General features: G+C 42.2%; 1 protein-coding gene across 1 annotated transcript; it reads right to left on the bottom strand.

Annotated features, from left to right (window-relative positions):
* Window positions 1-12,954: 12,954 nt before the first annotated feature.
* Window positions 12,955-65,959, bottom strand: Irs1 (insulin receptor substrate 1). Its single transcript, XM_048344646.1, has 3 exons — window positions 65,547-65,959; window positions 61,527-65,513; window positions 12,955-17,476 (listed from the first exon to the last, which is right to left on the bottom strand). The coding sequence occupies exon 2, from the start codon at window positions 65,295-65,297 to the stop codon at window positions 61,548-61,550; it is 3,750 nt and encodes a 1,249-aa protein (XP_048200603.1). The 5' UTR covers window positions 65,298-65,513; window positions 65,547-65,959; the 3' UTR covers window positions 12,955-17,476; window positions 61,527-61,547.
* Between the last annotated feature and the right edge of the window lie 6,130 nt (window positions 65,960-72,089).

Genomic DNA, 72,089 nt, shown 5'->3' with positions numbered 1-72,089 from the left:
TCAGTTTTCTTTGAATCATAATATTTGAGGTCATTTCCTGTGGGTATCTTGTAGACACTTGAGGAAAAACATGTAACCTGCCTTCAAGAGATGGAATTTAGCATTGTAGACCCACTGCATCTATACAGTATGAATTCTAGGACCCCCATGGATTTCAAAATCTGGGAATGCCCAAGGTCTTTATACAGAATGTCACAGTATTTTCATGTAACCTATATGTGCAATCCTAATACAAGGTAGACGCCATGTAAATAGTTGTAAAAGTACACTGTTTAGCGAATAATGATAAGAAAAATATATGTATGTGTTTAGCACAGATGACTCTACCCCAGGTGAATGCATACTGCAGAGCATGTGAACAAAGGGAAAAGTGACCAGTACTCAAATGATAATACTCAAAAGCATTCAAGGGATTTGTGAGGTGGCAGAGTTCATCCATTCACTTCATTCATATACGTTACACACTGTGTTCAGCATGTGGTAAGTGCAAGTTTTGCTTTTAGAACTTCCTGGAATCTTTTCCCTCATATTTTCAATCTGTGATTGTCTGAATAAGGAGAGTGTGTTATTTAGGATCTGATATTTTTTAAATGGTGTTTTATAAACTTGATTCATCATGGACTAAAACGATACACAAATACCGCCTTCTAGAATATTTATAGGCTACATTTTATTTTATTGGAATTTTTAATGCATGCTGACCCTGTGATCTTCAGCATGTGTATTCTCTAAGCGGTCATGTCCTCATTCAGAATCACACCCTCCCTAGTGCTAAATGTGATTCAAGGCAACCAATATATCAAAACTACTACAATTCTATTTCCTCCCCTCATACCTATCCTCTCTCTAGTTTTCAGTTTTAGTTTATAATATTTGTCATTATGCTTTAAAATACTTTTAGCTTTACCTATTGACTTTCCAGCTGTAAATTGTATGTTTTATCTCTTTGCCTAAGAAATCAAAAAAGCAGCATACTTAAACTTAATCCATTAGAGTACATATAATACCACTTCACTTCATCATGTTTTAACAACATTCACATGTGGATCTACAACACTGCTCTTCATCTAAATGGACTCTCTATGATGGCTGGCAGCACTTTTGCTATATTTTGATGTAAAATCTCCAGCCTTCCTCTGCAAGACTTAGAGATAGGAGACCTTTGTCCTCTGAGGACTACCACGTAGTGCTGCAGAACTAACATGAATGTACCGACTCTGGAACCTTGGGACTCTGGCCCTCATAGCTGGAAGCAGATGGTAAGAGCTTGTGGGGACAGGAATGCCCAGAAGCCAAGAGAGGACTTGGCATGACAGCAGCAGAGCCAAGCAGAAGGACCTGATGTGCCCCCGAAGACTCGAAAGAATTTAGTCAGAACCTTTCAAGGGAACAGAAGTCTCACCTGAGTACACGGGACCCTGAATCACTAAGACATGCATTTAAATTATCATGCATTCCAAATGACTCCCAGGCTGGATCTATGGAACATTTAGACTATGGCTGAAGCTAGAATTTGACTGGATGGTGAAACACATTTCTGATAGATAAAAGATGAAGTTTGTTTGAATAGAAATGTGGGACTATCAGTAAATAAATATATGTATATATATATGTACATATATACATACGTATATTTCTAACTCTAACAGGCATGAAAGTGAACTTTTGTCTTTAATAATTAAAGTTAACTGGGTGATTGTGGCTCATGCCTATAATCCTAACTACTCAAGAGTCTGAAATCTGAGGATCGTGGTTTGAAGCCAGCCCAGTCCGGAAAGTCCATGAGACTCTTATCACCAGTGAACTACTCAGAAAAAGCAGGAAATGGCAATGTGGCTCAAGTTGTAGAGCACTAGCCTTGAGCAAAAGGAAGCTCAGGGACAGAGCCCAGGCACTGAGTTCAGGTTCATGCCTCAGGACTAGCACAAATAATAACAACAACAGCAATTAAAGTTAGAAAAAAGAATAAAACTACTTGTTTCTGCAACTATTTCTGCTCTGAAAAGAATTTGAACTCACGTGGTCTTTCTTGCGTCTCTAACCACCTACAGAATTTTGTGTACACAAGTACACACACACACACACACACACACACATACACACACACACACACACCCCAGGGTAGCATTTGGATATTTTCTCTCAACATGTGGTGGCTGCTTCTAGTCCCATTTCCAATGCTCAAATCCTTCCTTCCTCCTAGCAAAGACTAAGGGAAAAACAGGCACCTTGTTGCTCGTCCTTTTCTATAGCCCTGGCCCAGAAGTTCCTTCTTTCTCCTCTGAACTCCCAGGGTGCTTTATCTGTGCTTCTCATGCAGCTTATCTCCTTCTGTTTGTTGTTGATGTGACTCAACACCAAGACCAAGGGGAGCAAAAGCCTGCTGGCTTTACATGCAGACGCCTCTGAGGATGAGGCCCAGGTCCGTCCTTCACCAAGTGGGTGGCCTTGGGAAAACACCAGCTTCCAGAAGACTCGACTTCCTGTTTCAGTAAAATGTAAAATTCTATTTTCTCTATCATGGTAATTTTGAGAATTAGCAATTGTATATATAAAACACAGTGCTTGGAAAAATTCAGAAAGTAAAACTTCAAAATCATTGTTCTTGGCATCACGCTTGATATTTTCGTTATTTCTTATGTTCCCTACTGAAATTATTTCCTTGTTCATTTAACAGATTTTTACTGAGGACAAGCTATGGATCAGGGCTGGGGAACCATATGGAAACAAAGACAGATTGTTGTAGAATACACACTGAAAGTGAGCAAGCAAACAAATGAAGATGGAGATCACTTCTGATGAAGACAGAACTGTGAAGAAAAGTAAAAGGTGACGTGTGATAGAGGCTGGGGGATTTAGGATCCTTCTCTGGGGAAGAGCATATGGGCCCAGAGCAGGAGAGGAGATGAAGCTGGAGAGAAGCTCTGAAGCCAGGGCCTTCTGCCCTGAAGAGCCCAGCTGGCTTGGTCTTATTCCCAGTAGACTTCGATGAGGGCCTGCTTCACTGGGCATACTCCATGTTGCTCTATCTGTCACCATATCCACCTCCCAAAGAGATGTCCCTCGGCAGCCATCCCAATGAGCTTGTGACAGGGAAAAAAGAAGAACAAGTAAAGAAGACAGGAAAGAGAAGGAAGGCAAGCTGGAAGGAAAGGAAGAACAGAGGCATGTTGGGAAGACCATAACCAGACAGCCAGGCAGACCCATGTGATGGTTTTCCCATTGTCAGGGACTTAATCCATACTGAGGCCAGTCATGGTGGGTGGGAAGGTTTCCCTCTTGCTATACACATTTGGTGTCTCCCTGGTGTCTTTCCTCCGCTGGCCCCAGAAGGTGGTGGGGGCTGGGAGGCAGGGAGGTCTTACAGAAGAACAACTCATCGCTGCCTCTGGCACTTGTTGCTGGCAGCTCTGTGTCCCAGGTCGCCGATAGCAACTGTCAGATGGGCTCACAGTGAAGCAAAAAGCTTCCCTGAAAACCAGGAGGCAGGCCAAGCTCTGAAGAAGCTGCAGTCTGGATGAAACACAGGAGCCTGGAAAGCATTAAAAGTTCATGTGTAGCTGAACAAAGCACCTCCAGGAATTATAAGGGGTTAAACCCAGGCACGGGGTGTTCTTGATACCTTTAAATAACTAGAGGGAAAAGCATCACACGTGCCTTGGTAAGAAGAAAAAGAAAGGAGGAGAGGAACAAGTTGGTATTCCCATAGGAAAGGCAAAAATAACTCCTTTAAAGGCTGGCCCAGGACAAAAATGGTGGGAAAGAAAAACATAAGGAAGTAGATGGTGAGGAACACGATCAGAGTGGCAGAGAACAGGACTGCTCAACACAGGACTCCAGCTCCTTGTCTTCCATGGGGCCTTCCCTTTATTGGCATAAAATTATTAAAGCATGGCTTGGCCATGTTTCTCTGGACACCTTCCATCCAGGGGTTCAAACCCACGGTGGGAGAGATAGCCTAAACCACAATGGACCAACAACAGTCAATTCTTACATATTTTACATTAAAAAGTTTGCTCTTCAATATAAACCTAATTTGAACTCAAGCCAAATGATCCAGAGGATATTTGCTAATGGACCACCCTCTTCAAAAGAGTGTTGAAAAGCCAGGCGCTGGTGGTTCCTACCTGTCATCCTAGCTACTCAGGAGGCAGAGATCTGAGGACCAAGGTTCAGAGCCAGCCCAGGCAGGAAAGTTCTGTAAGAATTTTTATCTCTAATCAACCCCCCCCCAAAAAAAAATCCAAACCAGAAATGGAGCTGTAGCTCAAAGTGGTGGAGTGTTAGCCTAAGGGACAGTGCCCAGGCCCCGAGTTCAAACCCCATGCTCAACAAAAAAAAAAAAGAAAAAGAGTGCCGGTGCTTCAGAAGGAAGCAGCAGCATTTGGATAAGAAGTATGAGAGTGTGAGACTTAAAGGTTACCAAGTCTGGCTTGGATGAGAGAGTTTCTAGTTGCAACTCCTGTTTGGAGGAGGTACTGTGGTAGTTGGAATGAAAGGCAGAAGGAGCTGGCTTGTTTGTTATGCTTAACATCCAGTTTCCTCCTGGGGGCCAGTTTCGTGCTCAGAAAGTTTCATGAGTACATTTCTGAGAAGCAGTGCCATGAATCTCAAGATCCCATCTATGGCTTCATTTTAAACTTTCCTTGAGTACATGATGTTTCTACCAGAAAGACAGAGCCTAGGACTGCAAGTAAAGAATCATTCCTCCCATCTAAGGTCTTTTAGATGTCACAGTTAGAAAAGGTAGAACAAACTGTAGGGCAGGAAGGAAGAGATTGTGCTCAATCCTCACGAGGATGTTTACAATTCAATTCAAATCCAATGATGATGAAATACAGCTACCAGGTGGAGTGAAGCACTATTCCAAACATTTTGCATCTGGTGGGAGAGCCTACTGCTAATCAAATTCTGCACAATAAGTATTATATCCCCTTCTATGGATGGCTAAACTATGGTTCCAAGAAATTAAGCAATTTTCCCATGGTCTCATCTACTTAATGGAATTTCCAGATTGGCATAGGACAGTCTCATTCCAGTGCCAAAACTCAGTTCTAGAATAAAAGCTCTCTTTTTATTTTACTCTTTTAAATTTTTATGTAAGTAGCTGTACAAAGCGGTGTCAATTCAATACAACAATTTATGTGTACAATGCATCTTGATCAATGTTACTCCTTTCATTCTAAAACTTACCTCTCTTTAACCAATCAACTACCCCCTCTCCCACCAGGGGCATGGGAGGGAAACAGATACACAGAAGATTTCAATTTCATGGTCATCTCTGGTTAAGATCTTTTGGTTACCGCAGCATTTTGGGGTGGGGAGGGGCAGGATGGAGAGGTGCTTGTGGGGCTTCAATTCTGGGCCTGGGCTCTGTCCCTGAGCTCTTCAGCTCAAGGCTAGTGCTCTGCCACTTGAGCCACAGTGTCACTTCCGGTTTTTTTGGTGGTTAATCAAAGGTAAGAGTCTCAAGGACTTTCCTGCCTGGGCTAGCTTTGAACCGTTACCCTCAGATCTCAGCCTCCTGAGTAGCTAGGATTACAGGCGTGAGCCACTGGTGCCCAGCTATCCCAACATTTTTCGAGCCCTTGCACTTCATGGCCATCTTCTCACTTGAAATGCAATAGTGCTTTTCTTAGATTTTTTTTTTCAAATCTCTTATAATCTCCAAAAATATATTTTTTTTGGTCTGAGGGTTTTATTGTATTATGAAAACCATCTCTATGGCTGAGAGAAGTAAAAATAGATTGGCTATTAGTAAACAAAATCCACGGTGATACAAAGTTTAACTTCATTGAATTTTTTTTTCTCAAATTTTTATTATCAAACTGATGTACAGAGAGGTTACAGTTTCATACGTTGGGCATTGGATACATTTCTTGTACTGTTTGTTAACTTGTCCCTCAACTTCATTGAATTTATGCAGAAGTAAAATGAATCAGAAAATCCAGAAGCCATTTTCATTTAGTGGCTATGCACATTTGATGCCATTTTCAGAGAGAAGTTATCTTTGTAATTACATACTGGGAAAAGGAGGGCCCCATCACTATCATTTTCCAGCCTCATGCCTAAGAAGTGCTAAATGTGGCCTGATTCGATCACCTAAGTTTCCATCATTCACATTCAGCTCTTTCTAGCTCAAATGTATTTTCTTCCTTCTGGGTTCGGGCTTTCTTATATAAGCAAATGCTGTGGGGTCTAATGCATTACCTCATTATACGTCTGGATGGAAAACAGTTTATCAGCTGTGTCTTCTCTACCCCAGTAAGACTGAGTCCCACGGAGGTCTTGGCAAGAAGGACAGCCCACCCTCAACCAATCCGTAGCATTAAAGGGGGGAAAAAAGTAGAATAAACTTTGCTGACCTGTTTTTTCCCTAGCTTAGGCCAGTCATTTATTCCATAAAATCTGTGAGAAGATACTAAAACTCCGAATGTTGGATTATTTTAAGCAATCATCTCTTTGTAATCATAGAACTTTTAGTGAATCCACTAGAATTCCCCCAACCCCCTGCCCAGGGGGAAATAAAACGGCACACAGCTATAGCCATGAGAGGCAGTCCCTTTGATTTGGTGCAGGAGGAAGGGGGTGGTTGGCAAATTTCTGAGGCTCAGGTTAAGATCAGATAACACTCATCTCTTATAAACAAGAGGTAAAGGGCCAGAAAAAAAAAAAATAACTGCTCGGCTGAAAGTCACACGGTTAGTTCATGGTAAGGCAGAGATGAAAACTGCAGTTTTCACACGGTCATGAAAGGCAGTCTTTCCCTTCAGATTCCCATCTGTCAAACATTTCTGCAAAGAAAAATAGGAGAGTCGCTCCACTCAGGAAGGAGTTTGTTTAGCTCAGCCAAACTGATTTTGTTTTTCAACAGATGAAGCAAACCAGATTTGGACTTTTTTTTCTTTTCTTCCACATGTGGGGCTTGGGATCGTGCTGACTTAGAAGAGTTACTGTGCGGTGAGAATAAGAAGAGGATGGAAATTAAATGAAGAATTGGAATTTAAACCAGAAACAGGCTGCTGGTATTTTGATTTTTTTTTAAAATTGGCTGTTTTAGATAAATCACTAGCATTTTCTCCTTGAATGGTGTGTGTTTATACCTATGGGTGGTGTGGGGGCGGGGGTAGGGTGAGGAAAATGTGTGTATGTGTACAGGTTGAATGAGTTCTGTGGTATTCTTCTATGAAGAACAAGCAGAAAACTACATTTAGCTCAGGTAGGGCCTTGGGGGGACCCCTTAAGTAAAAATTGAGCATTTATTAGAAGGAACAATATTATACCATTTGCAGGGGGAATGGATAGACCTAGAATAAACCATATCAAGTGAGATAAGCCAGGCTCACAGAGACAAACGGCACATGTTTTCTCTGATATGGGAAAGTTAGGTCTAAAATACACTAGGATATGATAAATTATGCAGGACTCTAGACACTCATACACAGTGAGACCAAAAGAGAGTACTCTCAGGGGAGAAACACAAGGCTCAATGCCTACAGCCCTCTCTCTCTCTGTCTCTGTCTCTCTCTCTCTCTTTCTCCATATATATGTATATATGTATGTATATATATATAAATATATATAAATATATATATATATAAATATATATATATAAACTCCAAAATATGGAAACAAGAAATCTCTTCTTTTTTCTTTTTTTGTTGATGGTTCTGTTTTCTTTTCCATATGAATGGTTTATTCATATGTATATGTCTGGGATGAGGGGAAGGAGGGCACAGAACTCCAGGGATAAAGGGTGAAAAAATGAAGCCGTGGAGTTCCCTGGATACTGTGATGAAACTCACGTGGAGACAGGAGGGAGGAACTGGGAGTGAGGGCTGGGAAGGCACTGCACTGAAGGAAATGTCTTCATCACCTGATTCATGTCATTGTAATCCCTCTGTATCTCATCTTTATAGTAACAATATTTTTTTAAAGTGAGGATTAATTAGATTGAACCAGATACCCTTGAAAATACTAGAAAAGAAAGTTGGATCTGATGGTGAGAGGCTGAGAAATGGTTAAAGACTATGCCTGGAGTGTTGAAAGAGCAAATGAAGAAATTCTACATGGCATTTTCTGCCAACCCAATGTCATGAATGTGTATCAGGATTGCAAAGGATGTGGAGTTTTGTTTTATTTCCCATGTCTTTCAATTATTGAAGGAATTGCTGGGAAATTCCACTAACCATCTGAGTAACCTTGGGCAACATCTCTTCTACACCTTGGGTCCTATTTAGTCTGTAAAATGGTGTCATGGTATGCATAAACCTTTGGGATAAAGGGGTACATGGAGATCCCAGAAACTGGACCTTGATCAGTGACAGGCTCGTAGTAAATGCTCAAGTAAACATGAGCTGGCGGTAGTTCTTGGATAGTTGCTATATCTGGTCCACAAAGGGCTTTGGAACTCATGAGAGTGGTGACCTGTCTATTGACTGTACACAAAGATAAGGAATCAAGCTAAATGACAAGGAATTCCATCCATCATGATTTCTTAGGATTGTCCCTAGCCTTTGGAAAGTTCTCTTTGGACGTCTACCCCACGTGCTCGGCTCTGCTCATTCCAACCTTTGGATCCTTTTTCAGCATCTTTCAGTGGGGAACCTGTCTCTCCTTTTCCACCTAGCTGGCCATCCAGGTTGATTCCAACAAATCTCCAGGACATGACTTCACATACTGAAAACTGGGCCCAAGAGTGTACCCCAAAACTGGCTGGGAAGGGACCTTAAAACTCTTGTGGAATTCATTTTAACCCCCAATGGTATCAATATGAATTTAAATAAGTAGGGGGAATCCAGTTTCCTTATCTAGAAAACGAGTCCAGACAAGTCAAAATCTGAGATTGTTTCTAGAGCTAATAAGGCAATTTCAAAGAGCAGGGATTTCATTATATAGCAAGTCTCACACCTAGAATATAATCATTCCTCTGTGATATTGAGGGTGTGATGGGTGAATATTGAGATTTGATGATGAAAATAGGAAAGAAGTACCTTCTTATTTTCTATAGCGACTCAATTTAGAGCAATGGTTTGTTTTTTTTAAGTCTAATATTTTGTCTTTGTCTTCCTGGACAGAATTGCTGCTGCTGGCATACATCCATTTTATGCACTGTATTAATTGCTAGTTAGGAAAAGAATGTAAAACAAGAAAGCCTGTTCATTATCCCCAGTTTTTATTGACGTCCTGATATTCAAGACTCCATAATCGACTTTCAACTTCCTTTGGATGGTCTCTGTCTCTCTCAAAATAAAATCTATTTGGAAAAGACACTCCTTAATTCACTTCTCTTCTTTTATCTGTTTTTGTTTTTGAACCTAGAAAAATCAAAGTACTGATTTTTTAAAAGTCCTCCAAGTTCTGCTTATTTCAGTTCTGCATGCCAAATTGTAAAATAGTACTTAAGTGTTTGTAGATAAAACTTGTTTTAAAGGAGTTCTTTTGGCCCTTCAACAATCAACTGCATGGAGATTAATAAATGATCATGAACTCTATCCAACAATGATATAATCATGGCAACAGAGATTCAGTATCTGCCACAACAGCACTGTAGATTGCTAATTAGAAAAGGAGAGAAACAAAATAAATGCCTGTTTACTGACCCTAGACTTTATTGAAGCCCTGCTATTCTAGTAGGTCCTGGAGAACTGCATAAACTCATAACAAGGGACTTCGCCTGAGATCACAATTATTTGTCTGAAAAGTATCAAAGACAGAGGCCACCATTTTTTTAAAGGTATAGACAATGAATGCTTTATTTTTAAGACATTGGTGTCGATACCCTAGGCAATGTGTAATGGAATGAGCACATATATTCCATTGAAATCTTGCTTATTGAAAAAAAGGCTACAGACATCATTTGGCCTGAAGCTATAGGTTGCCAAGCTCAATTTGTAGATTTTTAGATCGTGGCATAGTTAGATTACGAGTCACTGTGATTCTCGTCCAACCCCCTTTAAATTTTTTATAATACTTTAGTGTTTTTCATGTAAGTGTAATTAATGTAAAAATTAATATAAACATTGTAAAGATTTACAGAAAAGAATTAAAAAGTGACTCAAAATGCTATCAGATACACCATAACTTAGCATTGGGGGGTATAGTCTTCTATTTTCATTTGTGTGTATTGTATGGTATGACAATGATATATGCAAACATAGTTATGTATATGTAAATTTACCTAATGTCTTTTTATTTTTTGCTATTTCTTTGTAAATGTCCACCAATCTTAATGATGGATGCTCAATAGCCAGTTTGGTTTTCATAAGCAGTGGAAACTCCACCTTTATTAACTCTTCACTCAGTTACAATTTGGGGACTTTGGTGCTAAAGCTTTGGAGCTTTAGAGTAACTTACACAGAGAGGAAACAATCCATGTGTTGCCTAATGAACTCTAATGATATATTCCGCCAAAGTTAGGGTACAGGTCACCCTGGATGAAACCAGTTTCTTCTTATTTCTTGTGGTCTTTGTCAAGTTTGTATTTACAAACTCTTCAGAAACTCTGTTGTAGTGGTGCTTGGGCTAAGCCCTGTGTCTATCAGAGAGGAGACCCGTATTGTGAAGCTACTGACATTCATTCATGAGCTGAGGATCCATTCTCTACATCATTGATGTAAAAGGGATTCTCAGAGATAATACGTAAAATCTAATGGCTCAAGACACAAGCTCTTTGGATTTCATTTACCTTTAATTTACTGTTATTACATTCTGAAAAAGTATACCAAATGAGAAAGACAGAGAATCTAGAAATTGCTCTTGACATGACTGAACTGGACACAAAGATAAAGAATGGAAATAAGTGGAACAAGATCTTGTTATCTTGGAGGGTGGAAATTACAAGCTGGATGGAGCCATACCTGCAGCTTTAGGTGAGATCATGTTTGTTCAGTGATAGCTGGAATCATAGTGATTTTGTGTGTGTGTGTGTGTGTGTGTGTGTGTGTGTGTGTGTGTGTGGTGTGTTTGGCCAGTCCTGGGCCTTGGACTCAGGGCCTGAGCACTGTCCCTGGCTTCTTTTTGCTCAAGGCTAGCACTCTACCACTTGAGCCACAGTACCACTTCTGGCTTTTTCTATATATGTGATGCTCAAGAATTGAACCCAGGGCTTCATGTATGCAAGGCAAGCAACTGTACCACTAGGCCATATTCCCAGCCCCCTCATAGTGATTTTTGTTTGCTTATTTTCATGGTGCTAGGAATGGATCCTAGAGCCTCTTGCAATCTGGACCAGTGCTCAACCAATGACCTAAACTCCCAACCCAACAGTGTCTTTAATGTATGGGGCATGTAATACATTGAAACCAGAGACTTGTCATGGTGTTGATGCGAATGAAAGCTCTCCTCATTAAATAGCCTGGAGAAGCTGTTCTGCCCCTCATAACCTGTAACCAGATTCCTGGTACATGTGCATGGCTGGAAGGATAAAAGAAGAAAATTAATGTTGACCCTGATGGCTAGCCTAGAATAAATGCAGAACTAATGTAGACAGTGTATATAATCACAGCATTGAGGTAATTACAAATTCTCCTTGGCTATTAATTCTCAAAGGTCCTTTATTGATGTTTTACTTGCTATAGTTCATTTCTATGTGCATGTAGAGGTAATAGACAATTATGCTATAAATTACCCCATTCATTCATTCCAACTAGATTTCCTTCAAATTAATACTAATTAGTGATGTTCACATGTAATTTCAATAGGGTACAGAGTAATGTTTGCTCTGCACTGTCATGAGGAGGGAAGACTCCGTGATATTTTGTTTTTAAATGGGAATAGAAGGAGCTGATATAAACTGAAGATCAAGGAGTCACTTCAAGCGTTTATTAAATCATGTTGCATGCTGCTTCTCAACAATGAAAATATCAATTACATTGCCAGGCAGAAAGAAGCTCCCGCTAGCCCATGTACCAAATAAGGAGAGAAAAAAACAGTCTTGTTCCTCTCTGTGGTGGAGCATCATGCTCATATAAAAATACTGTAAAAAGCTAACCTTGAATCTGTTTCCAAAATATCCAGTAACGGTAGTTGTTCTTAACACAAAACGGGATAAACCATTCATCTTTGCTCAAGTTGTGTAAACAAGAAAGCTCAAAGAAGCAGGCAGAGCTCCTTGTCCGCTTTTACATTGGCAATCTAGTGAATTATGTTAAAATTTCTGTAGGTGGTACTGCCCTTTCTACTAGTGATACAAGCCAAAATCTTTAGGTTTCCCCCAAGTTGCCTACCAGAAGTCACTTGTTGAAAAAAATACATATTCCTAGGTCCCTCCAGAGTTGTTCATCAGACAAGTTTGGACAATGATTGTCAGTCAGCATGGGTTCTCATCCCTGACCTCATGCTGGAATCAGTCCAGGGGCCTCACAAACCACATTAACAACTGATGTCCAGACTCCACCCCCATGACAATTAGAGCAACATCTTTAGAGATGTCCTGGCTATTGAGGTGTTTGAAAAACTGCCCACATGATGCTAATAATATGATGTTGAGTTACATCCTAGCTTTGCCCTCATACTCAGTGTTATCAGCTTACCAGAACTAGTAGCACCGATCTCCTCTGGGAATTGGTTAAAAACAGGCTCTTAGGTCTGGCCTCTGTATTTGAGCCTAGGAAATGTGTGTATGTATGTTCAGGTTAATAATGCTGTCTCTGGCAGGTCAATGAAACACGGATTTCTCCACTGAGAACAGATTTTCTTTTCTTTTCTTTTTTACTTTCTGTTTCCTTCTCCCTTAACACCATTATCATGAAAGACAGCTGAAAATCTTTTCTGGGGTCTTTTCCCTTATACATTTGGCCATGGGGAGAGGGAAGGATAGAAAGAAAGAGGTTAAACTTTCTGTTTCATAATTATGAAAGAACATTAAATGTTGTACATTGTTCTTACCCAAATAACCCAGTGCACAGTTTCTGGTTCACGTCTTGTAATTAAAAAAATTAAGGGTCACTAACATCCATTTAGACAGTTTTCTTTAATTAACGATGAAGACACTACAATTCTAAGTACCAGACAGAATCAGGAAAATTAAAATCAAAAACAAGCATAACACTATAAGAAAACTTGGAAAAGTGAAACACTTCTAAATAAAAAACACCAACCTGGCCTGGTACCCATTACATATATACATAATACATATGTTATACACATATATACAGTAAATGTTTTGGTAGCAATACAGACCATGCATTGGTCTTTTGTACACAGATGAAGTAGCACCATGGGAAGCACCACTATCTTAAGATGATAAACCAAACTGCACACACAATAAATGAAAATATATATGGAGATCATTTGGCCCACCCTGTAGCCAAAGAGGTGTAAGGAAAATACTTTGTAAGAAAAATTGTTCTGGGAACTACATTCTTAGGCCAATGACAAAGTTCTCAAATGGAGAGGGGGAAAAAAAAACCAGCATTAAAAATATCTTCACAAATACAGACACATTTTCCTGTGTAGTGAAATTATCCTATGGCATGGTATATTGTTTTCCACTGGAGAAATGAGCAGAAGTAAAGAGAGATTTGAGTACTCAGTGAGTGGCAAAAAGACTATCACACCGATCTTTTGGTGTATATGTTATGAATGCCAAGTCATCAACAAGCTAGGAAAGGAAGACAACTCTCCATCTAAGTCATACATTTCTAATTACATTGGCTAATGATAAGCTCTTTATTAATGATATACTCCTATGAATAGGGCCAAACACTTCTAGCATCATTCAACCTCTTCTCAGCATCCAATTTGATGCTATAATTATAAGCAGTGAGAGATAAATAGCTGCAGGTCCACACAATCTGCAGCCACACTTAGGAGACACTGACTTAAAGAACTATGGAAGGACCTTGACGATCTTGGCTTTAGAAATGATCAAGGGTACCAGTGTCTAATCCTTCATGTTCTATTAAACCATAGACACACTCTTCATCACTACCTGGAGTCTGAAGGGAGGTCTAGCTTTTTGTATCAACAAGGCTGGTTTCCTCACACTCCTAGAAGGGCATGTTTCTAAGCTTCCCACACTCCATATATGACATCACTTCTTACTAGCAATCACCTTGTCTTAAGAACTCTAAAACTCCTGTCTAGTCACTGTAAATGAAGCCATTTTTTCTTTGATTTCCACCGATTCTCCTTCAAATGCCTTTCCAAAGGTCCCTGTCTCTCCAGTGAAGGTGCGAATTCCAGTGTGTGGTTTGAGAACCGCCTTGTATGAGAATCTCCTTGTGTGATGATCTAACGTAGAGTTCTGCCAAAACAACTCAAGTCAAATAGATAGGATCACTGTAACCCAGTCACTGCACTTCACGGCTGTACTGTCTGTCACGGCTCTTACTGTTTGTGGATGAGGAGCTTCCTCCCCATGGTTAAACCACCTGTAGAAAATGAGTTCCCAGCTACATGGTAGATTGCCTACAGGATGTGTCATTAAATAGAGCAGATGCACGATACTGTAAAATATTGTTTCTTACAATACAGTAACATGGTTACTTAATTCTCTGTAATACATTTAAAAGGCAGGTCGAAGATAAAAGCCAGGGAAAGAAAGGTTAAAAATCCCTACTCTGGCTAGATGATTTTGAGTAGAACCATGTTTACAGTTACTAGATTATTCGAGAGAGTCCCTGACCTTTGAGTCAGCCGCAAATCTAACATCAGTACTGATTTGTCATTATTGACTCAAGTGGTTGATCATTAATGGGTTCTCCTCACCCCCATTGGGTTCATTTTTCCCAAAATGAAGACATCATCAAAGCCAGGAAGCATATCTGTTTTTTGCAAAAGAGAACTTTAAAACTACACTTAAGTCTCTAAGAAAGAACACTGGGTAAAGTTGATTTCATGAGGAAAAAGCCACTAACTGATAGGTTAACTAGAGGCCATTAGAAACTCCATGGATGTAAGCCCTTGTCTGGCCTACAAATACTCAGAAATGCATAAAAGCCAACTTTCTTCAACAGGAACTGAACACAAGAACTTAGCAGCTGATGTGCTTAAGGTAAACCCTTCAAGTAGCCAGAGCATGAGCTTTTTTGGCTTGATTACCAGCAACTTCCAGTTTTAAGTCAGTAAAGTTTGATATTGCCATTAAACCCAGCTCAGGTACTTCTAGAGCAGCTTAGATAAGAACTTCCACCTTCATGCTATTTGACTCAAAAAAAGTCAGAGACCAAGAGATGGATTTTCCAGTCCATTCATTTCTTTCCTCACTCAAAATATGTTGATAATCCCACATTCAGAGGTATCTTGGTAAAATGCAAAGTCTAGTTTCCTTAAAAAAAAAAAAAAACAACCAGAAAGAAAACAAAAGAAAAAGAAACCAACTGCCTTGCTTTCTTCTTACTCGAACAAGAGAAATAAAATGTTTGAAAAATGAAAAGTGATTTAGACTATGAAAATCTTTTTTTTAACCCAAGTGTAAGAAACAACTTTCATAGCAGATTTTTCAAATTGGTGGGATTCTCCACAAGTAGAAAATGATGGAATTCAGCAGGTTGCTTGGAAACAATGGATTCTTATGACTATAGACCTATTTATTTTAGAAACTGATGAGCATGCAAATGATTAAGACCTGCAACAATGAACATTGTACAACAGCCGGTGAGGTACATGCCATCTGGTTCAATGAGCAGTAACACGGGCCTCAGCAGTATGTCTATTCATCTGTACTCCCTTCTGAATAGAGCAGGGGTCCCCAGCCAGTTGATCAGGGCAGCAGCTACAGCAATGCCCCTTCCCTATAGCCCTACCCAGGGAGCTCAACTCTTCCCAGAAATAAAGTATTGCTCCTTCTAACAGCAGAGCTGGCAATGTCTGCTCTACAGTTCACACTGACTCAGAGGGAGCCTGATGTTTGCATGAATTCACTTCACCTTTAGGAAGTTTCCTGGCAAAATGATTCAACATTCTACAGGTTACTATCTTGAAGCTGGGTGTGTGGCCATTTTGGTTTCATAAGGAAGCATTCCAAGATACAGACACTTTGCAAACAAGAAGAGGAATAACACTTGTACTGCTGGCTAGGTCTTCCAATAGGAGATACTTATGCTTTCTTGTGCTCTCCGCACATTTGTGGTTTTAGTAACTCAGCACTCATCAGGAAAAATGAGCCACCTATATTCAGCTAAATCATGTAATATTGGAAGCTGTCAGGACACAAGAGATAAGGGTCTTAAGGAAAGTGACATGTAGTCCTGGCCATGAGTTAAAGAAGAAAAAAGTTCTGGGATATTGATTTCTGGTTAGCAAGAACTTGCTTGTCTTAACAACCTTCTCAAGACTATGAAGGAAATGAAATACCCTAACATAGACACAGAAAAATAAAATAGAGGAGATGGAGCATGAAGCTTACAGAATGGGGGGGGGGGGGAGGAGAAGAACTCAACAACATCTAGTGTATTATGAAGAGAAAGACATTCCCAGAATTTACAAACACCTACATCGTTCATTCCGTAGAGAGCTTTGTTTGTGAAGGGCCCATCCATGTCTCTCCTCTGTACAGTATATATAATGAATGGAAGACTATTGTTTCTTTTTCTTATAATTCTGCTTCCATTCAATTACTGATTTTAAACTGACACTTGGAAATACCCCAGTAGAATATATCCTTCAGTTTAGTTAACATGATCTATTGTCTTACAGGAAAAAAATACAAAATTAAGATTAATTCTTGTAAAGAACTCAGCTCAACATCAAGTTTATATTACAAGAGATAGTATCAGCAAATAGAACTATACAATTGAGAATCGTCTATGGCACTAGGATTCTTAGTATATTACTTTTCTGAATTACAGTCTTAAAACAAGGATCAGATCCTCTTCTATGCTTTTCTGCCTTGTTCTAAGCATCTGCTCCACTCTTCTTTACAACAGAACATTGTATGTCTCGATTCCACATTCAAAAAGAAGAAAAGAAAAAAAAAAGATGTGCTATAAGACGTTACATTGTCTTTAAAAAAAATTACACATAGAAATCAAAACCTATGTTAAATATCCAATACTTTCTCCACCCAACGTGAACAGTTCTGTATGAAATAATTTACAATGGTGTTTCATGGAGCAGTTTCAGCAGCAGATAAAATCGATCTCGTCACTGCAATGAGAGTGAACTCATTCTCCCACAGCATGGTGGTGGGCATGTCAGCTCAGTGTGACCAGCCAAGTCCATAAGGTTCAAGATGAAGTTGACGCAGACTCATTGTTCCGGTATCACAGTGCTTTTGTTGTTGTTGTTTTTTATTGGTGGTGGTGGTTTTTGTTGTGTGTGTATTTTGTTTTTTGCTTGGCACAATAGAGAACGTGCAAGTTCCGTCCGTGAACTCCTGAGGATTATAGAAAGTAAACAAACGGAAATGGATGCATCGTACCATCTACGGAGGAGGAAGAGGTGAGGTCCTGGTTGTGAATCATGAAATAGTTAAGAGTCTGGGTACCCATGAGTTAAAGCAGGATTTGCTGAGGTTGTTTAGGTCTTCATTCTGGAAAGGGGAAAAAGAAAAGAAAATCGTCATCACAGACACCTCAAAAGTCACATTCAATTACAATTTGGGAACTCTCCCTTTAAAGAAAGGCAATATCAAATAGGCTGCAGTAGAGGCCTAAGAAGTAGTGTGGACCTACATAAAATCATCATACTGTATTTAACTAGCCTTTTATTTATGTACAAATGTCAAATAAAGAATATTTAATACTTCAAAAAGAAAAGCAATCAGAAACTAAAAGTAGCCAGCATTAAACCAGTAAACAAATCCTTGTGACCTGGACATTTCAGAGGTTTGGCCACAAATAAATATGAAATTCTTTGATGTTGTTATTGATTCAAGTATGTACATTAGAGTTGTTGTGTAAAATAACTATAAAATACAATAAACAGATTAGAATCAGCCTGGGCTCAATCTTCGGTTAAAAATTAACTGTAGATTTTAGTATTTGAAGTTACAGAGCTTAAGTTCACAAAATCTGGAAACTGTGTGTGTGTGTGTGTGTGTGTGTGTGTGTGTGTGTGTGTGTGTGTGTGTGATACTGGGGTACTGGTGCTTGAACTCATGGCCTCAAACTTTTAACACAAGTTTCTCACTCTACCAATTGAGCTGCACCTTGACTTCCAACCACTTGCTAGTTAAGTTGAGATGAGAGTCTCTCAGACTTCTCTGCCTGGGCTGGTTGCAATCCTGAGATCTCAGCCTCCCGAGTAGCTAGGATTACAGGTGTGAGCCACCAGTGCCCAGCTAAAATCAACTTGTCATATGACACGGTTTGTCATGAAAACTTAGACATAAAAGGAATCCCAAAGAAAATAAACTAGTGAATCATTAAATAATAAAGGAAAGCAATGCAGATGTAGGTCTAACAAGAAGCAAGTTATTTAAACAGAGGCACAGCACTTCTTCTTTGTAAGAAGGCAGACGTGAAAAAGGCACTATCCACAATTCTCCTTCTGAGAGGAGAGCCTTTGCCAACCTCATAAACCATCTTTTGCTCTTAAGGATTGCTCTTTTGCTCTTTTGCTCTTAAGGAGTCCTTCAGAGGTCTCTAGTTTTCATGCACTCAAAAGGTAATCTATGTTTATCAATGTGTATAGAGTACCCTGAGCAGCACAGAGCAGATCATCATAAATGCTTATTGAATGGCTGCATTAAGTACTAGAGAGAGTACCAAGTAAATTTGGCTATAAGCCTTGTCTTCAGGCAACTCTAGAAAGGCAAGCAAACTCTGTAAACAGAATGCAAAGCAGACAGGTGAATTTCAGGACAGATACATGGGGGGGGGAGCTCTTGATATATGGGGACTTGGTGGGGGGGGGGGAGAATACTTCTAACTAAGAATATTAGGAAAGCCCCTTGCTGATACAGATGGCTAGAATTGGAAAACAAGGGATAACTGGAGAAGGTGGAAATAAGAATTCTGTCTATGATGCCACATAGCAGGCACTCAACAAACAGTTGATGGGAACACAGTACACCTCCATTAAAGATGGGATAAAAACGAGGCCCAGCGAATGAGAGGCCAGCCATGACTAGCCAGGTGAAGTAAGTGTATTTATAGGACTTTCAGGAATATAAAGAGGAGCGTGAGGAGTTAAGTCTACAGATCGAGGTGTAGTAAATGGCCAGAAACCTTGACTGATAAGTCAAGAGGTCTTGAACTACAGGATCTTTAAGGACCATGTTTTCAGATATGATCAACATCCACATAAGCTACAAGAATAGCAATATTTTCTAAAAATCACAGACCTAAGTGTTGACCTGTAAATCCCTCCCTTTCTCCTTCCCTGTCTCTCTTTCTCTGTCATCTCTTTTTGTCTCTGTCTCACATGTATCTGTCTGTCTCTTCCTCTCCTTTCCTATGCCCTCCCTTCTTTTCTCCCTCAGTCTTCCATTCCTTCTCCTTCTCTTTTTCTCTCTCTTCCTCTTTGTCTCTCTTTTGCTTCTTTTCTCCTCCTCTCCCCTTTTTCAAAAAGAACCGCATTATGTACCCCAGGGTGTGCAGAATATTGTGAAAGCCCTGCCTTAGCCTCTTCCGTTGGCATTATACCTGTATGGTCTCACCAAACATGGCCTCTCTCTCTTGAAGAGCTTTGGTTATGATTCAGAGCTTTCAAGTAAATCCCAGTTTATCAAATATGACTCTGGTTTTATGAGATCTCTATTTACTAAGAATATTGCTGGGCATTGGTGGCTCAGGCCAGTAATCCTAGCTACTCAGGAGACTGAGATGTGATGATCACACTTTGAAGACACTCAAAAAATTTACTCTGCTTCTAAAATAATAGGTTAAAAGAATTAATGGAAGGAAGGAAGGAAGGAAGGAAGGAAGGAAGGAAGGAAGGAAGGAAGGAAGGAAGGAAGAAAAGGAGGGAGGGAAGAAGGAAGGAAGGAAAAAAACTTTAAAATACTAATAAATACTTAGCATGAAAATGCCAATGCACACATGAAAAAAAAGAGAGAGAGAAGTGCATTTTAGACTTATCGCTTTAATTGCCAGAGAAATGGCGAAACAGATTTCTTTGATGTTATCTTCAACAATGGAAGGCAAACCCTTCTTTCCAACAAACCACCCAGGCCAGGAGTCCCACAGCTCTGATTTGCTTTCAGGTTTTCTTTAATTCCTATCAGAACATTCTTACCAGAATAGCAATATTTACCTGACTATAGCTTCATAGGTCTGGGATTTAAATTAAGGCAGGAAAGCCACACAGGATTAAAGGATTTGTGACCCGAGAACTGCCAAACACACGATGGAGGAAAAGCAAAGGACAGGCAGTATGTGTTCCCTTCCGTATCTGGCGTGCAGCCAGAGGGACCAAGTGAACAGCTTAGGAAAGGAACAGACCGTACCAGGTTTTATCATCACACGTGCCAACCTGCGTAGATGCACCAGGCAGAGACTGGGGGCTCTGTGAAGACAACCAAACATATGGCCTTCACTAGGTACTAAAATATATTGTTTTGCTCCTCCACAAATAAGCCTTGCCATTTTCCATAAGAACGTGAAAAACACAAGAAGTAAAAGGGCCTATCAACTCTGTCACATATCTTATTTCTAAAGTCTTGGTATACAACAGGTGTGTGTGTGTGTGTGTGTGTGTGTGTGTGTGTACACGCACACACACGCTTGTGCCAGTACTGGGTCTTGAACTTAGGATCTTGCTGAGCTTGCTTAGCTTTTGCACTCCCTGCTGGCACTCTATCATCCAGCTCTTTTCCAATCTCAAGGATTTTTCTGCCCATTCTGGCTTCAAACTTCAGTCCTCAGATCTGACTTTCCTGAGAAGCTAGGTTTATTATAGGCACTCCTAGGCTCTTTATCAAAAAAACACATCTCATCACATCACATATCAAATCAAAACACATCTCAGCCATAAATGCTACCAATGGCTGGCGTAGATTTAGGAGTCTACAGAAGACGAAGTAGGGGCAACGCTGGTAGGAGAGGTTAAGAGAACTACAGAAAGCGAAGGACAACAGAAGCCTAGGAAAACGTACAGGGGAAGTCGGAAGCGCCCACCTGTTTGTCTTTATCCACTGGTATACATGAGGTCTAGCTATGCAGCAATGATACAGATTGATTTCTTCCCACTCATGCCTGCTTGAGAGCTGTCTTTCCCAGTGGCCACCTTGAAGGTTGCATGCTTACTCCACACATGCAGCCATTGTTGCCTGCATTTTTGGAATGCCTTCTCAAATTCCCATTTCTTTCTTGCAACTGGATTCTCAGCCTTGAGTGTAATCTTTTCAATGGTCTCTATAGCAGCCAGTCTCAGCCCTTGAAGGGCTCATTTGATCTTTGGAAACAGCCTGAGAAGCTTTCAGAGCCAAATATGGCAAATAAAGGGGCTGATTAAACAGGATTATGGTTGCCAGTGGGGCCGTCCCTAAAAACAAAGAGCCCCCACATTTTGGAATTTTGTGGATTTAAAATTTTTATTTTTAAGTAGTTATGCAAAGGAGTTGCTGTTCAACAAAGCAGGACACACATATAATAAGCCTTGATCAATATCATCCCTTTCACGTTTCCAAAACAGCTTTTCACAAGATGAGGTGGCTGCAAAGGAAATCTAATGACTTGATAGACAAACTTCACTGCACACTTTCTGAAGAATTGCTATGTGCTTTCCCATAGCTCTGCCTCTACATGCTTCCAGTCAAGATAGGCTAAGCTTGAATAAAGCAGTACACGTAAGACAAGCTAAGATCTATAGACAGATATTTTGTAATAGAAGAATATATTTAAAAGAGGATTAAAAAAGCAATAGCCATTCTGGGTCCCTGCACTCTTTCCACCTCAATAAATACTGGTGAGTGACAGAGACAATGGCAATGTAAATGATAAAGTAATGTCATGTAATGCAAAGTAATGTAAAGTAATTGCAATGTAATGATAAAGTAAAGCAATAAGCACCAGAAAAAGATGGCAGACATCTAATGAACATTTCATGCACTTTATATCCAATACCCTCAATTACTAGCCACCAACCACATGCAGCACATATTACAATACTGCTTTAATACTACAAAAAAAAAACCCTCATCAACAATATGGAAAAACTGGAAACTAAAACCTAAAACATTTCTTTAAGAGAAGGAAATACTGTGCAAATATCAACTGGTGATATTCTGCCATCATTTCATCACTGGGGAATCACTTCCGAACCCACAAATACCATGTACCTGTCACAAGATTTAGTAGCAGGAAATTACATTTTCACTAAATTTCATCGCCACCTCAGTATCTCCTGCTCCTTCTGTGTGTATCTTCTTGTCAGATAAAATCTACCTGATCCTGTTGCCAGTAATGAAAAATGTAATTTTTAAAGCATTATCAAATAAGTCAACACTTGAGCAGGGCTACTTGAGACCTATGGATTATTACAATATCGCATCCAGAAGAATTTACATCTGGACGCAACCCACTGAAACTATGTCTGCTACAGCTGGAAAATAAATAAGGCTTTTGCAGCCTTTTCCTTTGTCTCAGCCTACCAGTACATTTTGACGATGAAAGCTGAAAGCAGCACAGGGTGAAGATCTAATGGCAATGGAAGGGTCTCTACAATTTCAGCAGTGCATTTTTAGTCAAAACTATTGACAAGTGTTTTCATCTGGTATCTATGTATTTTGAAACTTCCGGCCAGTTTGTTGAGTCAAGTGCAACACAGTAATAACTATCTGACCAGGGCATTGCTGATAGTTTCTATGCTTACTAAGGGAATGGGAGGAAAATACTGTAGGTGGCTTGGCTGTCAGAATTCTTTCTGCTTAAAAAAGAATGACTATTGTAATCACTTTTCCTCAATGTAAAGCATTGTTTGATATTTTATGTTGTAGATTTCACTAGAAAAAATCATATAAATTAAATCCCTCCACTTAAAGGGACATGTCAAAACAACATATTTCTCTTTCACTTGAAACATAAATAGCTGTGTTGTTGTTTTTCCAAAAAAAAATACTTCGAGTATAATATAGAAAATGTGTAAAATATAGGGAAATGTAAAGAAGGAGTAAATATTTTGTAATTCCTACCGCATGAGAATAATCCCTATTCTGTAATGTTTCTAATTTCATTATATACTTAGGAGATCTGACTTTGACAATTCTGCAAATATTTAATGCCTTTTTTTTCTTTTTCTTTTAATGTGAAGTATTAGTACTGGGGCTTAAACTCAAGTTCTTGCATGATTCTTTAGCTTTCTTGCTCACGGTTGGCACTCTACCACTTGAGCCACACCTACAGTCTGTCTTTCTGCTGGTTAATTTAAGGAGTCTCACCAACTTCTCTGTCCAGGCTGGCTTCTCAGTCTCCTGAGTAAGCTAGGGTTACAGGCATGAAGTCAGTGCCAGGCTTCACTTAAGAGAGGAAAATAACCTCAAATCATTCCTAGATCTTTCTTATTCTTAAAAATCTGTGTTGAAAAACTATGAAATGCTAACCCATTTTTTTATGCCTTTCTAGTGAATTCTTTTCTCATCTTTGCAACTCACTATATATAGTTGGAAAGGAAGAACCATTCCCAACTTCATAGCTTTGGTTTCCAAAAGCCTAAATCCTTAAGGGAATGGCACATACAAAATCTTTGGAAGAACCAAGAGAGAGGAAGGATCCGTCAGAGAAAAAAGATCCCCTCGCCTGAGAAGGGAGAGGGGAAAGACAGAGCAACATGAAAGCACCTTGCAAGATATGGGTATGCCTCAGGACCTGCCTCTATTCTGTCTCCCCAAGTCTGCTCATTTCTCATTCCACACAATTTTACATCCAACTACATACCATCACCACCACCACCATTTGTTTCTTTAGTGACCTCACTGACGCTGCTGCAATTAACTCAATTAATTCATGGCATCACTAATTTAATTTGTTTTGTATGTGTGCAAGTATTAGAGCTGGAAGCTCATGCTTTTGCTTAGCTCTTAGGCATATGGTTGATGCTCTATCACATAAGCCATGCCTCTATTCAGCCTTTGTGCTGGTTAATTGAAAAGAGAGTCTCATGGACTATAGTGCCCCGGCTAGCTTGGAACTGTGACCCTGAGATCTGAACCTCCTAAACAGCTGAGATGACAGGCATGAGCCACCAGCACCCAATTGCATCTTTAACTTAAAGATCGCATCTGACCACATCTCCTAGAATGTTGGCAAACTAACAAAGCCCCTTACAAGATACTGCAAAAGTACTGCTTTTTGTCATTTGCAAGACTGCTACGTGAACCCAATAAACTGATTTCAACAAAATGATGTGCCCCACTCAAGGGCCTTCACAGTTCTCCTAGTAGGTGAGTATATTTCTATCGTAACATTCACATTATAAAATCCTTATGAATAAAAAAGACCACTGATGTATTGATAGACTGTCGAATCCTTATTAAAGGAGTTTTGTAGTTGAGAGTCTGGGCTTTACTCTCTGAATGAGATGACATTACCACAATCAGCTCCGTTCACTATGGTAAACATCACCTTGAAAAAGTCATATCCAGAGAGCCTCCAAAATTTGGCATATAGGAGAACCTTTTTAACTCTTTACAAGGTTCAGTTGGAAGAGTAGCGGGAAGCCTCAAGCTTTGCAAAAATAGAAGGAGGTAATGGAAAAATAATCTCTGTGTCAAAGCCCCTAGACCCCCACCATCAAAATAAATAAATACAACCCGATGAACACTAGAGTGAGAGAGTAAGTCAAGATAGATGCTACTTGCTGTTGAAAGTTGAAAGGCTTTTTAGTTAAAGAAAAGAAAAACCATTTCTTTTAAGACAGGCCAGGATTACACTGGAAAGACTTGGTTTCATAGTCTTAAGCAGCAAAGGTTAACCAACTAGCCAAAGCCAGAGCTTAAATAATACTCTTGCCTGGCACACACCACATGGGAGACGGAGAAGGCTGGTGAAAATAACAAGGTTGCTGGCCAGGCCTTCTTAGGCCTGGGTTGCCAAGGAAGGAAAGCCAGGCAGAGCTGCCAACATGAGAGGGGCCAACTTTGCTCCAGCTTTCCTTTTGTTCCGATCAAAGACCTTCTGGCAAGACTGGTGACTTCAGGAGACCACCAAGGAAGAAAAGCATATGTATTATTAAGAGGAAGGAGGATCAGGAATGACCAAAGAGGCAGCCATCAGGCCTCGTCCAGCACCGTCAGTGCTGTGGATTCCTCCTTTGCCAGCTATCAAAGGCAGAAGGAGGTTCTAGAAACATTTTGAGTTGGTCAGGAATGAGAAGATAAGATTCAAATGACAATAACATGGAATTCTCAAAGAGTATTCTCAGTAAAAAAAAACAAAAGCAACAAAAAACATTTTGTTGCAGCTGAGTCCCAGTGCTTCATGCCTACAGCGCTGAGATCTGAGGATCCCGGCTCAAATCCAATCTGGGCAGAAAAGTCCAGGAGCCTCTGATCTCCGATGAACTAGCAAAAAGCTAGAAGTGGAGGTATATATCAGGTGGAAGAGCATCAGTCATGAGAGAAGAAGCCCAGAGAGACCTTGAGGCTCTGAGTTCAAGCCCCAGTACCAGCATACCTACATACAAAAAGTATTCTGTTGATTTAAGAAAAACTCAATGAACATTCAAATAAGTGAAACAAAAAAAAATATCCACTTGAGTTATTTTCCATTCTTTTCATGAACAGGAACATGCCGACACATCAGATGAGATCAGTGTAAGAAGAGCTCTCCCATTCTCTTCCTGGAGAAAGCATAAAGCGAAGGGTCTCTAAAGTGTCTTTTGCCAACATGATATGTGACCAAATCAAAGCAGGAACGAGGGGAAAAACTCCCTATGTGTTTCAGGTCTGGCTACATGCACTGTGTGACAGAAAGTCATTTGTACTCAGAGGAGCTGTTTCTGCACTACAGAAATTACATTCCAGTTCGGGGCTTTATACTGTACTATCATGTCAGTTTTAGGGGTTTGGGTTTTGTTTTCTTTGTAATGTACGTTTTATAAGTCTGGCTTTGAAACAAACCAGTAGACTTAAAATTACATCATAACTGCACTTACAATGTGGTATAGAGGGTAAGAAATTGTTTGCAAAACCCTTTCTGTAATGAGACAAAGCAAAGCAGGCAGACCTGTGGCCACTGCCTTTAATTTTTGTCTGTACCACCTTAATAGATTTCTCTGTCCTCGCTTTCTCCCTGCTTTTACAAAGCAGGTGCCTGATTGTGCAGCTGAGTAACTGTGCAGCTAGCTACCTAATTGCTTGCTCAGCCACCGTCATTTTTTTCTGTAAGGACCCACAAACAGCATGCGTACAGATGGCTCTGGATCGACACAGGACTGAGGTAAGAACCATTAACGCCACTGACATCACTTTTGGCAGCTGGAGAAATGGGGAAACCTGTGTTTCATTTATTTCCTACTCACCACAAGCTTTAGCTAGAGTCCCCAAGAATACGGTGTGGCTGACTTTATGGAAGAAGTTGGTAATGCAAGAAACATCTACTGAACCGAAGAAGCCTTTTTGAAAGGAACCACACTGTCCTTCTGCCCTGGGGCCCTGATCTCCTTCCTTCTGGTAGCTTTGTTTTTGTTCATCAACAGGTCTGTAAGAGGACACATCCACTTTCAACCGTTCCTTGGAAAGCCAAGCTTAATCACAAGCTCAGGAGAAGACTTGCTCCATGACAACCTAACATCTCGAGAAGGATGCACTGGGGTGAGTCCATCTAGAAGAGCTGCTTGTCATAAAGCAGTAGTGTGTGTCTCCCTTGAACTGTCACCACCAGAGCAACAAGTGAGCATCTTGTATTCAACTTTTACTTCCAAAACATAATGTAGGAAATTCACCCCCAAGAAATGTGACTTTGAGGATGAAGACAGGGCCATAACAATGGCTGTTGTGCTTTTAAAGAATAATAATTTCGTTTAGCCGAAAGCTTATTTCCAAGGTATGGTTTGAAGAGAAAGGAAGAGCATTTCCATGAACTTTTCTTCCTTCCTTCCTTCTTTCCTTCTTTCCTTCTTTCCTTCCTTCCTTCCTTCCTCCCTCCCTCCCTCCCTTCCTTCCTTCCTTCCTTCCTTCCTTCCTTCCTTCCTTTCTCTCTCTCTCTTTCTTTCTTTCTTTCTTTCTTTTTCTGGTCCTGTGGCTTGAACTCTGAGCCTGATCACTGTCCCTGAGCTTCTTTTATTCAAGGAAAGCACTCTACCCCACTTGAGTCACATTGCCACTTCTGGCTTTTTTTGAATAGTTTATTGGAGATAAGAATCTCACAGAGTTTCCTACCCGGGCTGGATTTGAACCGCAATCCTCAGATCTCAGCCTCCTTAGTAGCTAGGATTAGAGGCGTGAGCCACCAGTGCCAGGCTTCTATGGTCTTTTCTCTCTATGATTTTAGGTAAGCTGCTCAGTCCAGTGTCTCCATGTTTTCTCTGTATCAAAGGATATCATACCCATTGCATAGGGTCAATGTGAAATTGAAAGAAATAGTACCTAGAAAGGGCTTTCCAGTGGAATTATAGTATATAGTAAGCTCCTAGTCAGTAGCTATTTTTGTATCTAATGTTATTAAAAACTAGAAACTTTGAATTCTACCATCTTCTGTTACCTGGGGAAACAAAAAAAAAAAATCCAACACCAAGCAAAAACACCCTGCAAGTGAGAATGAATCCACAGACAGAAGTGCAGACAAGGGCTGGAGAGAAGCCAGGCGTAAAATGTGTCTTGAGGAAAGAGGATGTGCACAAAAAGGAAAAGAGACAGGTAGTATCAGCGAATCAAACAAGATGCCCCATGAAATGACAATACAAAGACTGAAGAGGAAACTGAATTAGAAGTCTGAAGCTCTCTGCCCTTTCAAAGTGCTACAGGAAAGGATTTACAAAGAAATCACAAGAAGTTTTGATGAACGTTCAGCGAGGTTTTTCTAATGCAGGCTCAAAAGCATGTTTAGAATTGGTGGTATGGAAGGGAGGGAGGAGGAATTGGGTGGCTTTTGTTTCCAAATTCTTTCCCCCCCAATCTCCCTTCTAAAAGGAACAGAACAAGGGAGTAATCTCACAAGTAAGCGCTGCTTGAGTGACTTGAAAAACTAAAATTGCTGCCAGATGCATGTCTAATTGTTGGCAGCTGGAAAAGAAAGAAAGGGAAAAAAATCAGAAAGATAATCTGAAGTAACTGATAAAGCATACCTTGCTTTGAGGCATACAATGGTATATACTTCTGACTGACTTGCAGAACTTTCTTTATTGTCTCAAATAAAAAGGCAACATTTTTCCAGTCAACAAAGGTTGACCTGTTGATACCAAAGCTCCCTGGGTGTTTGCTTTCATCTCTCAAGTCTTACTTCCGCCAGGTTTCAGCGATTCTTAATTTTCTCCATTCTCTGACATTTTAGCCTGTCTTATTAAGGAACACATACTTTGCTTAGAAGTTCCCAAACAACTAAACTTCAACCGTGTTCCTTCCAAGATGAGCAGGCTGCCTGACTAGACTAAAAGATTCCCTGAGGGCTGTTGTGTCTCAATTCTTAATTGGAAAGTGGTGACACCTCCTAATGAAAGCCCCTTGGTTAAGCATCTGTGATGGACTGGATGGCACCTCCAATGCAGAAAGTATTGGGGAGTGACACTTTGGGGAGGGGGAAGTAAATAGGCTTCTTTTTGCTCAAGGCTAGCACTCTGCCACTTGAGCCACAGTGCCTCTTCTGGCCGTTTTCTATACATGTATTGGTGAGGAATCGAACCCAGGGCTTCATGTATACAAGGCAAGCACTCCCAAAGTATTCTTATCCTCAAAAAAATCTGGAAGTGGAGCTGTGGGTCAGGTGGTAGAGTGCTAGCCTTGAGGAAAACGAGCTCAGGGGCAGAGCCTAGGCCCTTAGTTCAAGTCCTAGCACCAGTCCACGCACACAAATACACACACACATACACACACAGATGCACACAAATGGATAGCTATATTCCTCATTATCTAGAAGTACTATACATATCAATAGACTTGTTCACATGAAATCTTCTCATATAACTAATTTATGTCAATAAAAAAAGATCTCATAGTTCACAACTGAGGTTTTTAACCTCATTGTCAAATCTTCCACTGAAATAAGAGTCCACTGCAACAGACAGGGTTATTTTTATGAGAGGAAACCAAGGGTAAGGTTTGTGTTTATGAAGGGTAATGAGAAATTACATGCTGAAATGCCATGCTGATAAATCTAAACGAAAGCAGCTAGAACAACATTCCACATACCAGGCACCTGGATAGCAGAAATACCTTCCCTTCAGGACAAGAGTATGCAAAAGATCACCATCACCAAAGCACACTTTTATCCCTCATTGTGTGTCCTGGGAAAGCACTAAAACTGTAATCTCGTATTTCTGGATGAGTCTACACAGTGGTAGACACAGCAGCTGGGTGTGCCTAACAGACCCCAGCAAAGAAGCACAAACAGAGCCAAAGGTAAGCCAGAGGCCTGGCACTTATTGGTCCCATAAAACAGAATCCCTTTACAGGGTAAGGGCCCTAACTCTGCTGCCACCCAACCAAGACCTGATGGACTTGGGGATATTTTTATCCATTCCTTTCCCTTCAGTCCTTCCAGGCTTTATTTAGAAAGCCAAAATGAAAACTAGAAAAACTATACTTATAAAATCATAAGCCATATACTATAATAGATACATAAAAAAAGGCTTTTGGCATTAGAAGCCACAAAAGAAGATTAAAAAAGTAAACCATAAACATTTGTATCTCCCCTCCCAACTATATTTACATTCTTAGACATCCCCTTTTTAAAAATATTCTCTATGCAGATCAAAACATGCTGTCCTTGGAGAAAAGGAAAACAATGACGTGAGCTTTAAAATATTACACAGTTGACATATAAACAGAGCTGAGTTTACGCACATTATAGTTGGCAACCTCCGGAATGGCTCCATTGGAGACCTACAATTAAATGTGTTAATTATCTCCATCTACAGAAAAGTCAAAGATCCGTAGGTCACTTTTTTGTTGTTGTTGTTGTTGCCAGTCCTGGGGTTGGACTCAGGGCCTTAGTGCTGTCCCTGGCTTTTTTTTTGTTCAAGGCTAGCACTCTACCACTTGAGCCACAGTGCCATTTCCGCCCTTTTCTGTTTATGTGGTACAGAGGAATCGAACCCAGGGCTTCATGCATGCAAGGCGAGCACTCTACCGCTAAGCCACATTCCCAGCCCCCGTAGGTCACTTTTAAAATGGTATCCTACTGGACTGTGACACAACAGGTTTAAGATACTAAATAATACAAAAAGCCTTCTCAAGTTGAACTTGGGTGCTTTAGGCCTGAGACTAGGTACCACTTTTAGGGGCACTGACTTTTATTCTCTACATCCTTCTCCTCCCCATTTTTTTTTTCTTTTTCCTTGATACTCTGTCTCTGTCAACTACTCTTCCTATGAACATAGCTGAGCTCACTACTGACACTCAGGCTTAAAAACCTGGGTGGCCCCGTCCCAATAATCCCTTTCGTATTTGTTCTTGCCTTCAAGCATCAAAACAGCAATCCAATAAAATCCTTCCATTAAGAGCATGGCTCAGCCCCCCAGCACCTAGTACTTTAGTGACAGAAGAGCAGGAAGAATCACATATTTGGAGTTTTAGCTGGTCACATATTCAAGAGCTCTACAGTTGGGGGAAAAGTCTTCACAACACCATATCCATCCACAGACTTCATGTGTTTATTTCCATCTGTCCTTCTGAAGGGAAACACTTCAGCTCAGCTAAGGTCTAAGTTGTTATTGTTTTGTTCTTTTTTGTTTGTTTTAATTTGTTTTGTTTGTTTACAATGATGAAGCTATAACCCAGGGCCCTGAACACGCTGGGCAAGAGTTCTACCTCCCAGCTACACTGGGCTCTTGGTGAAGGTTTAAACATAGCATAAAATGAGCCAACTTCCATCAGAGGCAGCAAATTAATAGCATCAGTAAGAGAGCTAAATAAGTTCAGGCTGATCAAAGATTTGGCCTCCTTGAACTGTCATTAAGAAAGCATTTATCTTAAGGCCATGTGTGTGAGGCACAAGTCCAGGTGAATCACCAACTTCTCTTACTAAGAAAAGTTCTGATGTTAAAATCTGGTATCACTGACCTCATAGGATCAAAACCCATTGAAAGTGGTGAGGTATCCTTTGGGAGTGAATCACCAGCTCTCCAAAGTCTGCAAGGATTAGATATAAACACAAGCCCTGCAATTACAAGTCAGGCTCCGCATCCAGACAAGCGGCTCCAGTGTGAAGGCGCGTCCAAGATTTAATGAGGAAAGATCAAAGGAAACAACCTATATTTCCTTTAGGATGTGAGGAGGGAAGATCAATGTGTTCAAACTCAGTTGGGTCAACTACATTAGGATTGCTGGTGCATTAAATTCTGGGACACGAATTGTGTTCTGTAAAATAGGAGGGATTCACTGAACTGTGGCAGATTCCACGGAGCATTCAAATAGTATAACTCTTTAGAAAGACAAAATGAAGGTTCAACTAAACAGAATACTAGGAAGTAGGTACTCCTGAGGGGTAGGGTGGGGTCAAAGGGAAAGGGGTGGGAAAATGAAGAGAAGAGGGGAGAATGCAGGCACAGATCCAATGTATAATCCTACCAAATTAAGACGCACAAGGGAAGGGGTGGGCAGAGGAGGGATGGGTGAGAATGTTGAAAGAAATGATACTGATCAAGATATACTTGATTCGTAAATTGCTTTGTTAAGTGGCAACTCCTTTGTACAACTACTTTAAAATAATAAAAATTAATTTTTGAAATAAAACAAAATAGGATAGTTCCTGATGAGAGGGGTTAACTTGGACCAAGATGCACTGTCCTTACCAGCTGACATGTGGAATTGAAACCGCCATTCTTCAACTACTTAAGGCTAATTTTTTAAAAAATTAAAATTAAAAATAAATCTCTTGGGCAATACTACTAAACACCTAAATATAAAACAGGATGGTTCCTATCCTGACCAGGCCACGGAGAATGCATATGGCCAAAGAGAAGTCTGAATGTTTGTGTCCTTGCTTTCAAAAATGAAAAGGAACAAATAGATCCCACATTCCACACAGTACAGCAATGAATGGGCTATGACAAGGACTAAGTCATATAGTTGGTGACACTTCTCACATGTAGAGTGGGAAGCTTTTACAACCAGAGGGCAGCTGGAGCCATGGAGTGTGGACTTTGCTGGAATCTGATCCCGGCCTGCAGTAAGCCAGCCATTCCACACCACCGTCCACAGAGCATAAGCTCCAGGAGACATGGTGGCCAACAACACTTGGGAAATAGCTCCCTCCTGATATCTGACATCTGGGCACTTTGTGTTTCCGAAGCTTTGGGTCTTATAAGCTTATCAAATTTACAAGACATCGTTGTTGGGTTTTGTGTAGTCCCCCCCCCCTGTCAGTTGTGGAACTTGAACACAGGGCCCAAGTGCTGTCCCTGAATTCTTTTGCTCAAGGCTAGTGCTCTACCACATTGATCCACAGCGCTACTTCCAGTTTTCTAGGGGTTGATTGGAGATAAGAGTCTCACAAGGACTTTTCTGCCAAGGCTGGCTTTGAACTGTAAATCTCAGATCTTAGCCTCCTGAGTAGCTAGGATGACAAGGGTGAGCCACCAGCATCTGGATGTAGTTTTTATTTTGTAAAAACTACTCTAACACACTTTGAAAGGCGCTCTGGAAAATATGCATTAGAATCCCCTTCCCCTAATTCTGATAAAATACTACATTAAAAACATATAGACATAAGCCAAAGAAAAATGCTTTAGAATAGCAAAGTTGGTATCAACTAACTAGACAGAAAAACTAAGCTTTGTTTGAAAAAAAACACACTTGTGTGTATTTTATATTATCAAATTCCTAATATGATTTGTTGGCAAAAAACTAAAATGTTAATAATTTATAATTTGGCATAGCATTTCTATGTGAAAAGAGTTCATTGCTGCTCTATGCTTGAAAAATCAATGAAACGGAGATAGAGGGAAAGAAAATAGAAACTGAAAATGGAAAGAAAGCTTCCTTCCTAGATCCAATCTCAATTAAAAAAACTTCTTCGTGGGGCTGGGAATATGCCTAGTGGCTAGAGTGCTCACCTCATACACATGAAGCCCTGGGTTCGATTCCTCAGCACCACATATATAGAAAAAGCCAGAAGTGGCGCTGTGGCTCAAGTGGTAGAGTGCTAGCCTTGAGCAAAAAGAAGCCAGGGACAGTGTTCAGGCCCTGAGTTCAAGCCCCAGGACTGGCAGGAAAAAAAAGAAAAAAGCTAAAAAACTTTTTCCTGTTTTTAGACTCAGGCAAAAAAAGAAGAAAGCTGTTTTATTTTCATGGCATTAGTGGATGGATGTCATACAAATGAAATGGTTTTATTGCTGCACAAATAATGTTAAAGAATACTTGAAGAAGCAAAGTAGAGATCAATTTAAAAATATTTTCTATCACTAGAAGACCAACCTTGCCATTAACCTACCACCATCATAAATGTATGATAAATATTTATAAAATCATAAAGAGAATCCCAATACCTTTTCATTAAACTATTAGGCATAATATTAGATTACAATTTAGTCTAAATATTGGCTTCCCCGGTTCACGATGTTCTATGGTAGGAACACACAAAATCTGAATGTCTAATTGTGAATACTTAGGCTTAGAAATTTTACCCTTATTAAGGGATTAGACTCTGATATGACACGGAAATAATTATAACAAATCTTACTTTGATTTCTTCCAGAATTTCTCAGAGACTGTGATGATACATAGTATTTTCTAGCACATTCTTATGTATCCAAATTATATACTGCCACCAAAGTAGAAATGAAACAGGAAGGTTAAGAAGTGTCAGAAAAGCCAGAAGTGGACCTGTGGCTCAAATGGTAGATTAACAGCTTTGAGCAGAAAAGCTCAAGGGCGGAGCCCAGCCCTGTGTTCAAGCCCCGTGAATGACAAAAAAAAAAAAAAAAAAAAAATGTCAAGAGAAAACTGAAATTAAATTATAATTAGACACAATTAATCTGAAATTCTTAAAATACCTAAAAGTGGAAGTATCAGGATCTAACAAAACACCGGGGTTATCTTTGAAGAGCCTCTAGCGAAAGATGCTCATTGGAAATGACAAGTTATTTTACCCAGTAACTGTGGATAAGACAGGCTGTGCAATTACATATTCCTTTCTGTTTGTGTCCGGCCTATGACATACAGAGCTTAAAAAAACATCATCAAAATAATGCTCTACTGTCTAAAACTGCTTGTGTGTGGTAGTGGTGGGCGTAAAGGAGGTGGAGAATTGGCTCAGAGCACAAATAAAAATCACAACTAGCCCAGCATTTTCATCAGGCACCCAAGCAGTTTTGAAAGACAGTTCCAAATGCTTACTTATATAACTTCTGAGATACAGTTGCCAGGTTTATGCAATTCCATGTAGGTAAATAGGGGGGAAAAAAGCCTCTTAGGAAGTAAAACAATTTGTGGAGCGAACACTTTTTACAGAGGTTTGTAGCAAATATAGTATTTGCATTTCACAAAGGGGCAAATAAGTAGTGAGTTTGGGAACCTCAAGTTTTAAGGGTTTTGAATTGGCCAGGAGAAGCCATAGAGGAGCCCCGGCAGCTGGTTAAATGCCATGAACCATGAAACAGTGAACAGCTGCAGGAACAAGTAACACTCTGAACCTCTGTAGCACTTCCTATAACATGGTACTTGAGCTATGCTGGGAAACGTATTTCTCCACTAAGCTGAATGGAAACCAGAGAGCTGAGAAGAGCTTTTACAATCAAAGCAGAAACATATTTTCAAATGTAATTTTAAATGAATGAAAAACAACCAAGTTTTTCAAAGCCCGTGGAAAAGCAAGCATACAATGCAAAACATGCACCTTCTTTCACAGTGAATCTGAGAATCAAAACTCAGTACAATACAAGCATGCAATACATAACAAAGCAATGAAAACACACTAAAGTGCTGTTTCCCAGGTCTTCACCAGAACACACACACACACACACACACACACACACACACACACACACACACACGCCTAACTGGCAAAGAATAAGCTTACTTGCCAAACAAGTCTTTGAATTCATAGGTGCCAACTATATTTTGCTTGCATTATACCTATGACAAGACTAGAAATTAATTTCAAAACCCAGGATTTCGCCCATGGCTTTATTGAAAGGTTGCCTGAAATTCTATCTCAATAAAAGCACAAAGGAAAATAAAAATTCCTTTCTACTTCTTGAGAGAGTTGAAAATATCCAGTTAATTTATTTTAAAAGTCAGTTGATGAAGAACTCATAGACAGCACATTTAGAGGATGTCCCATCCACAGTTCCCTACAAATCTTTACAATCATCCTTTCCTGCTCCCCCCTCTCCTATTAATCAGTGTGTCCCCATTAGTAAGCCCCTAAAAATAGCTGGCAGTTATACTCATGTCCACCTAGAATGATTCCATGTTAGAGGAAAACCCGCATCACTCCACCTCCACTGAAGAACAGGGCTGGTAGAAGGCAGAGCACAGATGAGGGCAACCACTGATATAGATGCATGCACAACATTATGATATTTAATCCTTCCAATTCTTTCCCAGATAATGCTAGGGACAATATGAAGTTGTTTTTTTCAGTGAATTCGGCACTATCATCAGGCATGAAATGATTCCTTGTGGAAAAGATATCACAAGAACAAAGCTTGAAACCGTGCCATGGAAGCTGTCTGAAATCCAAGGTGCTATCTTTTCCTAGCACTAGAAGCTTGAAAGTCAAGTGTGCATAACTCTGAAGCCAATGCACAAAAAGATCACTGGGAAACTCCACCCTACAAACCCTGTCCTCCTCTGAGCTGGGGCTCACAGAGATGCAGGCCCACAAAGATTTTGGAATTGATGAGGGTTTTGTTATTGTTGTTTTGTTTTGTTTTGTTTTGTTTCCACATTGCTTCTTGAAAACCAATACTTTTAGATTTCAGGACGTGAAACTAAATGTAAACATCAAGTTGGGTTCTGTATCCAGCTGCACTACCTCATTTAGCTGTGAGCAGGGCAGTAACCAAATAGATAATTTCTGTCATAAACTATTGGTTTCAATAAGGAAAATAGACCAATAAAATGCAACCCTGCAGATAACTTAACAACAACCTCATAGCTTTGGAATACACTTTGGTGTTGAATTTGGCTATTGTAAACAAAGTTTGACCCTACCACTACAGAGGGGTGATGTTCCCACCTTTATAAATACACATGCATCAGTGCTACCCATGGCCTGGGTGATTGCACATCTTACCGAATCATTCTAAACCAATTTCCAAGGTCTAGTCTCCCTGATTCTTTCCTACACAGTTTGTCCCAGCCCCTGTTCTTGACTCTTTTCCATTCTCTCCAGTGGCAATAACTCATTCTTTCTTATTAAACTGCATAGAGGCTGCCTGAAATGTCAAAGAACATTTCCTTTGCCCTAAAAGAATTGTATACAATTCAAGCTTTAGATTTGAAAACAATTAAGTTTTATAGATGACCTTGTAAGCCAGAAATTCCCCCCATCCATTGGCTAATTTAAACAACAGCAACAAAAAATTATAGATCTTGAAATTTCAAATGATTGTTCCATGAAATCATGAATAACAGAAGCTGCCAGTGGCAAAACTTTCCAGCATAAAAGAAAATTAAAGTCGCTCATTATTGTCAGTGAAGACCCTGGTTACTGACTCTCACAAGCACTTTGTTCTGATTACTGAAAGACAAATAAGAATGCTGTGTGAAAGGTGTACAAAGAGGTGAGCTGCAGCCCTACCTCCACATTCTCCTTGTTTGTTACAAATTAAAAGGCTATGCTCACTCTGTTCCAACAACCAGCCATCATTATTTCCAGAAAGCTTTAATTGTAAATATGGCTGGATAGGAAGCTCTTTACAACCTTGTTCTTAACCAATATGTGTCTCAATCGGCTTTCTATCACTGTCACGAAGTACCATAGTCAAGTAGCTTGTAAAGAGGAAAGGTTGATTTGGGTCTCACAATCTCGCAGGCCTCAATCCTGAGTTGCTTAGTCCTCTGGCTTTTCAGCCCGTTGCCAGATTGCACATCAAGTGAATGAATGCGAGCGGAAGCTGCTCAGCTATGGTCACCAGGAAGAACACAGACAAGAGGAGGAGAGTCTGGAAAAATCCTAATCTCCCTTTCCAGAGCACGCCGCAATGACCTAACTTCTTTCCATTAGGCCCTACCTCCTGAAGGTTCCATCACTTCCCAATAATGCCAGGAACTGGCAGTCAATCTTGTAACAAAAGAGCCTTTGGGAAAAACTTCCCCAAACAAGCAATAAATAGGTTGTATCACCATTCAGGTGTGATATCACTGCTCATAAATTCTTTGGTAAAATCTTTATACTTATTTTATTGTACTGACAATTCAAGATATATAGCTCATGACTCCTGAGATAGTGCTATCTAAAATACGGCTACCTAGTATAAAAATTCAGAAAGGAAATCGATGTATGCTAATAAGAGTTTTAAGATAATTTTTAAACACAAGAAAAAGGCAGTAAATCACAAAGTGCGACATAAGTTTTACCTCTGTTGCGACAACTCAAGTCTATCATTGTAACTCAAAAGCAGCCACAGACAACATGTAAAGAAATGAGTGTTCCAATAAATTTCGACAGAAACAGGTGGCAACTGGATTTGACCCATGAGTTTGAGTTTGTCAGACTTGAATAAAATGAGAAAGCTACATAGTTGGGTTGTGAATCAAGAATTAGAATTGAATAGTGGCTTCAAAACAAAAAACCACACAAACTCACCTCAAGGCAACAACTCTACAAATATTGAACACCTTTCTGATTAAAGTAAATAGAATCGCTAAAAGCGATCTACCAAACCACAAGTCGCCATTAGGCTTCTTACAAGATAAAACAGGGTGACCACCCATCCTCTGGTGATCCAGAGTATTCCGTGTCATTACCTCACTTAAAATGCACTTATTATTATTAAAAAGAACACAATCATCTTCTTCATGACAAGATACAAAGAAAAAGGATAAAAGGATCAGACAACACCTTTCAGAAGTAAGATGAGAAGATGCCTTGTACCAGGAGGACAGAAATGATTGAAAATGCTTTTGGCCTCAGATAGCTGGAAGTTGTCTTAGTTTTTAGTCACCATTCCATAAACGTTTCCCATACCACCCTATTTTTGGTTCCTTTTTATTCAAATTGCTACATTTTGGGAGGGTTTTCTTTTTATACCATGTTGTGGTATCTACAGTCCTAAAATTATATAAGAATCTGAGAGTCCCGTATTAAAGCTCTCTTGCAAAGGCTACTACTGTCCACATTTATGACAAAAATGTTAGAAACAAAACCCACACGAAATCTATGCCTGCCACAGCGCAGATCCCAGTGGTTACCCTCTTTGAATGCCAGCATGAAAATGAAATGAGCCATCGAGAGAGCTTGAATTTCAAGGGTGTCTTTAAAAAGATGCCATCTGCTTTCTAAAGCAAAACAGAAGCTGAAATCATCTCCTTTCCTAGCCCCAGCAACCCAAAATATTATTAGACTGCCAGGCCTTTCATCTTCCAATGGACAAGGTACCAACATTTTTGTGGTCTTTCCTGGTTGCTCTGATACTGGTCAAGTTCTATTCCATCTGGAATTATTTACTTTCCTCATCATAATCCCAAACACTTTAAATGCCATCAAAAAAGATCCTAAATAAATTCGCCATTCATAAAAACTCTACATCAAATTTCCTTTCTAAAAAAATGCAGCTCTGGAGATGGAACTTGGGGCTTCAAGCATGCGAAGCAAAGCTCGCTCTCACAAAGCTACACTCCCCAACCCTCACATTTCTCTTTAGCAATACTGCAGCTGCTCTTTTCTTCTCTGGAATTATCCAGAATGAATAGCAAGGTTTTAACAGATCCTATTTAGCATAAAAATCTTTGGGTTGCTCAATCATCGATGCGTCAAAACTCATCTCAGTCCGTGTTTTATGGCAAATAAACCTTATATCTTAATAAAATAAAAATCCCTATATAGAGCACCTTGCACCAAGTAAGGAAATGCATAGCACAGCTGGATCTTCCTCACCCCAACTCAACCACCACTTCAGTGCAGCCTAGGAATTTGTTTTATGATTTTTCCCCTCCTACTCCATTGTCTAATGATATTTTACTTTTCTTTTACTACCCTAAAAAGGTGTGTTCAGTTAGAAACACAAAATAATTGCTAAAGGAATGTGACAAGCAGTACAGCTTCTTATGCTGTTATGAAAGGCATCTATCGTCCAAAAACGTGTCAAAGATCTCAAGGAAAACTAGGAAAGGGAGAGCAAATGAATGAGGGCGAGGTTATTAAATCTGGAAGAGGGAGTTAGGCAGATCACAATGGCAGGAACCTCAAACATAATCTTTGTAGTGTGGGTAAGTCCTATCCTATTACGATTTGCCTCTTGTTTCTCAGCCATCAAGATTGAATGATAGCTGGCTTTCCTGTAAGATTTTATTCCACAGACATGATTAACTGCTACCTGAGGACATAGCAGTACACAAGCACATTAAACGGTGGGTCCAGAAATGTTATCAATACCCTACTCAAAAGTAATTCTACCCAACTTGTCCTTTGCTAATTTCCCTCTAAGAGTCAAGTGAATCTGCTTACAGTTCCACTTCCTTCCACCTCAATTATACCCACTACCTCTCAGAACCTCACACTATGCCTTTACCAACTCATATTCCTTTCTTAGGAAAATAATCACTCAATACTTGCTTCCCTTAGGAAACAGTCATGTTGAAGTAGAAAGTAGACACCAAATTAATGCCTTTGAATTTTTAGTAACTAGTACATAGCATACTTGTAATAAAGAGCTCGGATGAAAGAGTGTTCTCTGGGAATCTTTCTCTGGACATGTTCATATCCAAGTATCAGGACCAGGAGATTTTATTTTTATTGAGGCCCTGAGAGAATCCATCAGCCTTTGGGGGTTTTCTAAAAGTTGGTTAATATCACTCTGTCCCAATTAGCTCTCTAGAACAACACTGCAAGTATCAATGGTCTTCCTTGGATTCTCCAAAGTGAGAAATCCCCGAAGCTTTGCCACCTGCCTACTTAACAACAGGTCTCATAGCTTTGGAGCAATGAAAACTACCAGGCTCTACTATGCAAAGGGTGGCAAGATGAGGCTTTCCCATGCCCTAAACCTCCAAGAACCAGCTGTCCAGAGCTGCTCAAAACAAGAATGATCAAAAATGAACACCTAAGAGCAAATGACATTACAAAAACCACTAGTAAAAGTTAATACAACCAACATTATTATCCAAGAAGTAGGCAAAAGTCAAGCTTAAAAAAAAAGAGCAATAAAAGTCAAAGCAAATTCACTCTACTTGATCTGTGCCATATGTCTCTGCCATGGATTTTACACGTTACCCAGACATACACATATTTTTAAAAAATATCTGGAATGTAGATGTTGGAACAGAAAATTATCTACTACATACAAATATCAAAGGACTACAATGAACTAATATTGCACTTCCTAAAACATAGACTTCCAAATAGTGCCAGTTAACTAGGCAGCAAAGAGTTATCAGCCAGGCTAAATTTCAGTCTCATAATCTAAAAACCTCTTCTCATAAAGAATGTAAATATTTCTACATTTCACATCTTAATAAAAACCAGTATGTGAATGGGTCATGTCAGGAGACACAATTTCCAAAAGAAAAGGAGCCAGTTGAAGATACATTCAAAAAATTAGGTTAGATTATTTATAGCTAAAGTATTTGTTGGAGGCTCAAAATGAGTACTCTCCCTCCAGAAGCAGGACTTTTGCCATACTTTATAGATGAATTGAAATCTGACCCCTCATCCCCACCCCCCACCCCCCAAAAAAACTAATCAGAGCAGGCATGTCTATTAAAAAAAAAAAAAAAAGAAAAAAGTATCAACACTCATCACATGATCCAACTGGGTCTAGATTCTAGTCACAATTTTCACCGGGCCTGAATTGGCCAATGGGAACCTCAGGGGCTAGAGTAATTAATTGTTGCTATGGCAACACTGGAGATGAAACTTCCTTGAGACACTCCTGGGTGAGGCTAGAAAGGAACCTATGAAAATCTGGGACAGAGGTAGCATTAATTCATATCTAACAAGTCCTACCCGATGTAGAATTCCACGCGCCATCAGGAGAAGACCTAGAGCAATGGGAGGTGATCCTAGCACATGTGCTTACCTTCTAAATGGGTTTCCTAGCACATTTGGAATGAAACCCAACTTCCTCTGGCTTCATGGGTATTCCAAGATCTAGCCCAAGTCTACTACGTTGATTGAATCTCCTGCTTCTGTCCCTGTGGCTTTAGATGTGTTGGAACATAGTGGGCTTGTACTTCCAGCCAGCAAGTCTGCAGATGGGCAGGTATAAGTGACATCATTCTAGGCTTCCCAAGAGTTTCAGAGGAAGCTTAGAAACAACTTGTACTTGAAAAGCATCAACTTAGGGTTGGGCATATGGCCTAGTGGTAGAGTGCTTGCCTTGCATATCTGAAGCCCTGGGTTCAATTCCTCAGCACCACATATATAGAAAACAGCCAGAAGTGGCCCTGTGGCTCAAGTGGTAGAGTGCTAGCCTTGAGCAAAAAGAAGCCAGAGACATTGCTCAGGCCCTGAGTTCAAGCCCCAGGACTGGCAAAAAAAAAAAAAAAAAAAAAAAGAGAAAGAGAGAGAAAAGCATCAACTTGTTAACCTATCACTATAATATCCAAGGAATTTAACAAAGCTATCATTTTAAAGGACCAGGGCAGATAATGGAAAAGGACTTGTCTTCACATTTCCTCCTAACACATGTTGGACCTATGATTCTAGAAAAACAGGAACATGTATTAAAAATGAGTCATAATCTGATAGAATGGAGTCTTCCTACTTTTCCGAATGAACCTGGCCATTCATTGATTGCTATGTTCATCTTCGTTAAGACATTCAACCTTTGACTGCCTGCAAGATATGAACTGTAAAGTCACAGGAGGCAACAACACAGTTTCCCTTTCTGGTAAGCAACACAGGTGCTGAGAAATCCACTCCTCTTCCCAAAGGGAAACAGGAAGTTTAAAAAGCAACACTAATTACCATCATAGAAGTGATAAGTGATTTATGATTAGGACTAATTCATAGATATAGTAAATAACCAGTGTTATTCTTTAACAAGGAACCTGAAGTAGCAGGAAAGGATTTAACCGGTTCTTGATCTCTGAAGACGCTTTTCGCTGGGACAAGTAAGCGTTAGATTCTGTGACCATGCTAATGAGCAGATCTGGTCCGTTTACTAAGTGGCTGAACCGTATATTCAATCCCTTTACCCATCCCTTCATGATGTCACCCTTTCTTGCCCAGCCCCTGCACACAACATGGGAGCTCTCCAGCAAAGAGAGCTGAGACTCAAGAGGAAAAGATACCTATCAACAAGAACTCTGTAGAAAGAGCACATCCAGCATTACCAAGTAATGTTTTGTTTGTGTGAAATACTGGGGCTTGAACTCAGGGCCTAGGCACTATCCTTTAGCTTCTTGCTCCAAGCTGAAGCTCTATCAACTTGAGCTACAGGTCCACTTCGAACTCTTTGGTGGTTAGTTGAATATAAGAGTCTCTTGGACTTTCCTGAATGAGATGGCTTTGAACTTTGATCCTCAGATCTCAGCCTCCTGAATAGCTAGGATTACAGGTGTGAGCACCTAGCCCCTAGGTTACCCAGCAATATTTTCCTTTTCCATACTAAACACATAATTAAATCTACAAGAACTGTAAGACATAGGTAAAAACCTCCTTTAAAGTATAATAAGTGTTTCAGGTTTTAATCCTAACTTATACTTAGACCTGTAAAGTAAGTTATTCTCCACATAGAATTTTATTTTTTTCTGTGCCAAGCTAATGAATGCGAGCTACTTTCCTAGAATTTAATGGTGTAACATATTTGTACTCCTATCTAAACTACAGAATAAATGTTGATGCATCTTTTCAAGCCATCAATCATGACACATTCTTCCAGCCAAGAAATCTAGAAAGCTGACTGATTTTGAAAAATATTTTCAATAAGGAAAGAACACAAACCCCAAATACCTTGTGTTTTAAGGGTTAAAAGGGGAGTTGGTGAGACATAGCTCAAACCACTATAAACCCAAGTCTCAAAAGACTATCCATTGTTTACAACTGTGCTTTCATATATACATTTATTTCATCCTCAAAAACAAACAAACAAAAAACACACCCTAAGATGGATTGGGGAAATATGATCACCTCTAGTTTTATGAACCAAAAAACCAAGTCAAAGAACAACAGGTCTCTCAAGGTGGCAAAAAATAAGTATAAAAGTCTTATCTCCTTTCTTCTTGCCTATCTAGGCTGGTTCAATTCTATCATTCAATTTTAACTTATAAAAACTATGCTGGCCTTGAATTATAGTATACATAGAAACAGTCCTATTTGTGCACAGTGCATCTAGTCAATGAAGGAGTGAAGAATAGTTCATTTCTTATTCAAGTTTTCTCTTAGCCAGCCAAATCTAATGAGTGCTAAGAAACAATGAGATCTTCTCAACTCAAGAAAATGTATGCTCGTAAATGTTCCTTGTTCTTTACTTTAAAGAAAAATTATAATCCTCTTATAAAAGATGATTACAGGAAAAGAAATCTTGGGATCCAGAAAGCAGAACTGAAACTTTAAGCTTATCATACTGATAAGAATACTTACAACAGGAAGTAATCAGTTACCACTGCTTCCTGCCATAAGTATTTTTATCTGGAAGACACCAAAGTTTTTTCACCACAGAACCTTACATTTAGGATGCTGCCCCAAATAGCATCTTCTCATCTTCAGCTGCCAGCTGAATTCGTTTCATAAATAGCCCAGCTTATGTACTCTGGAGAGTTGGCAACACTCTAAATGTAAATATAGCCCAGTAATACCAATTCCTTGTGGACTTTGGTGACAAGATGGAATGTGCAAAATGAGGCAGTCACAGAAAAGGCTTCATAAACGTCTGCAGCTGATGACCTCTGAGACTCTACATGGAGTTTCTGGAAACTTTGAAGTAAAGATTATTAGCAGATACATATTCCTATTTTTAGGATATGGTTCACAAAGGAACATAAGGTTTGTTTCAGGTCAGTTAATATTTAACCAGTTTGAGTAACAACTGTCATTGTACCAAGATTCACTTTGGTGAAAATGAATGTTTTCTCAGCTCTCTGTTGCAACAAGTCACTTGGAACTCTCTTCACCTTCGCTCTCCCTCCCTCTCTCCCTCCCTCTCTCCCTCCCTCTCACCCTCTGTATGTGTCTCTCTGTCTCTCTATCTCTGTTTCTGTCTCTCTTTCACACACACACACATAGTTAAGTACACATACAAGAGATGTCTTGCCATAATCTGTATGATCTAGTATGTCAAGAATTCTATTGCTAGAATTACCTAACAAGCTTAGACAACTTCAGAAAGAAAGAAAAGGAGGAGAGACTGAGACAGAGATACAGAGAGAAGGAAACAGAGAAATTAATGTCTGTGTTTTAAAATGGTGAATAAAGACTGCATGGAATAGCACTATAGAGAGCATACATATCTTGGGATTTTTTTTATTGTTTTCTTTTATGCACATTTATGAATCCCCCATCTACAGTACCCCCAGTACATTCACCCAAAAAGGGGTAAAGAAGGAGTTCTTCCTGGGTTCCCTAAGGATCACAGTGGCTCCAAGATGATACAAATATCTATAATGTTTTGCTGCCCTTGACCAAATAAATACTGATATGGAACAGATTAAAATGGAGAGAACATAGGCAAGTAGAAGCTAATCTCTAACAGTACACTGGTCTGTTCTGAATTACTCAACTACAGAATGTTGGACATTCTGGGCAGGAAAAAGATGAGGAAATTTTGTAGGTTTTTGGAATCAACCACAAAATTGAAGGCTTAAGAAATAAGAATGATGGGAACAGCTTAAGAATGATTAATATAAAGGGAAAACTGAGAGCTGACTTCACAAAGACCTTAAAACACACATAAAAGAAAATATAAAAGGCCAGTGGGTTTTATATGTACACACATACAATGGTAGTGATCAGGAATAGAAGACTTATCAAGCCACAAAAAAGATGCCCCTGATTCTTAAGTGCATAGTGCTAAGTAAAAGAACACAACCTGGTAAAGATACATATGAAAATGTTTCCAAATTATACAGAAACAATCAACATATCAGTGATTACCAAAGACTGGGAAGACAAAAGAATGTGTATGCATGCTTGTACATATCATATATACAAGTGTGTAAACACATATATTATCCATATGTATATATCTGTAATGTGTAAACATATGTATTATAATATACAGTATATATTTCATGTATGTATATACACACACACACACACACACACACATACATACATACATGCCAATAACTACTCTTTTTTTTGGTGGAGTTTAAGAAACTGAACTCGCCAGAATGTTACGCAAATAGCCTATCAATTTAGCCATATGCCATTGCTCTTGCTTTGTATTTTCCTTTTGAGATAGGATCTTGCTAGCTTAGTTCCGTTGGCTCTCCATCCGCCTGCCTCTACCTAGCCAGTAGCTGCTATTACAAGCCAGCAGTTTTTAAGTCTGGGTTGCATCCAGTGACTTCCTTCCAGGATAAAAACCTCACTGCGGAAAAACCTGCCCAATGTGCCACCATCCAGGTGATTGGGTCAACAGCAGCACTAGCGAATCATGTTGGTCGCATGCATGCTTGATGTGAGGTGATGAGGTAGCACTTCGTCCTTGTGATCTGTGCCCCGAAAATGCATTATGCCACGCTAATCAAGAGAAAAGACATCACCGAAATGCAAGAAGGGGCATTCTGCAAAATATCAGGCCAGTACTCTAAATTTTCAAAATCATCTAAAAGAAGACACAGTTGAGAGAACCCTACAGAGACATAAGACCCAATGCAATGTGGTAAGTGTGCACCCAGAATAGTAGCAAACAAAAATCAGGAGAGGCATGGGCTGGGGATATAGCCTAGTGGCAAGAGTGCCTGCCTCGGATACACGGGGCCCTAGGTTCGATTCCCCAGCACCACATATACAGAAAACGGCCAGAAGCGGCGCTGTGGCTCAAGTGGCGGAGTGCTAGCCTTGAGCGGGAAGAAGCCAGGGACAGTGCTCAGGCCCGGAGTCCAAGGCCCAGGACTGGCCCAAAAAAAAAAAAAAAAAATCAGGAGAGGCAGAATTGAGGAACTATGAATATAGTATAAACATAGGTCAACAATAATATGTCAAACTGGTTCATTAATGGTGAAGCAGAGGGAAAACCGTACTGCCCTTGCAATAATACTGTACACTTTTAAAATGAATAATATCAAGGTAAAATAAGGGATAAAATTAAGTCCAACTAACTACAAACATTTGTATATTCTGCTTTCTAAGCAGTTATCAAACATTTTCAAGAACTTTAAATTGTAGGATGTTATTTAATGAATTATTGCTTTTCACAGAAAAGTTGAAGGAATGCACATTTTGCCCCCAAAGAAACTGACCTGTAATTAAGGTGCAGCAAATGAATATGTTATGTTTTGTGTTTGAAACCCAGAATATCATTCAGTTAATTATTATCTGAATAAGTATTTACAAATAGTTTCTTCTTAGAAGTTCTATTTAAATTCATTTCCAGGCTTATTTCCCTTTGCAGAAAACTGACAAATAATAGCACCAATATATTAAGAGTCTGCACTTTATCTTCTACAGATTTACAACCGTTTATCAGGTTTTTCTTAAATTTGTTTTAGGACCTAAAATTGACTATCTTTACTTTGCACATTTAAAGCTTCTGGTAAAAAATACAATTGATAGCCTCCAATCTTCCCAACTGTTAGGAGCCAGCAATTCTTACCACTACCAAAAAGCAGGATTGAATTGCCTTCATGTGAGAATGAAGGAGTTAAGCTAGCTAAGAAAGAATTTCCCACCATAAAAGCTGTTATCCACTATAAAAGTAACCTCCAAATTGCAGGATTTCCTCTAGCGATGTATGGATTTAACAAGAATATGCTTGAAGATCTGTCCTTGCAAAACACACAGTCATGTCAAAATAAAAGCTTCTTACATAAGAGCAGTTTCAAGATATTAGTCTTTTCCTACCAAACATTTGTACTAGAAAGACTCGGAAAGAAGAGCAAACTACCTTTCTACAGAATTTTTAAACAAAATTTTCCAAAAGTACAACTGCTATATACATGTGACTACTTTTTGCTAGTAGTCGCAAAAGGGAAACTTTTATTACTCTGCAAAATCACTAACTTGAATGCTGCAGCATAAAGTATGATTCATGACACTACAAACACACACACACACACACACACACACACACACATACACATACACACACAGCCCAATACACATTGGTAGTCACACTTATGGGCTCTTGAAACTATCACACAATCATAAACACCCTTCTCTCCTTGTCAGCTGTTCCCCTAAGCCAATACCTCTCAGACAGATACTTATCAACTTCAGTTCTCACTTCCTTTTGCTTCCCTGCTTTATTACATTGGAAAAAAATCTGACTTCGTTTCCTTTGGGAACTACCAGATAAACTTAATCAAAACTGGGAAACCCAAAGCACAAGGAGCAAGAATGAAGTACTTACTTGCCACACATTCATTCATTATTCAGTATCTACATGCAACAAGTAATATTTGCCAGATGCCAGACTCAGTCTACCGTCCATTTGAACTTCACCATCCGTGTTTACAGACACAAAAACAGCCTAGCTGAGCAACAGATCTATACTTGAAATAGAATACACATCAAAGGGCTAATAAAACTGAATCCCTACTAACTATTATATATGAGAAAATGTTCTTTACAGAACTCAGGTAGTTGGGGTGCTTTATATTTTAAAATGTGATACTTTCTTGCTATATGTAAAATTGCTTGGGTTCTAGATTTTATCTAAATGCTTGATATGTCAAATCATAGTAGGAGCAGGAGTAGCAGTAGTAGTGGTAGCAGTATTTCCAGCCATGGGGCTTGAACTCAGGGCATTGCTGCTCACTCAAGGGTAGCCCTCTACCACTTTAACACACAATGCTACTTCCCATTTTCTGGGAGTTAATTGGAGATTAGAGCTTCAAGGACTTTGCTGCTCTGGCTGGTTTTGAACAGCCGTCCTTAGATTTCAGCCTCCTGAGTAGCTAGGCATGAGCCACCAACATCCAGCTGATAAATCATATTTTAGAAGAATTGCTATAATCACTGACAAATTAGTATGGAGTATGCATTCTAGTATTTTGACATTGAAATAGCCCAACTTCAAGAAGCACATGTAGAAATGAATGTTTGGAAACTGGAAGGGTTCCATGTCTTGGGCTAGGGTTAACACTTCAGCAGAGTACCAAACAAATGCCACACAGGCCAAATAATCTCACATATATTTAATCCCTTTGCAGAGGCCTTCACCTATATTCTAGTAAAGGGGCTAATTAACAACACGAGACTAGAGAGGAAGAAGGGGAATAGAAGAAAAAGGACATAATTAGGAGAGGATATTATGGATTACAAACTTAGTCACTGTCCTCTACCTTAAAACAGAGGTAACTCTCATACGTTAGTTTTCAAATGATTTTCTCATTGCTTTTGATTCTTAAATCTCAGTGAAAATGCTATGTGCTGACCTAGATCAGTAAGCTACAATTAACATCAGAAGAACTAGATTAACAGAACAAAAGTTGATGGGTTACTGTTGAAAGCAGAGAAGTGAATCCTGTCAAAACAATGCAAAGTTTCTGTCAGTCTTCCAAGGAATGGTCTGGAGGGAATGAAGAAAGTCTTCAAGACTTGAATAGACACTGCAATTTCATATTCAGGAAGGGTAACAGTGTATTTACTTTCACCCAAGTTTTTTTTTCTATCCATACCTAGATCACAAGGATTCTTTACTATTATATATCTGATTGTGTTAGGTCTGAATTCAATTTTTAAAATATTGGATGAATGAAATGGTTGGGGGTACTCAAACCATATCAATTTGGGGACTTTCTTAAAGTGCTACTCTTCCTTGAGATTCAAGGGTTCCTCCCCAAACTGCTAAATAAGGTGCCTACTCTCAAAGAGCTCAGAATTTTGAGCTAGAAAAGAATGCATGAAACCTGTAACTGCAGCCAGGACAGACTGTTGCCTTCGTCCTTTGTCCTTTGAGAAGAGGTAGACTTTCCAATAGAAAAAGCAGGGCATAGTATGTATACTTGAATCCAGCAAACAAAATAGTTTAGGTATTTTTCTGATCATCCAAATATGGTCAACATAATGGTGATGGTGCTCAAAACTCTTTGGAATTTGAGAATTCCTTGGAACAAAAACATCTTCCTAATCACCTTCTATCACTAAATTTTTCCTATAATATGCCGCATGACACTAAAAGAAAAGAAAAAAAAGCCTGAAAATTCCTGACCTATGGAATAACAGCAAATCCTATCAATAGGAGTAAGGGGAGAGCAAAATGGGACTCTTTTCTGAGAGAAGAAACACATTAATTAGAAATCCACCTAAAAGGAGCCAGTGAATTAGATCGAATTGGGTGGCATGGGTTTTTTGTTGTGTATTTGATAATGCAAAGACGATTTCCAAGAGCCATCTAATGCAGCGTGGTGGGAAGCGGGCTTTGAAGACACAATGACATTCCTCCAGCAAGTTTCAGGCTTCAGGCTAAAAGCACCAGCCATTCATTTTTTCCATTTTGAGACACATTCTTCACCCAGTTCAAAGGCCCGAGAAACAACAAGCCTGCACACTTTGAGACGATCGTCCCTTGTAGGGACTTGTGAAGGACCAAATGCTCAGGCTGAAAACTATTTTTAAAGCTTAGTTTCAGGAATGTAATCTTTTGTAGTAGTTTCTTCCCACTAGTCCTCCTCAACACATTCATATTCTCTCTCTCTCTCTCTCTCTCTCTCTCTCTCTCTCTCTCTCTCTCTCTCTCTCTCTCTCTCTCTCGCAGTCTCTCTCCAGGCAGAAGGGAAAATGTGATTATACTCAGAGATTTCCCGAATTCCCAACCAATGGAATATTTTCAGAAATTATTTTCATTACCCATTCTTTTAAAACTGAAATATTTATATTCCTTAATCTAACCAGAGAGAATAGGATCAGCTTTGAAAGGAAGTCATTGTTGAGCTGTGGTTCAAAGAGTGCACTGGAATTGGGAAGGGGGGCAGATGGGCAAGGGAGGAAGGGACAGGAAGGGTGGGTGGATGGGAGCTGCTAAGATCACAATATAAATACCACTGTGCAACTAACTCCACATAAAACTTTAGGGCCCCCACCTCCTCCCACTACCACGCTGTGTTTTATACAGTATCCCATTTTGTTTTGTTGTGTAACCTCAAGAGGATTTAAAGCATTTGAGTTTCTGGTAAAGAGAAAAATATAAATACCAGCTGAGAGGAAAGTTAGGCAGACTTAAGGAAAGTAGTTATTCCGAGTGAGACATGGCAAACCATTTGTGTTTGCTTCTCAGTCATCAGCAGCTCTCTGTCACCAATGTCTGCAATCACATGGGAAAATTATTTCAGACCACTGAAAAGTCTCAGAGTCCTTGGTTCTCCTAACCATCAGTTCTTATCTATCCTAACTTGTTGAGTAGGTGGTGAGCAGGAGTCATTAGGGAAAGGTCATTGGGAAGATGTCCAATGGCTCTGGTACCCTAATTGCTCTCTAGTCCCCTAGAGTCTACCTGAGAAGTATCAGAAAGTGTTACCCTCTTTTCTACGTCAGGATGATTCTCAAACATATGGCTACCATCTTTTCACCAACTACTAATAGAACCAAAATCTAAGATATCAGCCTCCTCTACTAGAAACCAAAGCAGTCCTCTTGTTACAACTTTCTGTGAGAAGAGCTTTCAGCCTGTATTCATCCCATAAGAGGCATTTTCAAGGGAGACCACCAACTCTTGGAAAGATACCATTCAAAATCTGGCCCACAGAACATGGGACATAAAAATATGTTTCTTCTTCTCGAATCTGAATGTGAGAACTGTATCATCTACTGTCTTCTCAAATTGTGCCCTGATCGTGCATTTAAAAGTAATTCCTACTATTCTCTTCCTAACACCTTGATTTTGTTTCTTTGATAGTAACATATTTGTTTACTTGTTTATTCTTTGCATTTTAGGAAATGCAAGGAGGTCAATCCATGCCTATTTCAGTCTCCGCAGTCAAGTTCATTGAAGGAATTCAATAAAAATTTATGTAAGAGAAAGTACAGTCATTCATGTTTTCAAAGGGAAAATAAAGATGGGAGAATTTTATTCTAATATGACAAATAGTCTACCCCAAAGTAGGACTAAATAGTATAATACCCAAGAATAATGCTATTCTAAATGTTCAACATGCAACTGATCAAAGTTAATGAAGACCAAAAGAATTACATTTATTGATGCATTTACATACTGCAGTAAGTCACAAAAGCTTAGCTTCTCTCATCCAGCGGTAGCTATACTTGCCCCCCTTGAAATTGGGCATCGTTCTGTGTGACTTGTGCTTTAGCTAATGGAATAATAGCAAATGTGATGGAAGCAGAGGTTTAAAAGTGTCTCCCCTGTCTTGCTACTGGGGATGCACTCAGTACTGTGTGAAGTCATGGCTAAACTACAAAGAATATGTAGGCCAGTCATTAGCAAGTGCCATGTGACCATCCCCCACCCCTATGACAAGGGCAGCCTCTACCTCCAGCCTCTGGCTGGAGACAGTGAGACCAGCCCCAAGAACTGCCCAGCTAAAGCGAGCTCAAATGAGCAGCCCACAGATCTATGATCTAAGGAATGATCAATGTCTTAAAATACTTAGTATTGGGATGTTGTGACATTTCAAAAGTGAAATGATACAAATACCAAAGAAACTAGAAAGCTTTGAATACAGGATTCCTTTTAAAAGTTTCCTTCATGTTGATGAATTTCACTTCTCCTTACTTTGTGATTAGAATACTGATGCAGTTGCTATGCGTCTGTTCTTATGGGCATATCATAAAAAAAAAAAGAAGAAAAGGATCAAATTGTGATCATTAAGATATAAATTTTATCTTGTAGAATGTTCCTGAAAGTTCCCATTTTTGTCTAGAAACAGCCTCCTTCTCTTTATAGCCTCCCTGGACTCCTTAAGATCAGAAGAAAAGAGGAGGGTATAAGTTATGCATATGTTTAGACCACTAGGGAAGTTTCATCTCTGGCTCTAGTTATAAATTATCTCCTCACTCCCTCTGAAGACAGGATAGATTCTCTAAATTCTAATGTTACTAACTTTGAAGATCATGAGTGGGAAAAGATCACGAAAGTAGGAATTTCTTGAGGTATTTGTACAGAATCTATTATTTAAAACAAACGACTCTCAGAATTTGAAATGGTAAAAGACCAATTCTAGTAAATTTGAACTCTCAAAAATATGTGGCTTTGATACCTAGAAAGTCTTCAAAAGGGTCTTCAAAATGACCCTCGTCTTTATACTTAATTCTACTACATTATACTTAGAGTTATTCAGTCAAAGAGGTAAGGAGGTACTTGAATACTGTCAGACAAGTGAACAGAAGAAAATAAAATGATAAAGATTTTAAAACTTTGTGTTAGAAAACCTAAGACACTTTTGCCTTCTTGCAAAATTACTTCGATATTGCAAAAACAGATTGTTTTTTTTTTTTTTTTTTTGTTTTTTTGGGTTTTTTTGGCCAGTACTGGGCCTTGGACTCAGGGCCTGAGCACCATCCCTGGCTTCTTCCCGCTCAAGGCTAGCACTCTGCCACCTGAGCCACAGCGCCCCTTCTGGCCGTTTTCCACATATGTGGTGCTGGGGAATCGAACTGAGAGCTTCATGTGTAGGAGGCAAGCACTCTTGCCACTAGGCCATATTCCCAGCCCCAGATATTTTGTTAATCAATACTTTCATGTTATTTACTTTGAATCTGAGGATTCAGCACAGAAAGTAAAGATTGCTTTTCTTTCTCGTTTTTTAATGAAAAAGAAAAGAGTCTGTTGTATGGAGTAAATTACCTTCTGTGTTCCTTGAAATGTGAGCCTATTCTTCCACCAATGTCTTTGGGCAGTTGGGAATTTAACCAACTTTCTATTTTAAACTTCAAAATGTACAGCACCAGTGGCTAACACATATAATCCTAGCTCCTCAGGAGAATGAAGACTGAGGATTACAATGGTCTAGGCAGACAAATCTGTGAAACTCATATCTCTAATTAACCAGAATAAAGCTGGAAATGGAGGTATGATTGAAGTGGTAGATCACCATCTGTGAGCAAAGAAAGACAAGGAAGAGTTCCAGATGCTGAGTTCAAGCACAAGTACACACACACACACACACACACACACACACACACACACACTTCAGACAATGCAATTTTGTAAAAACAAAACAGAAAGTCAGCAATAATAATGGTCTATGCAAATTGAAGATGAAGTACGTGGGTGAGGGCAAGTTTTTTTTTTACCTTCTAAAATACTTGAAACTTATAGGGTATCCATGTATCACCTATATTTGTCAGTAGTGTGAATAAACCCAGAATATTATAAAACTTGGTAGTATAAAAATATGCTTTGTTTATGTTTCTCAAAGAAAATGCTGTAAGCTTTGAAAACAAGTATGACCACATGTCCTTGAAACAAAGTAAGATTAAGCAAGCACTTAAGAGCAAGCAATGGCAAAATCTCAGATTATCCAGCCAGCCTGAAGCAAGCAGAGTTCAAGGGGATATAGCCAATCCCACCAAAAATACAATTCCAACCCAAAGAGGCAAAAAGTCCCTCAACAGTAAAACTAAAGGATAATGACAGACTAAAATTTCTTTTGTAGGTTTCACTTTTCCTAACAACTACTAGCCCATAACACATCCCATGTATTTAATGATGGGACCCTTTTCTTCCTCTTTCACTTGCATACAATACAATAGTATCTTTGTATTGCTGTCTTCTTGCCAGTATTACGTTTGCTGGCTTCCTGTCTGAAGATGAGCCATTCTCCCAAATGAGGAGTTTCAGTAGCCTTGTCAGCTGTTTGGTAGTTGATGTTGTCAGGCAGGAAATATGGTTAGAATGGATTTTAAAGCATAAAGCTTTAAGGTAGCTTTATGGTATTTCTGTCCTATAAATTTATGCAAACATGTTGGGTTTCTATGAATCTTGATTTTCCCCCCAATAAATTACACCATAAGTTGTCTGTCTGGGAACTACCTTTACAATGTTTCCCTTAGTCTCATTCTTTTTTTCTCCCTCAATTTCTATTGTCACCTATCTACTCTCATCCTCTTTCAACAAAACATGTACAATGCAGATCATAATAATTTTCAGTCATATCGAAGAAGAGGCAGAAGAATGAAGATCAAGAAGTAGGCTGGAGGCCTGTTAGGCCAAAGATGAATAATTATGTTAGAGTTGGGAAACAAGAGGTTCTAAGACTATACCAGGGTTTGATGTTTCATGGAATTATGACTTACTGTGAAAAATATAATTTATTTGCAATACTATATATATATGAATAGTTAATAATAATGTTTCTATGATCATTTCAGAAACACAGCTGTCCAGTTCTCAAGATAGAATGATAGTGTTCAGCAATTGATTTAAGCACATCAAAGAGAACCAAAGAACTCCCTTCAAAGAATTTTATTTTGTAAAAGGCAAAAGGGGAGGAGGTACATATATAACGTGTAGTTTTTTAAAAATATACATGGGATGGTATAAAGGCAAACAGTGCATATGCCTGAGTTTACTCAGGAAAGAATTCAGGGCAGGGTAATAAAACCACATAATCTCTCACTTTCAGAGAAATACAACCCAAAGTATAGACTGACCCAAGTATCTACTTTACTGTCATTAGGAGTGAAAAGACAGGGACTGAAAAAGGAAGACAGCTCTCTTAAGATAAACATGACTTTTAAAAAACCGTATTATTCAATGATCACTGACTCATTGAAAAAGCACAAATGACATTAACCAACCAAATTTATTTTAACAAGTAGATTATAGCAGAGCCTGCAGCAAGAATATTATTAAAATGGAAAATGTTCTTTTACCATTGGTGACAGTGCCTTCTACTTATCCAATCCATCTTCCGCTTTTTCTGTGAATTAAGATCGGGAAAGATACCACCATTTCCATAATGTGAGACAAGAATAGACGCAAATAGATGATACTGACTAGCCTATAATTTGAAATGCCTTACAAATGCTTTCTAAACTATTTCACCATAGTTGAAAGTATACTATGATTATACCAGACTAACATTGAAACAAAATTTTACTGAGTTAAAGCTCAATGTGATTATACCTACTAAACATGTTTCAATAATAACATTTTAAAGAGTTTTTAAAGTCAGCCACACAGCTATAGATTCAGAAGGCAATGAAATAACCATTCAAATGCATAATTACAAATGTGAAAGGGTATCTACTATTTCCAAAGCCAAAAACAAAATATTAGCATAAGGAAAGTTTCAGAATCTTACAGAGAAACTGTCTTAAACACAATTTCACAAGAAGCTGTTTTCCTTGAATACAATTTCCAATAACTCTAACATGAGGAAATAATTGAGGAAATTGCTTTAAAACAAAACAAAACAGAACCTTGAAGTGTTCCATTATACTAAATTACCAGCTCATTAAAATAAAAGGAGCCATTTACAGTAAAGACTATTCAGCTAAGAAACTGACTATAGTTGGAAGATGGGTAAAAGCAAAAGTGACCCAAGTTCTGAATGATGAAGACTATAGACCACTATCAGGATGCTGTGCACTACACCAGGAGGTGAGAACAATGTAGAAACTTCTGAATATATGGGCACTGAACAACCAAGATAATACTGGGTCAGTCAAGCAGAAAACCTATAGCTCAACTAGCTAATCAAAATCCTAAACTGCACACACACACACACACACACACACACACACACACACACACATACACACACACACAGTAGACAGAGTAAATAGGGCAAATTTTGCTAATAACAGTATTAAGCTGTTTCATTCACCTAGGCAAGAAAAATAAAGCCACAAAATAAAAAAAAAAAAATTGAGGAAGAGTTCCCACAGTCCTCAATTGGCTTTTCAGATTTCTTTTCTACTCACTGTCTCTCTGGATAATTTTGATGATTCAAAGCCATAAACAGATTCATCATAAGAAGTGAATCCCAACAGAGTAAGCATTGAATATTATCACTCACATGTAGTGGTTCTAGCTAGACCTTTCCTGTGATGCTTCTTGGGACAGCTGACCTTGGGGAGGAGGGAGCAGCAAGTGACCTGCATTCCCTCACATGGTTTATTTATTTATCATTTAGATGGGATTGGGGAAATATAATCCACTCTAGAGATGGTTTCAAAAATTTACACTGGCCACCTTCCGGTGGCTAACGCCTGTAATCCTAACTACTCAGAAGGCTGAGATCTGAGGATCTCTGTTCAAAACCAGGCCAGGCAGGAAATTCCGTGAGACTCATCTCCAATTAACCACCAGAAAACCGGAAGTGGCACTGTGACTCAATTGGTAGAGGGCTAGCTTTGAGCTGAAGAGCTCAGGGGCAGTGCCCAGGTTCAGAGTTTAAGCCCCACAACTGACAAAAAAAAAAAAAAAAAAAAAGTTAGACTGGTACAATTAAGAGGATTTAAGTCTGTTGAAACTAGAAAATAAGAAAGATTAAAGTCAGTCCGTCCTAAATCAGACCATATTTTCTGTTCAGTCCTCCATCCGCCCATACAGAATGCCTGATGTAAGGGGTAGAAGAGGAGAGGACAAGCTATTCCAACACACTTTTATTACAGGCCCATCCAGAGATAGGCTCTCCAGAAAGTATTCTCATTATAGCTGACCTATTAAAGAGTACCAGTCATTTGCTCCAAAACATCCCTATGTTTAGAGCTTCAAAAGAGGTTAAAATAATTTAGAACAAAATTCTCAAGTTACTGGTGAAGAAATAGGTCCAGGGAAATTAACTGATTTTTCTCAAGGTCACCCAGCTAGTAAAGAACACAAGCTCTGCTAGACCTTCAGTTCTTACTCCAGGAGCTGTTTTTTCCATTGCATCATCATTCAAGATAGCATGAAGCTATTTTCCAGGAATTTTGATAAACCAAAAGAGAAGTTGTATGCCCTTTTGGAACCCAATAAGGCAATATTGAAGATACTTTTTATTTAGGGGCATTCAGATACATGCTTATAAGATTTGGGGATGTTCGTGGATGTATTTTTGAACAGATAAAGATACTTGAACAATAGTACAAACTATTAAGACTGTTAGATTTCCAGAGTATGCTAGAATAAGACATCTAGGGATGTAGCTGAGTTACAGAGCACTAGCCTAGCATGAAAAGCCCTGGATTTAATCCCTGAATTTCTAGAAAACAAAAGGAAAAAAAAAATCAAAGTATCCTGGAACAAGAGAGAAAAGAGCTCTCTCTACTAGGAAGCAGTAATAACTGTAATACAGAGATGCTGGCTAGTGAGGACCCCTTTTTTGAGCGGTAATGGGAACAGAAAATACTTGAAGCATTTCTTTATTTTACAAAGAATAAATCTGAATACCTTTCCGTCCTACATGCAATATTTCTCGTTAGATTTTCTTATGCTGGAGATGGCAACACAAATCCAGCAAGCTTTCAAAATCAGGTTGCCCTAGTGGGAGGTGAAAGGGGTCAAAAACAAATCTGTCTTTTGAGAATAGTAAGCAATTCCTTCAAATCTTCCATTCTGGGTAAGGGGCACACTCCTTCATTTGGACTAGCTCAGATGTTTTGCAAAGTGTATGTGTCCAATAAAGTCTACAGCGTTAGATAGGTCCGGCAAAAACTCTTAAGACACTTCCAAAGCCAAGCAGTTCCTCTCGTCCTCCCTTCCCCCCATCCCGCCCCCGAATGACCCCAAAACGGTGCCAGCCGAAGCGCTGGTGTTTCCTCAATTCAGAGACCTAAATGCAAGGATCCGGAGCCAGCCCCATCGATCCACAATCGTGTGCGGTCGTTCCCTCCAGTCTACAGATCCAGAAGAGACAGGAAGAAAGGAGGAACGTGGATCCGTAGTAAACCATAGTAAGAGAGGAGGGAAACAAAATGGGGCGCGTCACATGGTCACAGCCCGCATTTTTCTCAATTAAAAATCAGAGGAAGTGTGTGTTTCCGGGCCTCGGTCTGCCAGCTCCAGTGCCTTTTTCATTCTTGACATTCTGGTCTGGATGCACACAAATAAGGCTGGGCACACACAACATCCTGGGTAGGTGGGGAGGCGCGCTGGGGGGAGGGGAGCCCGGGGGAGGGAGGGAGTATTCATTCGGGGAGTGGGAAGTATTTGGCTCCACACACACAGGGTTGTGCAAGGCTAGGAACTCCGGGACTGAATGGGAGCACGTGGCCCAGGGATGCAGCCTGAAGCCCCTCCCTCCAAACCATTACTCAGGATGATTGGCTCTGGCAGGGGCCAATCAACGAGACCTCCCCGCCCGCCCGCCCAGAGCCCGTGGCCACACAGCCCAACCCTTGGGGCGGGGGCTCTTTTGATACTGCCAACCACGTGGCCCGGAGAGAAGCCCGGTTGCCCCGACAACCGACCCCAGACTGGCAGGGGCGGGCGGGAGGGCGGCCTCACGGCTACCCTTACCCCCACCCTTAGCAAAAGGGGGTTGGAGGAGGGAGGAGCAGCCAAGAGCCACATAAAGAGGGTGGAATGCAGGAAGCAGAGGTGACCCTGGAAAAGGAAAAGTGCCAGGGGCAAAGCCAGACAAAAAGGCCACCAGGCAAGGGAGAGAATGGGATGGGGACATGATTCTAGAGGTGTGGAATCCTGGAAGTCAGACAGGAAGCGAGGGCAAATTCATTTTTAAGGAGGCCATAATGTAAGAATGACAAAAGTCAAACTAACTGAACCCCAAAGGACTGGCTGGGGTCTGTCTTTGTGTAAGCCTGTTGTTGTGTGCCCAGCTTCTATTACAAATCTAGAAGACAGGATTTGAAGTAAAAGCTGACTAAAGGTGCCTGGGCTGCGGTCCTAAATTTGAAGGGTTCCTTTTGCCCTTCTTCATGGGCTCAATTTAGTCTCTGCAGAGCACAGGCCACAAGTAACACCCTGTCAAATTCTGAAAAAGGGAGGAGGGGGGAGAATGGTGGGGAACAAAGGAAAGAAATGGGAGAGGAACAGTAGCACAAAATTAACGAGTAGGGCATAAGTTAGACAACACAGCAGAGATGGAAAAGAGAAACAGAAAAGGATCTCCTAAGTCCTGAGCATCTGAGTGAATGTCTCATAAATGCTCTTTTAATGGACAGTTGAAAATAGTAAATAAGCAGGGATACTTAAAAGAGGAGCCAGAGAGAAAGGACAGACACCTCTCATCGTGCTTCAGGTTTTACTTGAGAAATGAAAAAGGCAAAGACAGCAAATGTTGAGGAAGCTGGGCAAAGAGTTTTAAACTCCTGTTCTCATCCCGAGCCTGACTATGCAATAACATCTTGAAAGGCAATAGGACAAAGTCAAGAAAGGAGAATTGAGGATACAGATATACCAGATTTAGTGCCCACTTAAATCACAGAGCCACATTTACAGCTTACAAATACATGTTTTAGAGTATACTGCTGGAACAGTTCTGTCAAAACATGGCCTACTAGCTACTACTCCCAGATTAAGAATATGATTCTGTGATTTTTATTATTGTAGAATACATTTAATCTAAGAAAGTTAAGAATAGAAGACTGGGGATTAACTTTTTTGGTTTTGATTTCTAGTGTGTCCTCCATGTAAGGAGGATTTTTCTTTTTAATCCCTTTAAAATGTGCTTCATTCTCTGGCTTGCTGGTTCAGATCAGATACTTATTCTACTCTATAAAAAGAAACCTATAAGCTAAGAAAAACTTAATGTGTATCTTTTTGTATCTCCTGTAGAGCCAAAATTTCAGCTCTGCTGGGTTTCCTTCCTTTGAATTGACTTTATAAATGAAGCAGTTTACAAACAAATGTTAACAGTGTCCCAGGGAATGCAACTTCCAAAAACATTTGAAGTAATCAAAAATTGCATGTTACCGTATGAAATCTCTTTTGAGCAAATAATGAAAATAAATGTTGCAATAAATACGAATCAAATATATGCTTATTCTTATTCCATACCTTTATCTTGCTTTTACAAAATAGAAAATGATCAAGTGCTGAACACAGAATCAAAGAGACAATGGCCACATGATACACATGTGTATTGTATGTTATTATTTCCTATGGATAGAAACTCTAGGTTAAATCTAATGAATGGACATCTATTAAGAAGTGTAAATACTCTCAAAGGCTCCTCTCTGAAGGAGACAGAAAGTTCCCAAGGTAGTCAGTTTGTCAGAATAAAGTGTTTCCAAATGTTGAAAACTCCTCCTTGCCAAGTCATCACATTATTTGACGACTGTACTCCTCTCGTCTACCCACAATGAGGACCACCAGAACAGAGGCTCCCAGCACACAGAATGGAGGGGCAGGCTAATTTCCTCTGACAACTGTTTTCCCTTCTTCAGATAGTCCCAGCCACAGAAGACCTAAAGTCAACTTTTCAGTATTCCTGAGGCATCTACTCTTGAACTTGAAGGAAAACCAACCAATATTCTAAAAGTGAAGGGTACAATTTCACCCACACAATCGATGCAGACCAAAGCAAAACTACTTCTTTTCTCTGATTCAACGTGCCATCTTTTTCACCATCAACATGTTAAGTCATTTTACAGAAGAGATACAGTAGCTCCCAAGTGATACATTAGTGGTGTCTTCATACAAGAAAAGACAACTACAAGGCAGACACACTGGGATGAACTTTTTTTCCCACAACTCTTCACTCTATATGGGTCCCAAGCATACACAGTTGATTGCATTAAAAGCTGCTATGCCTGAGAGATGGTGGGTCCCTGTGTGAAAAATACTTCACAAATCTTCGTACAAGAACAATAAGAAAATGTCACATATAATTACTTTCTTCAGAGATCAATCCGCATGTTTCTCTAACTTCAAAAAACAAAACAAACAACAAAACCCCTCTTCCTCCTGAATCTTTTTGGTGCTGGTTATGTTGCCTTGGGATTGTGAAATCACAGAACAAAAATACCACATGACACACTCGATAAGATCAGCCTTCAGAGCTCTGAGAAAGGATCTTAAGGGAAGAGCTTAGTCCCCTGTAGCAACAAATATTTTTGTCACATTGCCCTTTCCAGGATCTGACCTAAATAGGGGGTTAAAAGTAAATTTCAATACCGAAGCGAAAGTTCTTATAAATAAACTTTACAAAGCTCAGAACTGGTATCATAAAATATACGGCTTGTTTTTTTTAATGCTACAGGTTAAGGAGTTCACTTGGGAATTCTCACATGCAGAAACCCCTCCCAGGCGGCTCCTACACCTTTCTCTGCCTGTCTGGCAGGTGCTCAGCCACCTTTACCTCTTGCAAGTACATCCTCTCAAGGACACCCAGGGAAGGAGTGGGAAGGGACTGAGTCAAAGGACAGAATTGCAACACAAGGTTAAAAGCAGTTCCTCTTCTGACTGACACCCTGAACACGCACCTGCTGTGACTCCCAGTGGAGCTACTGACGGTCCTCTGGCTGCTTCTGGAAGCTGATGCTGGCGTAGGTGCTCAGATCCTCACTGGAGCGGCTGGTGGAGCGGCCTTCACTGCTGCCCACGGGCTGATGGGGGGCTGGGGGGGCGGGAGGCTGCTGCGGAGGGGGGCGCTCCTGAGGGCGCTGCTTGAAGTCCTTCACCAAATCCAGGTCTATGTAGTTGAGACCATTCTCCACTCCCCCGGCAGCCCCGCACCCTGGAGCAGTCTCCTTGGGGCCTCCCCCTAGCTCCCCGGGTCTCAGCCACACATTCTCAAAGGAAGCAGAGCTGTGGCGCTTGACCTCCTCGCTGCCGCCGCCACTGCCCCCCACTGCGGTCCCTGCTCCGAACGGCACCGTGTTGCCAGCCCGGGTGGCAGTGGGTGCTGAGGAGAAGGTCTCCGAGCTGTGCCTCCTCCTGCACCCTTGCGGATCTGCACGGATCACTTTGGCACTCTGGTTGCGGTTGGGACTGAGATTCACCCTGGTAAAGGCGCTGATGCCCCCAGGACCCTGTGGGGCCCCCAGTAAGGACGCGTGCACAGGTGCAGGTAGCTCGGCTGCTCCTTGAGGCTCACTGGGAGAAGCAGACACGGCTGAGGAGGAGGAGGAGGAAGAGGGAGCGGCGGCTGTGGCCCTGGGCAGGCTCACGTCCTCGGTAGCAAGGCCGGTCCGCATGTCAGCATAGCTGACAGGGGCAACTGGGGAGGTGTCCACGTAGCTCTGACTGGAACGACCCATCTGCATGGTCATGTAATCACCCCGGCTGCTGGGCATGGCCCGGGTAGGCCTGCACACGCTGGCAGCCCCTGGAGGTGCAGGAGCCACTCTGCCCACCTCGACGTGGGCCCCACTCTCCTGCCAGGCTGCCCTCCGGCCTGGCCCCAGGTCCATGTTCATGTACTCTTCAGTGCCAGTCTCTTCTTCTCTGGGAGCTGGCTGGAGCTGAGACGGACACCGGACAGAGAGACCCGAGCTGTGGGAAGCCCTGGGGCCAGATAAGTAGCCAGGCTGCTCACTTCCAAATTCAATATTCACGTACTCCCCTGGGCTCTTGGGCTCGGGAGGGTGCGGTGGCTGCGGTGGGGGCGGCTGTTCCCGAGCCCGAGGTAAGGTGCTGGCCTTGGGGTCCCCCAAGGAGAGCCTGGTGGGTCTAGCCAGGCGGCTGTTGGTCTGTGCAGCTGTGTCCACCTTCCGTGGCAGATGGGGCTGCAAGACGTGATGGTGGGGGGGATGTGGGAGCCCAGGCTCGGGCCTCACCCCACAGTGACCCCCACCCAGGCTGTCGCTGCTGGTAGAAGAAGAAGAATCTTCGGCTGTGGTGGCATAGAGAAGGCGACCAGAGCTAGAGGAGAGGCGGAGGTGCTGGTGGCGGGCACCCTCCTCTGGCTCCCCGGGGCGCTGGGTGTGCTTAAAGGACCTTGGCAACGAGTAGTAAGAGAGGACTGGCTTGTGCTGGGGGTCGTCGGGGCCGTAGTAGCAGTCGGAGGGGCTGCTGGTGTTGGAGTCCCCCACGGGTGACATATTCATGTAGTCACCGGTGCAAGGCAAGAGCTTGCCACCACCGCTCTCCCCAGGGGGCTTGGGGTGCGCCAGGGCATGGGGGTGGTGACCCCCTACCCCATTTGTCCAGAGCTTCCCATAGCTGCCCCCAGAAGGGGCAGCACTGACGTTGCTGCTGGTGCTGCTGCTGGAGGCGCCTCCGATGTCGGGGGAGCAGCTGCCGCTGGGGGACATCATCATGTAGCCATTGGGGTCCACTCGCTGGGGGTGGCGTCTCATGGGGTTGATGATCTGCTGGGGGGCAGACACGCTCTTGGGGCTCATGGGCATGTAGTCCCCGTTCCCCTTGCGGCTGTTGGGCACAGGGGCCACCCCTGGGGACATGGGCATGTAGCCGTCGTCCGTGTGGAGGGTGGCGGCGTTGTTGTCGGGGCGGTGGTGGTGGTGGCCCCCACGACGCTCCAAGGGGTGCAACTCGAGCCCTTCTTCGGGGTAGGAGTGGGTGGGCACGAAGGCCGAGTGGCGGTAGCCGGGCAGTCGGCCTCCACTGCCACCTCCCGGCGGGTAGGCGGGCATCATCTCCGTGTACTCGTCCGTGGAGGCCAGGCAGGACTGCGAGGGGGTCTTCTGGTGGGAGATGGTGGGGGACGTGCCGGCCGAGTGGGTTCTCTTCCGGAAGCGATTATCCAGGTCTGCAGCCCCGGCGGCTTCCTCCACCGCCAAGGCCGGGCTGGTGCCCAGGCCGCTGCCCGGGATGTAGCGGTGGCCATTGCCCCCACGGGGCAGGATGTAGTGGCCGTTGGGAGCGGTCAGCGTGGAGGCCCCCTTGCCACCCATGCAGATATAGTTGCTCAGTTCCTCCTCTCCCCGCGCCGGTGGGGTGTGGCCCAGGGAATCCGGGGTGACGCTGCGGAAGGAACTTCGGAAATCACAAGGACTGGAGCCATACTCGTCGGATGAGATGAACCCGCCATCGCTCGGGGAGCCGGACACGGACGCGCTGGACCGCCTTGGGAAGAGGCAGTCGGAAGTGGAGCCGTGGCCGCTGGTGCTACTGGACGACAAGCTGACCGGGCTGGTGGCGGATGGGGAGCACCGGGAAGGCATGGGGATGGATCGGCTGTGGTTGAGCGGGGGGTGCAGCCTGGAGCTGCCCCGATGCCGGTGCGCGTGGGTCCGGTTGGTGCTAGGACTCACGGGGCTGCCGTCCACCGAGGCCGGCCGGGACATGGTGCCTTCGCCGTCGCTAGAGGCGCGCACGCGGAAGGAGCCCGGCTTCCCGCCCACCATGCTGGCTGGAGAGGTGGCCGTGATGCTCTCGGTGCGCGACCTGCGCGTCAGCCCCACCTGGCTGGGCGGGGGGTTGTTGAGGTGATGGCGGCGCAGGGGCACGCTGATGGGGTTGGAGCAGTTGGAGGAGGACTGGCTCTTGCTCCGAGGGCGAAACTCGTCGCTCATGGCGCGCATGGCCTCTAGGATCGTCTCGTGCATGTTCTGGGCCACCACCGAGTCATCCACCTGCATCCAGAACTCGCCGGGCCCCGTCACGGCAGAACGGCCCACCTCGATGAAGAAGAAGTTCTCCGAGTGGCCGCAGCGTCGAATGTTCATCAGCTGCAGCACCACGGCGGCCGCCTCGGAGTTCAGCTTCACGAAGCTGATGGTCTTGCTGGTCAGGCAGAGGCGGTAGATGCCAATCAGGTTCTTTGTCTGCCCCAGGCCCTTGGGTTTCAGGATCACCTGCCAGACCTCCTTGAAGGCGGGTCCCGGGGCCGTCTCTCCGAAGCTCAGGTCCTCCCCGGCTTCCCCCACGCCGGAGCTGCCGCTGCAGCTGCCCCCGGCCCCGGAGCCCGCGCTGCTCCCATCGTGGTAGCCCTTGGCACGGGTGTGCAGCAGCAGAAGCGCCTGATACCAGCTGTCTTGCTCGGCCTCGCTATCTGCCGCAATGGCAAAGTGCTCGTCTCGGGTGTAGAGAGCCACCAGGTGCTTGTTTTTGGAGTCGGCTCGCTTGTTGATGTTAAAGCAGCTCTCGAGGGGGATCGAGCGTTTGGGGGCGCTCGACTTGTGCCGCCACTTCTTCTCGTTCTCGTAGTACTCCAGGCGCGCCGGGCCCCCGGCCTCGCTGGCCGCCCGCAGCACGAAGAAGCGCTTGTGCATGCTCTTGGGTTTGCGCAGGTACCCCACCTTGCGCACGTCCGAGAAGCCATCGGCGGCATCCGGAGGGCTCGCCATGCTGCTGCGGCCGCCACCGCCGGGGAGCACAGGCCGGCGCCGAAAAACAACCGAGTGGGGGGGCGGTGGCTCCCGGCCGCGGCCCCGCACATGCAAACGGGGCTGGAGACGGCAGAAACCCCCGGCTGCGAGATCCACGGCGGCTCCTCGCCCCGCGAAGGGGCGGCTGAAGGAGAACGCAGTGGCTGCGCCAAAGGGAAGAGCGAGAGAGAGGGAGGGGGGGGGGAGCGAGGGACAGAGAGAGAGAGGGAGAGAGAGAGAGAGAGAGCCCCGCCGGAGTTTCAGGACGTTTCGTGCCCCCGGGGGGTGGTGGGTGGGAGGGAGAGGCAGTTCGTCTGGGGTGGATGCAGCCCCAAGTCTCCCAAATCCAAGTCTCGTCTCAGCCACCGCAAGCCAGGAAGGAGCCAAGATGCATCTCTCGCTGCCCCGCCGCTGAAGTCCCACGCCGGGAAAGGCGGCGGCCGCCGGGGGGTTCGGGGGGCTCCCTGCGTCGCCTCTCCAGGCGCGCGCGCGCCTTTCCTCCCGAGTTCCCCTCTGGAAGTCGCGATTCCCGAGGCAAATTAAATATCCTTGGGCAGGGGAGGCGGGCTGCCAAGTCCCAACGTTGCACGGGGTTCTCCCTCCTCCCCCTTCTCCTCCTCCGCCGCCGTCTCCTCCCACCCCACGCCCCCCTCCCCCCCCTCCTCCCCCTCCTTCTCCTCCTCCTCCTCCTCCTCCTCCTCCGTCCCCCGCCGCCACCAGCCGCCCAAATACCAGCTCAATCGCGGAGACCGCGGCGCTGCGGCGGCTGCTGCTGGCTGCTGTCGCCGCCCGCGGACGCGTCCTCTGCAGCCCGCGCCGGGGCCCATCATCGCGGCGGGCGGGGAGTGGGGCTTGTCCACGCAAAGGGCTACGGAGCTGCCAGGGAGGCTCATCCCTGGCCCCTCGCTCCGGTGGGCAGGGAAAGGGGTGGAGGTGGGGGGGGGGTGGAGGGAGGAAGAGGGGGAGATTTGGGGAGGATCGCCCGTTCCCCGAGAGGCTCTGCCTCTGCAGTTACTTCTCCCCTCCCTCCTCCCTCCTCCTCCTCCTCGTCCTCCGCCTCCTCCGCGGAGTTGCTGAGCCCCAACCAAAACAAGCGGCGGCGGCGGCGTCTGGCTCTGCGCGCCCGCCCGGCCCCCTCCGAACGCGCCGCCGTCTCAGTCCCGGGGAGAAAAACACGTGATGGAGCCTCGGCACTCGGCAGCCCGGCCGCAGCAGCAGACGCCGCCGCCGCCGCCGGGAGGCTCCCGCCCGGGTCTCCACATTCCCGGGCCGAGCCCGCCCCGCGCCCGCCCCACTCCGCCCGCCCCCCCCCCCCACCCCCGGCCGTGCCGCAGCGGCGCCCGCGCTGGCCTCGGTGCCGCGCGCGCGGGCAGCGCCCCTGTGTGGCGGGCCGCCCCAGTGCAGCGACTCCCGGGCCGCGCCACCCAGGGCGACCCCCCCCCCCCGCCCCCCGGCCCCGCAGGAATCCCCGCGGCGGACGGACGGGCGGGCGCGGGACTGGGGCGGGGGGGAGACGAGGACGCGCGGGTGTGTGTGTGTGTGTGTGTGTGTGTTTGGGTGGCTACCCGAAAGCACGAGGGGAGTCTGGGAAAACGGGAAGATGGGGGGGGGGGGGGAGCGAGCTCGGGAAGACGCAGGAGTGAGGGTGGGGGGGGCAGCGGGTATGGTGGGGGGGGGCACTGCGGCTGTAGAGCCCCGAATAAGGAAGGCGGGGGGGGGTAGAGGGGAGGTGGGGGCGCGGGAACCGGGCTGACTCACGGCACAGGTAAGACCCCCCCCCCCCTCGGAGGAAGCTTTCTAATCTAAGCTCCCCAACCACCCCCCCTTCTCAGGAACTCTAAACGCCTGACTTAGGATTCAGGGTGAGAAGACAAGGAGAGGCGACCTCAAGGTTTGTAAGGTCTTCTAAGGGACCATCCTTCCACCCTGGAACTCACCCCCACCCACCCCCACCCCCGGTTTGCTGCCCAGCAGTGAGTGGGGGTTATGATCACTGCAAACGGGGGGGGGGGGGGGGTACCAGGACCCTCTGGAGGCCAATGTCTCGCAGCTGGCACTGGATCCACTGGGAAGAAAATATCATCGCCAACACTGTTTCCAAAAGAGCCCAGGACTCCTCACCTACGGGTGAAGATGGGGGCGGCGGGAGATGGAATGAAATACCCCTCCTCACATTCCCAAAGCCATTTGTGAATGTAAAAAAAAAAAAAAAAAAAAAAAAAAGTGTTAAAAGACCTCCTGGGGGTTCCTAAGGCCAAAGCCCGACTGTGCAAATAGCGCCCGAGATGTTTGTGTCACACACAACTCCCACCCACACCCATGGAACCACCCCATACATTTTTAACCTTGACCGCAAGGATAAGCGGGAGGAAGCCAGGACGGTGCCAGCTCGACCCGGCGGCGCGGGTACACACGGGGGGCCCTTCGTGTAGGACAGGTCAGCAGCCTGCTTCGCTTACTCCATTTCTTTATTGGTATCATTCTCACCACAAGCAAATGCTCCCCAAAGTTGGTGTGTGTGTGTGTGTGCGTGCGTGTGTGTGTGTGTAAGGATGACCTATAAACCGGCAGTGTGCCCCTGCTTGCCCAGCTGACATGGAAGATGACGTGGGTCTCTCTCTCTCTCTGTTTAATGCTATCTTGTTTTCCCACTCTAGTCCTGGCTCTTCGGAGGGTTTCTGCCTCCTTTTCTAAAGCGGGGGGGCCCTCCTGGGGTTCCCGCTCTCCCGCACTGCAGGAAAACGCGGGGAGACGCAGCACTGCGCGCCGGGCATGCTCAATGCCGGCCCCGGACCGTCTGGGCCACCGCCAAGCTCGCCGTGGCCTAATGCGGCCGAGGGGCGGGCGAGTCTCCACGAGCGGCCTGCTGATTGGTGGAGAGGCTTGTCTTTCAAGCCTTGCACTGCAGCGGTGGTGGGGGAGAGAGTGAGGGTACCAAGGTAGGTTGCAAAGCGCAAGAAAACAGAAGAAAAAGAACCGCAGGCGCCATGCAGCTGCTTGCGTAACGTGAATTGGGGGTATCCCAGGTCTGCAGAGGGGCTTTCTCCCCCCCGTAAACCCTGGGAGCCTCGGGTTTCTCCTCTCTCCTCGTCTTCTGGTTATCTGCAGTGCTACAGCCTTTTCTAGACCTGGTTCCTGTGTTATGTATTCAAGTACACATGTTGAATTGAAAGCCCTCCCTTCTTTTCCTCTGACAGCTTGGTGATGCGGGCGCACGTGCCCACTACAGCCAAGCTATAAATAGCAGATCATTTGGATATGGTAACCAGGCTGCAATTACAAGGATGGAAATTCAGGGGGTATAAAAGGCCTTATGCTTTGCTCAACCCCAGGAGTAGGAGGAATAAGATGGCCTGAAGTTAGTGCAGTGGAGTAACTGTATGAGATGAGTGTTCTTAGCCTGCATAAGAAAAGGAAGATAAAAAAAGAGAGTTGTTTACTAATAACAATGTAGTCTAGATAAGATTTGTAGTTTAGGTAGGGGCAAGGGCTGGGACCTGTATTTCACCTTCTGTAGAAAAACAATTGTAATTCATAGACTTTCATTTTTTTTTTTTTTTTTTGGTCCCGGGGCTGGAACTTAAAGCCTAGGCACTGTTGCTGAGCTTCTTTTGCTCTAGGCTAGTTCTCTTCCACTTTGAGCCACAGCACTACATCTGGTTTTTGAGTGGTTAATTGGAGATAACAGTCTCTCAGAATTTCCTGCCCTAGCTGGCTTTGAACCACAATCCTCAAATATCAGCCTCCTGAGTAACTAGGATTACAGGCTCATGCCTGTAATCTCTATGCGCCCAGAGACTTCTACTTTTTAAATGACTTCTTTCCAACCTCTTATCCCCTCCTCAGAAGGAAAAACATAAATAAATAAAGGTAATATACCTCCATGGGAAACAAAATATTATTTTCCTGAAAGGGAGAACAGGGCAATAACGTAATGTACAAATACTTTGCATTTAATCTTCACTGGAGTAAGGTTAGGATAATCACATAAAACTAATTTGTTGATATAAGGTCCAGCAGGGAGGGCTCTATGCAGATGACACCCTCCCCCACCAAGTCTCCACTCAGAACCAGTGTTGCCTAGGTAACACCTAGGGGCAGCCACCTCCCCTCCCCTGCCACACCTCCCTGCCCGGGCCCTTGTGGCTCAGTGGTAGGTAACACTGGTACTGGGTGGAGACTTTAGGCAGGCGGGGGCATCTGCATGGAGCCCTCCCCAGGGTGGACCTTACACTTGAGCTTTTTAAAGGTTTCTCTCCCAGTGGTAAGAGATTTTCCTTTAAAAACACAATTTACATGGCTCAAAGGTTTGCTGGTACTCATGCAAGAAGATTGTAGCTGAGGGTGTCACTCAGTAGTAGAGTGCTTGCTTAGCATGCCCATGACCCCAAACAAAACCAAACAAAAATTGAATGTGACTAATCTTGTTCCACAGAAGTACATTTCACATGGAAAATAATCACGAATCAGGATGCCCTTGGTATTCATGATTTACTACCCACCTAGCTAATATTTATGATAATTATAGTAACTCCACTTGTCCTTTACATTTCATTAGTAATAGCTTGAGCGAACTATAAATGCAAATTCACTCTGGGTTCATGCAGTCTACAGAACAGAATGAGATGCTTTGTGGAATCTGACTGGAGTGATGTTGAGCAGACACATGTATTATCCTGTCACCTTATGCCAAATTAGTCTTCTGGTATACTGTAATGAAGCACGCTGTAGGAAAATTTACTCATAACTGAAAATTCATAGGAACAGAAAAGCAACCCATTACCTAAATATATTGCTCAATGCTGCCACCTATAGGGCAGTTAGAGATGGCTCTAACTGCGTAATAAGGAGGGTAAAGTGCATTTTGGAAGAGGGGTGAAATGATTCACTAAAATTACTGCCAAGAGTTATAGTGATATAATGAACACAGTTATGATTACAAAACTTTACTGTCTGTGCACAGTGATGCACAAATGTAATAAAAGCACTGCAGCAAGGGGCTCCCGAGTTCAAGGTGAAGCCGAAGAACCATAGCAAGCTTCAGAACCAGTCTCATTGGTTACTCTGGGACACTACATCTTCAATTAGATTTAAAATGGAAATAATAACCTATATACATGCAAAAATTAGCAAATTATTAATGTATCCCTGAAGAATAGTGATGATCATTTAAAAATAGTAACAAGTTTTATATCAATACATGTATTGTCTCTAATATTAATATGTGACAACTAAAGAAGTTGTTTAAGTCCTTCCATTCAGGATTAATTTTAGCAATTTAGACCAATACTTGAAGAAAGATCAAATTTTGTGGCCTTTTCTTCAGGTAAGGACTATTTTTATATCAATATACTTTTTAGCTAGTCCTGGGCCTTGAACTCAGGGTCTGTGTACTGTCCAGAGCTTCTTTTGCTCAAGACGAGCACTCTACCACTTGAGCCACAGTGCCACTTCCAGCTTTTCTGTTTGTATGGTACTAAGGAGTCAAACCCAGGGCTTCATGCATGTAGGCAAGCACTCTACCGTTAAGCCACATTCCCAGTCCTGTCTTAATAGTATCTTTTTTTTTTTTTTTTGGCCAGTCCTGGGCCTTGAACTCAGGGCCTGAGCACTGTCCCTGGCTTCTTTTTGCTCAAGGCTAGCACTCTGCCACTTGAGCCACAGCACCACTTCTGGCCGTTTTCTGTATATGTGGTGCTGGGGAATCGAACTCAGGGCCTCATGTATACAAGGCAAGCACGCTTGCCACTAGGCCATATCCCCAGCCCTTAATAGTATCTTAATAATAATGAATAGTTGAATTCTTACTCAAAGACAATATAAAATATATAATATGGCTCCTTGCAGCTTTGACCATGATTCAAAGTAAATGATATCTTAACTTTGTGGTAAATACTCTTTACATGATAGTTACTTGCCAAAGAAATGAAGACCTAAGGAATCAAGTAATTTATTTTTGTGGAGGAGAGAATCTTAAGCTTATACTATAGGCATGGGTACACACTGTGATACATGATTGGCAGATTTTTTTCCCCATTCAGGTTTTCTGGAGTACCTGCTTATGTGTTGGGTAGTTGGTTAGGCACTGGGGATTCAGACATCTGAGAGATTACAGTAAAGGGGGAGGTAAGTGAACACAATTGTAGGACCTGAAGGTCACCAGAATAGGAAGTGACGGGTGAGTGAGATCACACAATCATCGATTGTCTTCTGACTTAAAAGTCATCAGACACAGACAGTAAACTGTGGAATCTGGAAGATGTTTTTCCCATCAATACCTTTGCTCTCTTAAGTAATTATTTGTTGCTATTCCTTTTCATTAAAAATATGGAATAGGGGGCTGGGAATATGGCCTAGTGGCAAGAGTGCTTGCCTCACATACATGGAGCCCTAGGTTCGATTCCTCAGCACCACGTATACAGAAAATGGCCAGAAGTGGCGCTGTGGCTCAAGTGGCAGAGTGCTAGCCTTGAGCAAAAAGAAGCCAGGGACAGTGCTCAAGCCCTGAGTTCAAGGCCTAGGACTGGCAAAAAATAAAAATTAAAATTAAAAAATAAAAACATGGAATAGAAGAGGAAAATATCACATCCAGTCTGAGAATCTGCTGGGTTAGTTAGGACTCCTCAGACCTGAGCATCTTCTCAAAATGCAGGCCTGATGGAAAAGGTACAAGACAGGCAGGGATGGGTGGTTAACACACCCAGTGTGTGTGGTTCTGCTAGGTACACGTGATCACCCTTCAGCAGCAAAGGTTTTATCTGTTTATTTCAC

The sequence above is a fragment of the Perognathus longimembris genome, chromosome 4, assembly GCF_023159225.1.
Source record: "Perognathus longimembris pacificus isolate PPM17 chromosome 4, ASM2315922v1, whole genome shotgun sequence".
In the NCBI taxonomy this organism is placed as follows: domain Eukaryota; kingdom Metazoa; phylum Chordata; class Mammalia; order Rodentia; family Heteromyidae; genus Perognathus; species Perognathus longimembris.
Note: the sequence above shows the minus strand (reverse complement) of the source record. Positions and strands in the feature narration are given on the sequence as shown.

Coding starts and splice junctions, on each gene's coding strand:
- Irs1 (XM_048344646.1), bottom strand. CDS start 65,297: ATGGCGAGCCCTCCGGATGCCGCCGATGGCTTCTCGGACGTGCGCAAG.